We start from the raw sequence: 66,553 nt of genomic DNA, 5'->3' as shown, positions 1-66,553 counted from the left end.
TGTGACATAAACTGATTAGATTGAATTTTCCTTTGAAAGGACGGTGGTACACTGCTTTTTCGTTGCTGATTGGATGGAAAAATTCCTTGTGGTTGGATCTGATAAGAGTTTCTTAGGTTCCATGTCTTTGTTTGGATGGTCTTTGGTTTAGGCATGAGGGGAGGCGCTACCCCTGTATTAGAACTGCCAGAAAAACTGAATACTTTGGACTTTTTAGCACCTAAACTAATCTGTTTCTGAAAACTAGGAGGGGGCTGTGCTGTGAAAATCCTTGTTGAGTTGAGAGGAGCGTGTAATGTTTCCACGAAAGGAGGCCATAATATCTGTAAAAGGATGAAAAAGAAAATAGATAAATAATAATGGTTATATTTTTAAAATTAAACTTTCGTTTACATTAGGTTTGTGCTAGGTTTTTAATATGATTACAAAAGCTTATATTATTCAGTTTAACCCCATCCCCTCAACTCCAAACAAAACCACCATTTTCAGCACTGAAAGTAGAGTTTTATTCCTACAGTCGAAGGTAGTCAAACGTTTCCAGGCAGAATAAAGAAAAACGATGTACACTGAATACGACAAAACAACGCATATGGATTTTTGTCCTGAGTTCTACAAATATATATTTCATGGCAAATCATTCATATACCCACTCCTTTAAATCGGAATTGTATATCTCGATTTCATAGGATCGATATAATATAAAAACAAAAGTGAATGAAAGGCGAATGTGTAATTATGGTGTTTTTATGCACATGTACAATATTATGTACAATATTTATTCTCATTCACACGTTGATTTGATATATTCCATTGAATTCAAAATGAAAGATACCACGGAGTTTAACACATCTGCTTCATATCTGGATATTTTTCTAGACAAAGACATTGATGGCAAACTAACAACTAAACTTTATGATAAACATGATAACTTTAGTTTTTCTTTCGTATTTTCCTTTATTTAAGTAGCAATATATAATTATCACTTGCATATGAGATTTATGTTTCTCAGTTGATTCGCTGTGCAAGAGCAAAATCTTCGTACGAACAATTTTCAAAAAGAGGCAGACTACTGACAAATACTTTGATGATACAAGGGTATCTACAATCTCAATTAAAGTCACTATTTCGCAAATTTTATGGTTGATACAATGACCTTGTTTGCAAATAAAAACTCTCGTTAGGTTAACTGATGTCTTTCATACAAATTGTAAAGCCATTATTTTCACACTGAGTATGAATTAACTACGAATTTCTCCGTTAATATGATCATGACAAAGAGCGCACGATGGGTGTGACTGGTCGACAGGGGATGCTTACTTTTCCATGGCACCTGATCGCACCTCTGATTTTTTTCTGAGATGGAGTGTTTGTTCACAATTTGTAATGTTTCATTGGACTTTTGAGCTTCATTCCCAGGTACTCTAAAAAGTTCCGTTATCTTGTTTTTATGTAATTGATTTTTTAAGAGTAATAAATATGCAATTCAATCCATGTAACTTAACCTTTATTAATCATTATCCTACAGAAAAAAACATGGTACTTATACAATATTAATCACTGTCCCGATGTTGAACTGTACAAAAACTGTGGAGAAATTATGCGTGTCTTGTCCATTGTCAATCACTGGTGCACTAAAAATTGGAATGATTGATTGACGATTGAAACGCCTTCCACAATAAATTAGTGCGATCCATTCGGAATTCCTTGGTATGATTAAATGTTGTTTTACGACACTATTGTCGAAGAAACAATGCATGTCTTTGTTGGACATAAAAACGACACTTTCGGCGAGAGGTTTAGTAATTACTTAGATAACGTTAGTAACGACATGACCATAACACAACAAACGTGCAAACTAGACAAAATGATTCGTCGTCCGACATACTAAAAAGATTATGTTAAGGATAGCCGCTCCTCAGACAGGAGGGATAACTCTTAAAATTAATTTTAATTGAAAAAGTCTCAATATGAAGCTTGAAAATGAAATCTTTTCATGCAACAATTTTTATTTCATGCATCTTAATAGGATTCAAGGTTCTTTGAAGTCAGAAATGATAATGCGCGTTAGCGCTTCATGATAAATATGCAGGCGTGAAGCATTGTAGTTCATGTACCTCATGAATTCTCAAAAATTAAATTCATATCTTATATTTACATTATTTTTCTGATGACTTGCCACATATTTTTGTCGTTCAACGATCATTTTTGAAAAAAAAAAAATTTTGCACTATTTTTTTTTACTTCAATCACATCACAATGAAAATATTCTTACTCATCCCACGGTAGCCCATGAGAACATGAACTTTTAATAATTTGCAAAGAATCTTAAGGAAAAATATTTGAAAATGTAAATATTATTGATTTATTTATTTATTTTTAACTACTAGTATTTATTTTCTATAATATTTTCTGAAACAATTTCTAAAGGTAATAAATCATCAAAGCTAGTATGAAAATGAAAAAATTCCATGGTTATTTTCCGAAAACTTGTATCTTTCTTTTTTTTAATTTTGATACTAATAGTCATGATTTTTTATTTTATTAAATCTAACTGTTGAACAGAAGCATTAAAACGAGGCATTGGTTGAAAGTTGTCTTTCATTATGGAAACTTTAAACAAAGCATACTGAAGAGTTTTAATTCCACAGTACTTTAATTTTTGCCGTTAGAGCGATATGCCCTTAGGTGTAATATAGTATATATATAATATATGTTGTAGCATAACATATTTGTATTGTCTTGGGATCAATGACAATAATTTGGACACTTGACACTGGTATTGTCTATGATTATTAACGCTGAATACAATATTATATAACTGTTTATATACATATTTATATATATAAAAACAATGTATATTGTGAATTATGTTTAAATTGTGCATTTATATATGTGGAAATGCCTCTGGAGCCCTTGATTGGTAAATAAAATATCTTGTATCTTGTATCTTGTATAGTATAAATGGACATCTACTGTGAATAACACAGTTTGTAAAAGATTAAAGTATTCCTAACATGTTAGACCAAGATAAAGTAATAATACTTTATTCGAATGTATTTTTTCCAAACTAAGTAAGCAGCAGAGAGTTCTCTTCACTGTGCTTCATTGCCTTTGAACATGTCTCCTAGGAAAATAAGGCAGATACCAAATGTTGAAAATCAAAAAGATAAACTTAATATAAACACCTTTATGTGATTTTTTAAAAAAAAATTTCATCAGTGTTTAGAAGTTCCTTAAAGCTACACGAGATTTTGTTAATGTAATGTCCTGATCACGTGATATCTTTAAATCTCTCTCACCATTCTCCACTCTTCTTGACTTCACAGCCCCCCACCCCCCAACCCCCACTCCACCCTCACTTTTAACGAAAGGTGAGCAAGACCATGAAGATGAACATTTTCTTCAAGAAATTCTGGGATTTTTTATGAAAGATTAAGCAGTACATTCTTGCAAAGGAAGTAAATTGTAGGCTATTCTGAATTCAACAGTTAGTGTTCTACATGTATTCATGAACGTTCATTCGACAACGGATTATGATAATTATAGATTTCTATCATTCCTCCTCTGAAGGTCCTTGATAATTCGATGAGTTGAACTCGTGATGTGTCCACTTGCCGAAGGCCATTGCAATAAACATTGTAACAGTTGCTGGAGGGGATCGGAGAAAGAATAAAGAAGAATGTGTGATTTTTTGCACCGTTGCACATAACTCTGACAGAATTGTGACTGATTGTTCCAGGCGCGTATGATAGAGCATAGCGATAGTTATGGACGTACGTGCGTTCGGAACAATAGAATGGTTCATTTTCATCTTCAAGAAATGCTGTAGTGGTCGTCTGTGACTAGAGCTGACTACCACACATGAAGGTTGAAAGCAATTACAGTGTCTAGTATAGAACATGTACAGCAAAGGCATGACGGACATCGTAAAAATCGTCAAGCTTGTCGCTCAAATTTGGTTTTCATGATGAAATTAAGTTATTCAATGGATCGGTGTGTAACAGTTTTTGAAAAGAAATTTCATTAATGCACTAAACATTATCAAACTTCACAATGAACAAACAAATGCGCTAATATCCGAGATCAGAGAACAAGATAATTTTACTTTTCTCAAGATCAATTGACAACAACAATTTAGTTCCTTGTTAAGTAAAGATTTACATAATAATATATTAATTATTGTGTATCTGTTAATTGTCTGTAAAATTGTACAAGGATATTGTTAGGGGGTGATCGCTTCGACATTTAAATGGGTTATTTTTTAGGTTCACAAATATAAATTCTATAAACTCGGTGCTCATTTTTGTCTGTCTTTCCCTCAAAGTACATGTGATATATTGGGAGAAAATTCAATAAATCTCTCAATTTTTAGTGGCTGTCAACTATATCGTAGATAAATGGCAGAACGTAGGCAGCTGCCGAAATCATCTCAAAGGCCTATTTATATGTCGTGGACAATTGACTGTATCACGATCTCAGGGGTCAGGGGATAATGGTCCAATTTCACTAAAACTACATAATATTCATGCGCGGATCTAAAGGGAGTTGAGTGTCCAGACAGAGGTCCTGGTATTGAGTTATTAAGTAACTTAGGACCCGCGTCCTTACCCCCAACGAAATAGGTTTTCTGCATTGTGCGGATTTTTTTCTTCAAAAAATTTCGAGTCTAATATTTTCCCCTTATTTTTGTACTAATATTATTACTTATTTATTTATTTATTTATTTATTTATTTATTTATTTATTTATTTATTTATTTATTTTAGTTGGTATGGACTCCCGAACAAAAACAAATTTCTATGATATTGATATTGGTAGGCTGTCATTAGAATTTAATCTTTTTTTAATTATTATGGTATATATAAAGTTTATTCAAAATTAAAAGTTTATCAAATCAAATCAAGATTTGAGAATAAACTGAAATATTCATCTGAATAGAAGTATTAAACTAGGACGAAAAATATTGAATGCATTTCTTAAAGTCATTGTATATGTATATATCTATGCATGCACTTTTTAGCATGTTTAAGAATATTTTAAAATCAAATTATTGAAATTACCTCTGTTAAGAATAAAAACTTACCAATAGAAATAATACTGGAATTAAGAGATCCATCATAAATGTACGCAATTTGTCCATCACAAACATTGTGCTCTTTAAGATGTTGCTGAAAATTTCACCTTACTATTCCGTCACACTACATTTTAACACAGTTGCTAATTCCACGGGCCGAACTTATATAATTCGAAAGATTATTAAATAGAAATAATTTTTACTGCACTTATTCGAAAAGAGATGACCAGAAGTGCGGACTGTTGCGCCGTTAAATTTATGTCTCGGCTGGAAGTGGCAAACAGTGGACGAATTTGGCAGAGCCTACATGTATTTTATATTGTTCTGTCAGTTTTTTTCGCGCGTGACAGGTTGTCGTCTGCTGGTCCATGTATGTGTCACTGACCAATTCATTGGTGTTCAGTTTCCTCATTGTGTAACACTGGACACAACATTTGCTTCTAACAAATTGACTGTCAGGGGAAATCAGTGATGATTAATTATCAACAAACACAATAATAGTTTTATGTCAGTACGTCTTAGTACTTTAGCTTTATTTGGATTATATGATTTTTTTTAATTTTATCAGTTTAACTTTAAAAACAATATTTGTTTGTTAATTTGTTTCTAAATTTAACTTACGCGTGCATTACAGTTTATTATTTTTTTTAACAACTTGAAAATTGAGCGTAGGCCTAAAAAGAAACAAACAACTATTATCATGAAACGATCTAATGATTTACAGCAGAAATACGATAGTATTTAAAAAAGCAGAATTGTGTGATAATGATTATCCAAAAGTTGTGTAGAATTTTCAATGTTGGAAAATGATTATCATAATTGATCGAATCGAAAAGAGAACGAGTTAATGAGATACGGGAAAGTGCTTTCCGGAAATAGAATACAAAACCAAAATAACAACTTGACTAAGTTGATCACTTGATGTAAAAGGCTTTACCTTAACTAGCCTACCCGTCCACCCGTCCATTGTTTTTGCTAAACACACTCAGATGACTGATAAGGGAGACCCTGCGGTGAGGCAGACGAATTTTCGAATCATAAAGTCCAGATTTCCTCAGTTGTTAATATCTTTCAAAATACTATGTTGATGCTTTTCGTATTTTCTTTATATTCTACCCACCGTCTTATGTAGATTATGTCTTTGCATTCCTAATAAGTATTCTCTTTTTGCATTTTTAATCGTAGGGGGAAATCAATTTGAATTTAGGAGAACTAGATTTGACGTCGGAAGACTTTTGGCTGGATGAGGTTGATGGTAAGAATGTAGCTGCAATAATGTAGCCCTCTCCGATTTTTTTTAATCTGATATTTTCAGGAGAGGGCTACAATTCCACTGCATCTCCATAATGGTGCGAATTTATTTTTTAGATACGGACGACTGCAGGCAAAATAAATTGTTTTTACATACAACTTACTTCCAATAAGACAGAATTTTTATTCACTATCAAAATCATAGCCCTTTATACGCGAAAACCAAGTAAAATAAATCTGCGTGTTTACCAGTCGTTCTCCTCAGCAGCCATGACAGTTCTCGCGTGATGTACTGAGACTTGCGCTTGAATTTTAGAATCACTTGATAACGCAAATGTCGGTGTTGATAAATGATTGTGTAGTGTGGTATCACTAAACTTCAATAAATAAAAGCATTCCATGTGACTTTTTTTCATAAACAGTAATATTTATGCTTAAAATAAGGGAAATCCTGTAAGATCTGCTCCCCTTGATCCCGAATTCTCATTGGTTGTCCCAAAATAAAATCAATCAAGGTCAGTAAACATGGCGGATAAATTCAAGTTGTGATGTTGACATACACGAAAAATAACCGATTTACGGATTGTTCTGTATAATTTTGGATCAATCCATGTCTTGCATAACTACATTTTGTGAGTTCAGGTAAGATATGTTAATAAAATACCCACTTACTGATAATTTGAGCCGAAATCTGTGCGGTAGTGAATCACTCCGCACTTGCACCATTACAGAGATCCTAAGGAGTTGTAGCCCTCTCCCAAAAAAAAAAAATCGGAGAGGGCTACATTATTGCAGCTAGTAAGAATGTATCTTAATATGTCCGACGGTGAAACCGTTAGGGCGAGCACAGTTAATTTTTTTTACAACTCTACACGCCTTTTCAAATGTCGTTTTACATTCTGCTTATGACATTACACTTTTCAGTAAACTCCTTTGGAGTGCGTTTACTGCATATCGTACATGAAAGTTCATCTTTTCAAAAGCGATATTGACTTTTGAAATATGGTACATATCGTTGCAGACTCCCAATGCATGGGATCGAGATTCCTAACTTCTCAGATTTTTCTGACAAAATATCCGAGCTGTTGAAGTGACAAAACGCACATACAAAGTCATGTTTACTGAGGAAGCAAACGATAGTATTGTGGCATGGAAATGGTATTAAATCGTTGTTTGTAATTTTTCCCAAGTAAGTTGTTGCTATGCTTAAGTCACCATGTTGCTATGCACAGCAAAGGATTATTGGGAGTTTGGAATTTTTTCACGTGGACCGATAAATTTTTTTTGAACAATGTGCAGATTTATACCCAATTTTCCTCCATTAGTACTTGTTGTCTATGGAGCTCGCTACGCGAGCAGTGCTTGTGCCGCCTCGCTGCGCTCGCTATTAGCCCTTTCACAATAACTGCGGTTCTGCTCTTTTGCAGGACAAAATATTCATGTTTGGTGAAGTTTTTGTTGATAGATTATTAAATGACATATATTAAACAATTGCTCTTAGGCCATATTTCACCAAAGTATATCATTTTGCCCTGCAAAGGAGTAGTACCACAGTTACCGTGAAACGGTCTATTGATGTCTAGATAGAAAAACGTAAAATACCAGTTCTTCTGAGAGATATAAAAAAAATTAATTAGAATTGCATATATATATTTTTTTAATGATGCTTGCTGAAATTGCATATATATATATTTTTAATGATGCTTGCTGAAAAGAACCTGCTGCCTTTTCAGAAGAACATTTGCATTGGAGAGTCAGAGCCCATACAATATAATTAGGGATGTCAAAATATTTATTTTCCTTAGTCGATTATTCAGTTGCATTATTCGAACGATAGTCGAATATTCGGAACATTTTCTGAAAATAAAATTTTATTTTAAACTTCACGGGTACATGACGTATTTGTAACTTAAAAACCCTTTTACATAAATTTATTTAAAAGGTAACCTCAAAATTAATGCAACGTAACGTGTGGATAGCATGATTATATGAAATAAATTTAGACACAATTCTCCAAACTGTATAATTTCCCCATCAATCAAATTCATAGATCGGCCTAAACAGTCAATTTATGTTTTAGTAAGCATTATTTAAAAATTGCCAGCCGATATTTTTAATTTTTTTTTTAGCTTATTATGAAATAAATAAAAATCAGGTGCTCGTGATATTGTTAAACAGTTAGATACTAGCTTATTCAATAGATTGCCCCGGTTATCAAAATGTCCTTAAAATGTAAGCGGATTGTTTTAATAATTATCGAAGTGGCAAAACTTGTCACGGTTATGGTGTTCCTTGGAATTGAGCAATCCTAAAATAACAAAATATAATTGGTACAGGGTATAAGATCAAGCCCAATTAATAGTTTTCCAAACAAAGTCCAGTAATTTGATGGGTAATTTATTACAAAAACAACACAGGCAGTATCTGACATATAATTCCCGTGGTAGTAAAGCACTTACAATTACTATACTTTCTATAAGTACATGGAAAGTCAATCGTTTTTTGTTGAGGGAAATTTTCGACTGTCTCTGAGGAAAGACAGTTTCTCAATTTTAAGATGAGAATTCCATCTCGTTATGATCACTCTTTTGTTGCATTTATTTATAATAATAATATTCGAATGTCGTTTCATTATTCGATCGTCGGTCCATTCGACTGATAGTCGAATAGTCGACTATTTGTTGACATCCCTAAATATAATGAAAGCGTGGTGTATCGTTGCACCCCTAACATATCTTCATTTTACTTTTTTTTAAACACATTTGCAACCCCAAAAATCTCCTATGGTCAAATTTCACCTCTTCTCCCTTTTTTCCATTCAATGAACATTAAGAAATCAGATGTAAAAAATTTTATTTAATACATTTTTAAAGAACTGATTTTTTAATGATTTTTTTCAATTAATAGGTAATTCAACATTCATTGTGTGTTAATGAATTGTGACATTATGATAAATTAAAGTTCTCTAAGAAGAGGTCATAAAAAGTGTTACAAAATAAAAAGTATGAAATATATGCTATTGACCATGTTGACATTGTAAACACAGGGATTGAAAAATCTTAGTTATTTCTGGTCATTTTCAGTACAATTCTTTAGTATCTGTCAAATTTTGCAGCACTCCATATAAACAGGAAAATTAAAGCATTTCACCATATAGTAAATGCAACTTTTGAAATGTAATTTTGAGATGGTCCTTAAAAATACCCAGACAGTAGATTTCCCTGAAACTTTGCATGTACACTGAAGTCAGTGTATGCTAAAGAGTTTCTCCATTGCACAGTCTCTATGGAAAAAAAAAAACCAAGTCAGACCCCTTATGTTAATAGCTACCCAGGTTACACTGTTTAACCTTGGTTGGAGTAGTTTAATTGTTTTTTTTTTTTTTTTTTTATTAAATCACTTCATTGTTTATAAAGCATAAACTGTCCCAACCCAGCTTATACAGAATAACGGGGGTAGCTGTTAAATTCATTCCTCAAATGTCACTAGTCCAACTGGGATAATTTCATCCAGTCTGCAGTAAAAGAACTATTTATTGTAAAGTCATTTTCCTGCCTCCCAAAATAGTAAAATGTTCAAAATCTCTAGAAATGTACACTGTTATTTATATTGATGAAAAAAAAACTTCATTAACAAGATATGGAATGGAAACAAATCATTGGCATTTTTGTCTTGTGACATTATACAGTTAAAGTATGTCATTGAGGGAGTTAGCAAGATTCCAGTTCTCCTCGGGAAATAGTCCTGGTCGAGGGGAACTGGAATCTTGCTAACTCCCGCAATGATATACTTTTAACTATTTTATTATACCGATACAAACGTAAAATTTAGAGGATTTAGATAGCGTGATTTCAACTATAGTATTTACAGAGCACAAACTTGCACAGGTACTCTATTCAGATATTTTATCTATATTTATCATTCTACACATTATATCGAAAGGTCATGCCCAAGCAAACCTGCGCTCTGTGTTATCCAATCAAAATACTAATGTTAAATACACTATATTCTTCCAAAAAATCTTTGATATTTTTAATTTATGTCATTTTCCTGATGTCATATCTAACTTAATGACATCATAGTTAATGAAAATATTTAATGCTTTAAAGTCTGCTTATATCTCTCTAGTTTAGAAAATTATTTTTGATTTCTCCATCAAAGTTTGAATTTGGGGGCAGATATTGGCTATTACAGGATATAGTCCTTTACCAGTCTCAAATTTTCCACAAATGAGCATATTTTATGCTATTCAAATGACATAGTATACCACACTATTTTTTTTTTCTTGTGTTGTCCTCTCTACAGAGGAGAAATTTTCTGTTGGATTAAGATTAATTAAGGTGGTTTTCCAAAATAAAACTTAGAGAAATTAGCAGTCTCACTGGACTGATTTGGGCAAATAATAGTCAGTACATCAAGATTTAGTCGAGGACTAACAGGCATATAATTTTATTAATTTTTGAACCATGTAATATGCCTCCACTCTGACTCTCCTATGCAAATATACATTTGACATGGAAGGAAAAGTGTTGTAGATGAAACACAACAGCAACTGTTGATAATGTATATTACATTCAGAATTTACAACCATTTGCACTGACTCCAAATTGTGCTTACAATTCACTGCACTTCATACTTTTTACTTGATATTTACTGTAACATTGTGCAATATAACATTTCAGAGCACATTATGCATACAATTCATAGCAATTCATACTTCCTTACTTGATGTATACTGTATCTTTGTGCAATATCAGGTATAACATTTAAAAGCATATTGTGCATACAATTCACTGCACTCCATACTTTTTTTTACTTGATTTTTACAATAGCATTGTGCAATATAACATTTCAGATCATATATATAATATTCATTGTGCAATATAACATTTCAGAGCATATTCATTGTGCAATATAACATTTTAGAGCATATTCATTATGCAATATAACATTTCAGAACATATTTATTGTGCAATATAACATTTCAGAGCATATTCAGAAGAACTTGGAAGATGAGGTCGTACAAGATGCTCTTAAAAAGGTAATTCTAATTATGGCAGGTAGGTATCTCTTACATAAGAGCGCTTAACGAGGTTCGCTCCTGAGCTTTTGAGCAGATTTTTATCTTAACCTATATTTCAAAAATTCTGCATGATGTTTTAATTCTTACAATAAATTTGGATTCTACAATGCCAATTTAACTATATTCAGTTAAAACTCCATGATTAAATTCAATACCAAAAGCATTGAATGAGGAACTATATTTTGTGGCGGAAGGTTTTTTTAGAAGAAAATGATCATTTTTTCTCTTTCGAAGTATTAAAAGTATGTTAAGTTTGGATTCCTATTTTTACATACAGTCTGCACATATAGTTATTTTGTGCAGTGGGTTGTTTTATACTGGTCCTAAATTATCTATTAAATAAACTGTCATGAATTCTATCATCATATTTGATAAATATAGCAAATATATTGTGAAAATGAAGGAAAAAAATAGCCCTAATTTAAGCTTAAAATTAGCACTATTTTGGGAATATCTAAAAATTAACATCACAGACCCCAACTTTTAAAATTATTTTATGAATATATACGATATTTTTAACCATTCTTCTTAAATTCAGTAAAATGTCATTACTTTTAAATGATTTTTTTGCTTGTTAAATTTTTAATGCCAGAAAAATGAAAATGTTTGAGTGCAAAAAGGTCAAATAATTGAACATGCGGAGTAATTTGAAAATTTCTTCGTTGTCACAAATTTTAATGTGTCTATTTAAGATGAAATAAGACTGTTTTTGTTCCCATAATTTATTTGAACAAAAAATATTGGAGGAAAAACTTTAAAAATTGATGTATGTGTAAGACGTATTTACAGTGCAAAAAGGTCAAACTAAATGCTCTGTAGTGCCAAAAGAAGCGCATTGACCCCCATTTTTTGTTTTGATTTTTAATAAAGCTATGTGTATAAATTCTAAAAATATACTTGGTAAAAAATTCTCATTACTTTTGATGGCAGGATCCAACCTCCTTAAAAAGCAAGTGTAGTGAACTCTACCAGCAACCCGTGAATGAAGAGAAAATTTTGGTGGTCTCAATCAATTTGATCAGTAATTCAGCTTATTTTTTCCACAGAAAAATTGGATCCACAATTCCCCTCAAATGCATATGGCTGCCCAATTAATGTTCTTGAGATAACCAAACAAATGATTACCCACCAAACAAGATCTTGCTTTACTAGAAATTGTTAAGAGTAGATAAAAGGATTTTCCATAAAATTTGCCATTTAAAATTACTGTATATAGGGTTATTTTCACCCTTTCAAACTAGCAAACAATTTCGCCCCGTTTGATTTTGTCCAGTCACAGTTTTGTTTAAAAATTATACTTTTTTTTTAATCTGCCCTGTCTTAAATTCATCCACTTGTGTGTAGAGCAAAAGGGGTGAAAATAAAACGGGGCAAAAATTTCCCTGTATACAGTAGTCAGCATTATGAAAATGCAACTAACATATGATGAATGATGTGATATCACAGTTTAGACCATATTTTGCAACCTGAAGAGAGATATAAGTTAAAAGTTTATAATTATCATAAAGGTTTTTGATGGTATCTAGTAAAAAAAAAATGCAACTGCACTTGCCTTGAATGGTCTTGCCATCAAACATATTATCATGTGATTAAGCTGCAACTTGTCACTATTTTCAGTTTATTGTAGCTATGCTGTATATAAATAAAGAAGTAACCATTTCTAAAGAAAAAGCAGTTAGTATTTACTGTTATAGTGGAGATTTACAGATGTTTCCCAAATGTTCTCATACTCTCAGGTGTTATTCCATTCCATACAAGCTTAATGAGATTATGTATAACATGCATAATACATGTATATATACATGTACCTACAAAGTATCTCCTTGAAAACTGATACTCTTGCAACCACATAAATACAAGCCAGTTCCACTTAAAACCCTAAATAAATTTTATCTCAATCCATGGAGTACTTTCTGATTCACAAACAAAATAAAGCAAGAAAAGAATAGAGTGAACAATGAGAAGAAACAGAACTAAAACAAAATATTTCAGGAACATATGTTGTATAAGTCTGCGTAAAAAATAAATAGTTCAATATTTGTTCAAATTTTTGTATTTCAGGGCACAGATTTGAGAACTTATGCTAAAGAAGTTGAAAGAGAGCTGCTGGATGTTGAAAATGCCTCAATACAAGACTGTATCCTTCAAATGGACACATTGAAACATGCATTAAATTACTTTGATATATTTATCAAAAGTTCCACTTGTTCATAACTGCTAAGATCTTATAACCCAGGACCTTCACAAATCCTGATGGGCATTTTGGTAGACAGTAGTTAAACCAAACCCTGGTGTGCATTTTGGCTTTCAGAAAAAAAATTATATTTAATGATTATTTGATAAGTTTTAATCTTAATTGCCAAACTTTGTGTTGAGGAGCCTGTATTTTAGGTTGTCCAGGTAAAAATTAGGGTTTGATTGATTTGATGTATATTGTTTTACGTCCCGTTCAAGAATTTTTCACTCATATAGAGACGTCACCATATACCTGTGAAGGGTTTCAAATTTAGACCTTTACTTGGCACTCAGGGCCATTGAGCAGTGAGGGTTCTTTATCGTGCCAACGTCTACCATGACATGGGGCCTCAGTTTTTAAGGTCTCATCCAAAAGACCTGCAACTTTCACTTCAAAGTGCCGAGCTCTTGGCGAAGGAATAGTTGCTACCTATTTATTGACTTAGGTCAGTTGCAGCCCTGATTCAAACACACGACCTTCCGATCATGGAGCGAGCGCTCTACCAACTGAGCTGCTTTGATGGTATTAGTTGAAAGGGGTTGAATATAAGCAATTTTAGAAGAAACTCACATTTTTTCTTTAATTTTATGAAGATATTAAGGAATGTGGAAACATTGCTAGTTTACACAAACAGATAGCAGCATGTGACACCATACTAGAGGTACACCATTTCTTTAAATCATTTCTTCTTTGATATACCTGTATTATGGTAAATGGAAGAAAGACGGGCATTGATATTGTTTGTTTGATGAACAATGTATTAATATACACATTATCTGACTCACTGTTTGTTGTGTACAGAGAATGGAGGAGATGCTGAATGGATTTCAGGGGGACCTGAGTAGCATCAGTAGCGAGATCCAAAGTCTCCAGGAACAGTCTGTCAGTATGAACATCAAGCTCAAAAACAGACAGGTAAAATCAAGCTCAAATAACAGACACAGGTACAGAGACAGGTAATATCAAACCAAAACAAACAGATATTAATATCAAACTCAATAAACAATAGATAATATCAAGCTCAGAAGTAGACAGGTACAATACGTGTAGTATCAAAACCAAAACAGGTAAAGTCGAGCTCAAAATCAGACAAGTAATATCAAGATCAACATCTTATTAATCTGAAAAATGGACAGGAAAGACAAGCTTAATAACGGTGTAATTTGAAACCATAAGAGACAGATATTATTAAGCTCAAAACTGACAAAGTGAATCAAAATCACTGATAGAGGCAAGATAAATCAGAATTCTATTTGCAATGGAGAACAGGTGAATTGGTTATTGTTTCTTGTCTCTAATTGTCTTTTATTTTCTCTTTTTGTCTGTGTAGCAATATCTTAAAAATAAATTTGATATCTGTCTGTAGTTTATGTACATTGATATCTGTCTGTAGTTTATGTACATTGATATCTGTTTGTGTGTCTGTCTGTAGTTTATGTACATTGATATCTGTTTGTCTGTCTGTAGTTTATGTACATTGATATCCGTTTGTCTGTCTGTAGTCTATGTACATTGATATCTGTTTGTCTGTAGTTTATGTACATTGTGTACATTGATATCTGTTTGTTTATTTGTCTGTAATTTATGTACATTGATATCTGTTTGTCTGTCTGTAGTTTATGTACATTGTGTACATTGATATCTGTTTGTCTGTCTGTAGTTTATGTACATTGATATCTGTTTGTCTGTCTGAAGTTTATGTACATTGTGTACATTGATATCTATTGTCTGTCTATAGTTTATGTACATTGATATCTGTTTGTCTGTAGTTTATGTACATTGTGTACATTGATATCTGTTTGTTTGTTTGTCTGTAGTTTATGTACATTGATATCTGTTTGTCTGTCTGAAGTTTATGTACATTGTGTACATCAATATCTGTTTGTTTGTCTGTAGGCTATATGAGGAGAGCTCAGTCAATATGTGAATGTAGTATATGTACATTGATATCTGTTTGTCTGTCTGTAGTATCTGTTTGTTTGTCTGTAGGCTGTGCGAGGGGAGCTGAGTCAATATGTGGATGTAGTATATGTACATTGATATCTGTTTGTCTGTTTGTAGTATCTGTTTGTTTGTCTGTAGGCTGTGCGAGGGGAGCTGAGTCAATATGTGGATGTAGTTTATGTACATTGATATCTATTTGTCTGTCTGTAGTATCTGTTTGTTTGTCTGTAGGCTGTGCGAGGAGAGCTGAGTCAATATGTGGATGTAGTTTATGTACATTGATATCTATTTGTCTGTCTGTAGTATCTGTTTGTTTGTCTGTAGGCTGTGCGAGGAGAGCTGAGTCAATATGTGGATGTAGTTTATGTACATTGATATCTATTTGTCTGTCTGTAGTGTCTGTTTGTTTGTCTGTAGGCTGTGCGAGGAGAGCTGAGTCAATATGTGGATGTAGTTTATGTACATTGATATCTATTTGTCTGTCTGTAGTATCTGTTTGTTTGTCTGTAGGCTGTGCGAGGGGAGCTGAGTCAATATGTGGATGTAGTTTATGTACATTGATATCTATTTGTCTGTCTGTAGTTTCTGTTTGTTTGTCTGTAGGCTGTACGAGGAGAGCTGAGTCAATATGTGGATGAAATGGTAATTCCTGAACAGATGATTAAGTAAGATAATTGTATTAAACATGAAATTTGAATGATTTTTTTAATTTTTTTTTTTAATTTTCTTTCATATATATTCCTTATCATATAAGTAATAAAAGTCCCCTTCCATTGTTATTAAAGAGAACTTTATTTTTATATGGAAACCATCTCACATTATGACACAAAAATTTCTCATTGTAAAAAACTGTGACGCATGTGTAAACAAGTAGTTGAATTCTGTCTTAGCCACATATTAGACACTCCTGTGACAGAGAGAGAATTTTTGGAGCAGCTACACGAACTGAATCATAAGATCAACTTTGTCAAGGAACAGTCCTTCAAGGATGCAAGGGCTTGTCATGATGTGAAAGATATCCTGGAAAAACTCAAGATTAAGGTAGTTCTTTGAATTTAAATACAATGTATAAATCAAATTTGATCAATATCATTTAAAAAATTGTTTTATCATGTTTATAGGCTATTTCCAAAATCAGAGAGTTTTTGATGCAGAAGATTTACTCATTTAGAAAACCTATGAGTAATTATCAAGTTCCCCAAAATGCCATGCTGAAATTCAGGTTTGTTTCAATTTATTTTTGGTTTTGTCATTTTCTGCATATTATTCAATTATAGATATATCAAATCGATACACTGAATTATTGTTTTACAATTATTTATAGATTTTTCAATGAATTCCTGATGGCTAATGAGAGACACGTTGCTAGAGAGATTCGAGATGAGTACTTAGATACAATGTCTAAAATCTACTACTCCTACTTCAAGGGTTACCTCAGTCGCTTGATGAAACTGCAGGTAGATATTTAGCTCTTCTGAGCCAAAGGCTCAAAGAACTAATGCTATGACCATTTGTGCAGTGTGCATAACTGGTTGGAACTTGGGCCATATCTCAGAACCCCTTGGTCAGTTTTTGTCTAATTTGTCACAGAGTATCCTTGGCCCAAGAGTTTTCATATTTACTATAATAGGGGATGTGACCCTTTATCAAGGGGAGATAATAATGGAAATAAAAACAAAAATAGTGGTTGCTAAGAAAAATCTTCTCAGGAACCAGTGGGCACATTATCACCAATCTTATGCATAATATGTTGTAGATTGAAAACTGTTCAAGGCATCACCCTGATGCAAAGGATGTGGTCTCAAGGTCAATTGAAAGTTGACTTAAAATTATGTTTTTTTTAAAATTTTGCCCCCTATAAGGACTAGGATAATCAAATCTTGTCAGTTGATGCATCTTAGGACCTCATGTCATGGTGACTCAAAAGTAAGTTTGGTGACCTACGTTTTGAATTTTACAGGTATTCATTTTTAATTTGATTTTGTTGCATATCTTGGACACTTTGAAGCTTATGATCATCAAAACTTATCAGTTTATGCATCATGGGACCTTGGAGTGTGTTAACCAAATGGTATTTCACTGTGTTGTACTTTCTGAATTTTTTGGTTAATCATTTTCAAAACATTAAAGGTCATCATTATGGATACTGAGGGGTTTAGATTCATCAAACCTTGTAAGTTGATGCATCTTGGGGTCATGAAACATTTTTATTAAAATGTAGATCACACTGACCTATGAGGCGCCGTTTTGGTATTTATTGCCATTAAGTGATATCATCTATTCGAATAGGTGATATCACCTATTCGAATAAGTGATAACACTCATTCAAATTGAATAGGTGATATCACCAATTTGAATAGGTGATATCACCTATTTGCATTTCTTACAACAATAAATAATGAATGCTCCCTTTCTCAAGACTATCTAGATTTCCAGTGGAACCAAGCAAATTCGGGCTGCCCCGTTTTCCCCTGTAATTGAGTCTGAGACATTTTAAATACCTTATGTTATCGACCCCTGTAAAGTTATATAAATTTTATAAATTATACCAAGCTGGGGTACAACAGAGTGGCATACCTTTCTCTCTTTATTATGTAAAGTTGGGCATTTTCCGTATGGAACAGTTACTATGTGTTTTTCCCGATTTTTCCTATAGTATACATTATAGATAAGTGTAATAAATATAATTTGTGAGCAAAACAAACTACAAATTCTACTGGGGTGCTTAAAACTAAATGCGAAGCTGTTATCCATTGTCTCCAAGAACAATAAGTTATAAAACGAAAGTGAAAGTAAATTATAGGCTATAGTCTTGGGAGCAGTTGTTGTTTCATAAATAATTTGAATAGGTGATATCACCTATTCGAATAAGTGATATCACCTATTCAAAAGGAATAAGTGATATCACCTATTCGAATAGGTGATATCACCTATTCAAATCAAATAGGTGATATCACTTAATGGAATAGGGGACATCACCAATTGAATAGGTGATATCACTTATTCGAATAGGTGATATCACCAATTGAATAGGTGATATCACCTATTCGAATAGGTGATATCACCTTTTGGCAGTAAATACCAAAACCGTGTCTCATACTGACCTACTTTTTTAATTTTGCAGGTATTCATTTTTAAATTGTTTCAGGGGCATATTTTGGGTCATTGTGAAGCCTAGGATCATCAAACCTTGTCAGTTGATGCATCCTAAGGCCTTGAAGTATATCAACCAAAAAAGTAGGTCACAGTGCCCTAATTTTGAAATTTTATGGCTATTTTTGAATATTTCAGATACTAATTGGCATAGTATCTTCAAACGTTTTCAGTTGATGCATCTTCAGTCCTGAGAGTGTGTTAACTAAAAAGTAGGTCACCATGACCTACCTTTGGAATTTCATGGTTATATTTAAATATTTCAGATACTAATTTGCTTAGAATCATTAAACTTTGTCAATTGATGCATCTGGTGTCCTTGGAGTGTGTCAACTAAAAAGTAGGTAACAATGACCTACTTTTGGAATTTCAGTGCTAAATCTAAATATTTAGGATACTAAGCGGCTTAGAAATAGAAGTGATAGGGTTGTACAATTGGACAGAAGAGCAATTCTAGGCCCTTGGGCCTCTTGTTTAATCTCATGACTCTCTTTAATAATATGCTTGGAATATATCTGTTACACAGTTATATGTTATAACTATTTATTTTATCTGAAAAATGTAAATTTAAAAAAAAAGAAAAGAAAAAGAACTTTTAATGTTTTAACATCCATACACATGTACAAATGGAAAATGATCTATGGTCTTTACATGTATGGGAATTTGGTTGTTTTTTATATTTGCATACACAATAACTTTTGTTTGTCCATTGTTATTGAATTCAAATCTGACAATTTCAAAACAAAAAATTCCAATCTATGCATAAACCCTTTAGTGGGAATGAGAATTCATTCTGCCCACAGTGTTTTAGTTCAGTGTATTATTATATTTTTTTCTGATCTTCAGTTTGAAGAAGTGGCTGACAAAGATGACTTGATGGGAGTGGAGGACACAGCCAAGAAAAGTATCCTCAGTTTAATTTACATTTATAGCTCACCTGAGCCGAAGGCTCAAGTGAGCTTTTCTGATCGAAATTTGTCCGTTGTCTGTCGTCGTTGGCGTTGTCGTAAACTTTTCACATTTTCATCTTCTTCTCCAGAACTACTGGGCCAATTTCAATCAAACTTGGCACAAAGTATCCTTGGGTAAAGGGGATTCAAGTTTGTTCAAATGAAGGGCCACGCCCCCTCCAAGGGGAGATAATTACGAAATATCAAAAAATTAATGGCATTATTGAAAAATCTTCTTCTCAAGAACCAATGGGCCAGGAAAGATGAAACTCATGTGGAATTATTGTCAGGTAGTGGAGACTCAAATTTGTTCAAATCATGACCCCCGGGGGTAGGGTGGGGCCACAATGGACGATCAAAGTTTTACATAGGGATACAGTATATAGGAAAAATCTTCAAAAATCTTCTTCTCAAGAACAGCAAAGCTATGATTGGTCATATTTATATGGAAGCATCCTCAGGTGGAGTAGATTCAAATTTGTTCAAATCATGACCCCCGGGGGTAGGGTGGGGCCACAATGGACAATCAAAGTTTTATGTAGCAATATATAGGAAAAATCTTCTTCTCAAGAACAGCAAAGCAATGATTGGTAATATTTAAATGGAAGCATCCTCATGTAGTGTAGATTCAAGTTTGTTCAAATCATGACCCCCAGGGGTAGGGTGGGGCCACAATGGACGATCAAAGTTTTACATAGGTGTATATAGGAAAAATTTTCAAAAATCTTCTTCTCAAGAACAGCAAAGCTATGATTGGTCATATTTATTTGGAAGCATCCTCAGGTGATGTGGGTTCAAGTTTGTTCAAGTCATGACCCCCGTGGGTAGGGTGGGGCCACAATGGAAGATTAAAGTTTTAATTAACATAGGAGTATATAGGAAAAATCTTCAAAAATCTTCTTCTCAAGAACAGCAAAGCTATGATTGGTAATATTTATATGGAAGCATCTGCAGGTGGTGTAGATTCAAATTTGTTCAAATCATGACCCTCGGGGGTTGGGTGGGGCCACAATGGACGATCAAAGTTTAACATAGGAGTATATGTATAGGAAAAATCTTCAAAAAACTTCTTCTCGAGAACAGCAAACTTATGATTGGTCATATTTATTTGGAAGCATCCTCAGGTAGTGTAGATTCAAGTTTGTTCAAATCATGACCCCCGGGGGTAGGGTGGGGCCACAATGGACAATCAAAGTTTTATGTAGCAATATATAGGAAAAATCTTCTTCTCAAGAACAGCAAAGCTATGATTAGTCATATTTATATGGAAGCGTCCTTAGGTGGTGTAGATTCAAGTTTGTTCAAATCATGACCTCCAGGGGTAGGGTGGGGCCACAATGAAAGTTCAAACTTGTAGAGAAAAAAAGTCAAAGTTAGTCAAAAAATCATGTAAGCATCCTTAGTGTAGATTTAATTTTGTTCAAATCATACCCCCCCCCCCCTTCCCACTTTAAGGGTAGGTTGGGACCACTTATGCATTTAAGCTTTTCAATACTAAACAGATTTTTCCTCTTTTCCTAGCCACAGTGCTCAGGTGAGCAATGTGGCCCCTGGGCCTCTTGTTTATTAAACAGGCATGCTTATTCACTTGTTTAGTTGACAGGCATGCTTATTCATTGTAGCCAGATAGCTCAGGTGGTAAAGCCTAAAGCACCTTTCTAGGTCTGTAGTAGTTTTTCCCTAATGTATTGCTGATAAACTATAAAACTGGCAGATTAAAGAACAACAGATTGCTTAAAGAAAGTGACGTAATCAGAATGATATTTATTGCTTATACTAGACTGAACAAGGGCATTCCAAAGGATACTCTAGATTTTCTTAACAAATAGGTTTCTTCAGCTCCAAACCGGCCCTGAAGAATCGCTCAACAGTTTTTACCCTCGGCAACAGAGGGGAGGTTTTAACAGCGAGACTGGAGGACCCCATTATTGTCCCTCATGCCCAGCAGAAGTCAGACACAAAGGTACATGTTTATTGTTATACTTTTCAAAGGATTAAAACATTGTTTTGGGTTATACATGTATTATGTAAATAATGCATGTTTTGTAGGGTAACAGTTGAAATCGACACCCCCAAGAGAAAACCATTGTCAACCTCTGCTGACATGTCAGTTGACAATAGTTTTCTTTCAGGGTGTCTAACTGTTACCCTCCAAAACATGTACTATTTATTTTATTCTACTGAATGTCTGATTGATAAATAAAAAGTCTGAAATTGTCATTCTGAATCAGATCTCTTTTTGAAAGGCATTTAAACACGCTATTTACATTTTTCTCAATGGGAAAGCTTAAAAATTATATACCAACCTCTCAACTGTTTGTTTGGTACTCAGAAATGGCTTATTCTTCAATAATTTTGTTATTCGCAAACATTTTACTTCTGTTTGTTGTTTTTACGATCAGTCTTATGTGGATCAAGCTATTATTAATATCCTGTTTGTTCAGCTCAAATGCACAACTGATGTGTTGAGAATTCTACAGCGAACCATACAAACATAATTACACACATGACATTATTGATATTATTCTGTTACCCGTTGCCAAGTGTGTTGCAGATGCTGAGTGTGACATTAAAAATTGATTAATGCTTCTAAACTAACCAGATTCATTATTTAACATGGAAGTATAATATTAGAAATTATACATGTAGATAGAAATAACTTTATGTTTTCAAATAGATGCCATGTACAAGGGAGACAACTACTTTTTATTATTTGTATTGAATTGTTTAATAGCAGAGTCATTGAAGTTGTTGTTTGTTAACATTTTGGTGATTCAGTGTCAATTCTTTTGAGCTCAGTTTGAATGAGAATTTTTTTCTCAGAGTGTATGACATCTTGATAAAGTAACTGTGTTATTATGATTAAAATTATTTTTGCAGTTTAATTTTGAGAGTTTGTTTCGGAGTTTACACTATGCCCTGATGGACAACTGCTGCAGAGAGTACCTATTCTTAGTAGATTTTTATATGGCATCAGGCACAGCCGCCCTGGACCTATTTAATGCCATCATGTCAAAAACCTTACAAACCTATCTGGTAAGTACAGCTGTATCTGTTAAAACATAGCCAAATAAAGGTGTACAATATACTTCTATACCTTGGACTGTCTTTTCCTCTTTGTCCAGAAATCAATGGAGGACCATGTAACAGAGTGCTACGATTCTATCGCCATTTTCCTATCCATACACATAGTTCACAGGTTTAGAAGTATCATGCACAAGAGAGGGGTACCTGCTCTAGACAGGTAGGCAAAAAGCCCTCTGTCGGGTATTTTTAGATTTCCTGAATTACTTGTCATTGTTACATGTACTGTTAAGTTTGAAGTAAACAACACCATCTCTGTCAAGTCATGTGTTGTAGTCTTCATTGTTAATGTATTAATATTTGAATGTATTTCTCAGAAATCACTGGAGCACATTTAAATAGGAAAATGTTTCTATCTCAGATTTGTACAATATTTTATTAGACATAACATTTACATACTTTATTTTTGACTTTTTAGGTATTGGGATACCCTTCTAGGTGTCATGTGGCCTAGATTTGAGACAGTTTTGCATCTTAACATACAGAGTGTGAGGGATGTTGACCCACAGAAGTTTGGACACATTGACAACAGACCACATTATGTAAGTGTAACAGTTAACATATTAGTCATAACATGCAACTTTTAGAACATTGTATAATTCATGTAAATATTACTCTGTAATTGTTTCTACAATTTTTGGGAAAGGTAAATTTACATGTAAGTTAACATATTTTGATGAATTCTTATTCTCTTAGAATCCATATGAACTATAAATGTATAAAAGCTACATGTACTGCAAAATATGTGCATACTATGCTATATATGTGTGTTTGGAAAAAATAATTCTTTGACACAAGTTTGATTTTATCTATGTACAGTTATTGTGACTTTTTGTAGATCACCAGGAGGTATGCTGAGTTTTCAGCAGCCATTGTGGGGATCAATCAGTCATTCCCTGATGAACGAGTCCATAACCTGCTTGAACAGTTACAAACAGAAGTGGAAAACTTCATTTTAAAAATGGCTGCTGAGTTCCCCTTAAGGAAGGAGCAGCTTATTTTCCTCATCAATAATTACGACATGATGTTAGGTGTGCTCATGGTAAGACTTTTTGAACAAAGAGAAAGGAAATTTCAAAATTGGATGTTTTATTAACTAATTTAATGACACTGCTGTTTGAGTGAAGAATGAAGAAATATCATCTTTTTCGGTTCTTTAAATGAGATTGATTGATTTGACAATGATTTATGATTTAGCATGCATCTGCTACTAAGTTTAGACAGGTAAATTTTCATATTTACTCCTGTAATCTGACATTGAACATATAGTTTACCCCAGAAATGCTTGCTTCTAAATGCAAATCATCATCTATTTATAATCCCAAACATCTTCATTATTTCTGATGAAAAAAGCAAAATGAAAGGTTCTGTTCATTTATATATACTTTTTTATAAATATAAATTTCTGTAAATTTTACAGCTAGCTTTCTTTCTTTTCATAATTATAATTCTTTAATGTAAAATACTTGTTTAATTGTGAATATTTGTTTAATTCTCCATGCATTGACTAGTTGCATTTATCTGCTTTAGTCAACAAATGCAATCCTTGAAACCAAATTCACTCCAATATAAAAGCATTGTATTCTACAAATGAAAACAAATATTAAAATCAATTTTCCATACAGTGTATACATGTATATACAGATAATCTTAGCTATAAAAGAGTTTAAGTCGTGAATTTTTGTCTCTTGGTACTTTTTCTTCTCCTTCTTCCAGTAATGTGCTGGGCTCCAAAGTTGGGCATTTTCACACATATTCTTTCCTTTTTCCATCTTTCTTGTGGGTACACAAACACATACAAATCAGTATATAGGGAAAGAGCTGATTAATTTTACATTCAACACTTTTCCAATGTATGCCTCCTTCAAAAAATGCATTTCATGTATCTGTCAAATGTTGACTTCAGTGATAGAACATGACATCACATTCATAAGCTGTTTGAGAAAATGATTTTAAAAAATAACACCAAGTATCAAGTGGTAATAAAGGAATTTACTAAATATAAACATAAGAAAGATAAATACATGTATGTTTGATAAGCATTAATTTTTATGTTATCATTTTTTGAATTTCAGTGTGTCATGAATACATGAGCTTTGCATACAAATTTTCATCATAGATTATTAATTTAAATTAAAGGACAAGGTATGGTAACGACCGAATCTGGCCCCTTATTTGATTTTAAAAATCAGAACACAGTTAAAATTGTGATAGTTTGTAGTTAAGAACTTAAAATGATGCTTGTTTTAAAACCAGCACTAATTTTGATTCACGGCTTACCTTGAGGGCACAAGAGGGTGCAAAAATAGGACATTTTCCCAAATTTCATCAATTCTGATCGAATTTTGTGAAATTTGAGATACTTTTCACTTCGGGAAACATAGAGCACAAGCTTGCCTATCTGAGATTTTTATACATAAGATGCATCTGATACTAGTGTATGAAATATATAAATTTGATAGATAGGCAAGCTTGTGCTCTATGTTTTCTGAACCAAAATGTGCTGTAAAATGGATGAAAATTTGCATAAAAATGAGAAAATTCGGAAATTGACATATTTTTCAACCTTCCTGTGACCTCTGTGTATCCCAGAACTTGAGTAACCAATACTCAATTTGTGGCAGGGGTGACAACAGGTTTTTAACTGATAAATTGTTGCATCACTCTAAAAGACACCCTGAACCGGGGGCCAAAAAGGGGTCTAAGCCTATCTTGTCCTTTGTGTGTATACCTGTATGATAAATGACACGGTGCAATGCAAAAGATGATAATTCAATGCTTTAATCTGGGACAATTATAAAAAAAAAAAATTTCAAAGGTAAGTAAAAAATCTCTGTTTTTGTTTAATCTAAGATTGTTCACAGTGTCTAATTTGTATCTAAGACAACACATACATGTATATGTAGACTCTGTATACTATCTATTATTAGAAATGCTGCTGATTTTTACAGTATGTTTTAAGAAATGGATTACACCCTATGAGAATATTTATCTGTAATTGTTTATTATTTATCTGTAATTGTTTATTATTTATCTGTAATTGTTTATTATTTATCTGTAATTGTTTATTAGGAGCGAACGGCAGAAGAATCCAAGGAGTCGGAGAGTTTTAAGGAACTGCTGACAGCTCGAACTCAGGAGTTTATAGAGGAAGTGTTATCGCCTCACTTTGGTGGAATGATTTCATTTGTCAAGGACAGTGAGAGTATCATAGAAAGGGCTGGTGTGGAAGCACTAAGACCTGATGAGAGTATGTATTTGATAAACCTCAGTATTTCTAGCTGCATTAGTCAATTACCTGAAGGAAGCTTACCTGTACTTCATCCATAAAGTCTTTCTATCTGCTTGTATGAAATTGTAGACTATGAATAGATAATAACACATAGATTTCCATAACTCATACAAGTTAGTGGCTGGGTTTTTTTTTTTCAACCCAAGTTCCTTAATTTTTTTAATTGTAAAAAGACACAGGGCTTGGTAAGTGTCTTCTTACTGTTGAAAAAATTAAGGAGTTTGGGTTGGAGAAAAATGGGTAACTAATATGCACAAGTTATGGAACCTTTTTCTCTCTTTGAAAAAACTGAATTTCTTCGAAGTTTGTGTACATCATTACTTCCCAGATCATGGCAAACAATCAAATCCTTCACAGATTAATATGACAACCAATTAAATGCTTGCTAGGGTTTCTGTAACATATGTAAGAGGAAAAAAAAGAATCACTGTGTAGTAGTATGAAGCATATAGTGGTAATGGGAGAAATGTAGTTCAATTTTTACATTTTCTATGAAAAGATGGAAAAAATTCATATTAAATAAATAAATACTAATAACAGTCTTTCCATGCTAAAACTGTATTTCAAAAGAGATGTCTTAAAGATCCATTAAATAATATTTTGGTGTAGCATTCCTTTTTGAGGACCCTGGTGTAGCATTCCTTTTTGAGGACCCTTTATATCCTAATAAAAAATGTTTCTTGGACTTTGAGAAAATGATATAGCTAAAGGAGTACATAATTATTAAAAATTACTTTATTCATTTTTAACATAGGTTATGTGCTTTTTTTACCCAGGAAAAATCTTTATCTTTAGACAACAAAGTACGATAAAGAAAAATATGTTTGCTAACTTAAATGGGGAAAATACATGCAAATATTTACATTTGCTATGTTTTTCTACTAAGCCAACCGTGAAATTGATTTGAATGTAATTTTCGTGTATACTCACGCATAGAAATATGCACGGAGAAACTCGCTCTAAAGTGACGTCACAATGAACTACAGAGACATAAATAAAAATGTAACGAAATAGGGCAGCGAATAATTCAAACATTGAGTATATTTTTGTGCTTTTGAACATGTAAAATGTAAATATAAGGAATATTTTTAAGTTTAGTGTGAATTATTGGTGTGTAAATCACACAGATTTGCACGTAGGCATATTTTTCATGAAGCACTTGTGCGCTTCATGAAATATGCCTGTGTGACAAGTCTGTGTGATTTACACACAAATAACTCACACAAAATTTAAAAACATTCCTTAAATAAAGTTTTGAATTACTATATCTTAGTCAAATATGATGTTTAGAATACTGTATATCACTTTTTATTTGCGAGAACTTTATTTTCGCATAACTACACCAGACCCTCTGCTCGCAAAAATGTTATTCTTGTGTATAATTCTTCTATTAAAGATTATATAGAGCAATAACCAAAATTCTTGAAAATTTTGTTTCACTTATAAATACTAAACAATAATCTCGCAAAAAAAGGTTGTGAGAGATGGTTGGATCTCTATAACATCAGTGATCTGAAAATAGTTTGAGATTTTATAATGCTTGTATCTAACAACAAGAGAAAAGGAGCTGAAATCATTACATTTCAGGAAGAGTACAGTCCATTGTACGTGGATTTAACACTGAAATCATTACATTTTAGGAAGAGTACAGTCCATTATGTGTGGATTTAACACTGAAATAATCTCATTTCAGGAAGAGTACAGTCCAATGTGCGTGGATTGAACACTGAAATAATCTCATTTCAGGAAGAGTACAGTCCAATGTGCGTGGATTTAACACTGAAATAATTACATTTCAGGAAGAGTACAGTCCATTGTTCATGGATTTAACACTGAAATCATTACATTTCAGGAAGAGTACAGTCCATTATGTGTGGATTTAACACTGAAATAATTACATTTCAGGAAGAGTACAGTTCATTGTACATGGATTTAACACTGAAATAATTACATTTCAGGAAGAGTACAGTTCATTGTACATGGATTTAACACTGAAATAATTACATTTCAGGAAGAGTACAGTTCATTGTACATGGATTTAACACTGAAATAATTACATTTCAGGAAGAGTACAGTTCATTGTACATGGATTTAACACTGAAATCATTACATTTCAGGAAGAGTACAGTTCATTGTACATGGATTTAACACTGAAATCATTACATTTCAGGAAGAGTACAGTCCATTATGTGTGGATTTAACACTGAAATAATTACATTTCAGGAAGAGTACAGTTCATTGTACATGGATTTAACACTGAAATCATTACATTTCAGGAAGAGTACAGTCCATTATGTGTGGATTTAACACTGAAATAATTACATTTCAGGAAGAGTACAGTTCATTGTACATGGATTTAACACTGAAATAATTACATTTCAGGAAGAGTACAGTTCATTGTACATGGATTTAACACTGAAATAATTACATTTCAGGAAGAGTACAGTTCATTGTACATGGATTTAACACTGAAATAATTACATTTCAGGAAGAGTACAGTTCATTGTACATGGATTTAACACTGAAATAATTACATTTCAGGAAGAGTACAGTTCATTATGTGTGGATTTAACACTGAAATCATTACATTTCAGGAAGAGTACAGTTCATTGTACATGGATTTAACACTGAAATAATTACATTTCAGGAAGAGTACAGTTCATTGTACATGGATTTAACACTGAAATAATTACATTTCAGGAAGAGTACAGTTCATTGTACATGGATTTAACACTGAAATAATTACATTTCAGGAAGAGTACAGTTCATTGTATGTGGATTTAACACTGAAATAATTACATTTCAGGAAGAGTACAGTCCATTGTGCGTGGATTTAACAGTGACTGGAAAAGAGCTCTAGAACTGATCAATGGAGATGTAATGAGGGCATTTACAAATTTCAAAAACGGTACCCAGATTTTACAGGTAATAGAATATGTTTATTAAAAAAACAAGGAAAATTGTAAAGTAATTTGCTTGATCATAAAATAAAAATGATATGATGTTTATTTTACTTTATAGCCTATAAAAATCTCATTTTCTCTGTCAGTCTTCAGTGCAGTGACCTCCCCCAGAATCAGCCGCTTGTTAGTACCAGGTTCATGTAATTGTAACATACTAAACAATATATCTGAATATTATTATTTTTTTATTTCAGGGAGCCTTAACTCAGTTGATTCAATATTACCACAGATTCCAAAAAGTGCTGGGACAGGGACCATTCAAAAATATGCAAATTAGGAATGAACTCATTAATATTCATCATGTGATGGTAGAAGTCAAGAAATATAAACCAACATTTTAGGAGCTTAAATTAAAGAACTGTGTCAGATTAAGGATGGGTGTGTTATACAATGTAGTACCAGGTCACATTGTATACATGTATTTACTAAGATTAGAACATAATGGAAGTGTGCAACTACATGTACATCTTCATGTGATGAATGTTTTTCTCAGTGCAATATTTTATTTTGGAAAAAAAATTGTGCAAGTACATATATGTTTCAAAAATATACATACTTGATAAATTAATTGAGCAGTGAAAAATATCTGGACTTTTCTTGTTTTTTTTTTTAGCTCTATTGGTCAGAGACCAGAAGAGCTTATGCGATAGTAAGGCGTCCGTTGTCCATCCGTCTGTCTAGCTGTCTGTCTGTAAATCCATCTGTAAACAATTTTTCAAAATGCTACTCCTCCTACAGTTTTTAACTGATTTCAATATAACTTGGCACACAAGTAGACTACATTAAGGTTCATAATTTTGATTATCGGGTTTTGATTTTGATGAATGGTGTTGCCATGGTTACTAAAAAAGAAATTTCTATGAAATACTTTTAAAATACTTCTTTTCCTACAGTTTGGTCTGATTTTAATATAACTTGGCCTGCAAGTAGACTACATGTACATTGAAATGCATAATTATCTTCATCGTTTTTTTTTTATTTTGATGAATGATGTTGCCATCGTTACTAAATTCAAAATTTCTGTAAAATTCTTTTAAAAGGCTACTCCTCCTACAGTTTTATTCTGATTGCAATAAATCTTGCCACAAAAAAGAGACTAAACTAAGGATCATTATTCTGTTTATTGCTATTGCAAAGTTTCAAGTCCACTTTTCTCTTCCTTTGTTACAAGTTCAAACCAGTAGAGCTACAGTCTTGTCAGAGACTTCTGGTTTTATCTCTAAGATAATTAAGTAAAATATATGCCAAAAGCAGTTCCTTATACAAGTAATTTTATTTTTCCTCTGGCTGCTGGCATGACTGACTGTCTGTCTGTCAGTGAGAAAATTATGTCAAGGCTCTTACTTTGTAACCTTAATTATTAGATTGGCTTGAAACTTAGGTTTGTTGTTGCTATTGATTTTTTTTTAAAAGCCCAAGGTCACTGAACAATGAAATTTATTGAAATTGAGTCAATGTTATAACTTAAAACTTTTGACTGGAATGAATTTTAATATTTTGTTGCTGATAAATTAAGGTGAATTGAACATATTTTATTGACAAAGTCAAAAGGATAAGATACAAGTTCTGTAACTTCAGTAGTCTTCTCCTTAAGGACCCTCTATACACTAGAGGAAAATATTTTTTGGACATTGAGAAAATTATAGTGTGTAAAGGTGTATGTATTGAGCTTATCTATCACATTTTCATCATAGGGTACCTTGCATTTACTCCCAGGAAAAATGTTCAAAGACAATGAAGTACTGATGAACATAAATCACTGTTGTTTACTTAAGTGGGCAAAATACCTGGAAATGAAGTGTTCTATCTATTTATCTTGCCCTATTAAAGTGTTATGAATGCTTGATTTGATCACAAAGGAGATGGGCGAACATAGCGTGCAGAAAGCCTATAGCTTCAAATATATAAAAATCATGTTCAGTTTGTGAATTCAGTATTTAGAGTAAAGTTCTCATTATTGAAATGTATGAAATTATGATAAACAAAACTTTTCTGGGGAAAATTTTCTCGGAAAATTTACTCTTTTATTAAAAAAAATAATGTGATATTCATGGGGGTTCGAACCCTAGCAATAAAAATCCTGAGTATCATTTTCTTTCGAGACTAGGACGCTAGCCACTAGACTATGCAAGATCTGATGAATAGTGGCATTTAAATCATGTTTGTGATATGACCCTTGACTTAATGGACTTCAAGTATTTCTCGGAAAGATGCGAATGTTGTGTCATAAAAGTGTATTTTAAAGGTATAGTGGGTCTTTGCTCCATATTTTAGGAAACCAAAAAATGTATATTTTTATGCAAACTTCGAGGATTAACTTTCAAAAAAATGGAGCGAAGACCCACTCATATCGAAAAATAGTGTTATAGTATGAGAAAATGACTCTTTTTGCCCTCTTTAGTGTGTGTACAATATTTCATAAGCAAATAATTTCAATCTTTGTGAGATTTTTGCAAATTGTATAGATTTTACGTAAAGTATATTTCAATGTTAGATGAAATATCAAGGAAAATTTTGATTTAATTGAGATTTAATTTTTCACCTTCATGTTTGTCACACTTTAAGCTTTTCGCTCGTCATGTTCACCCATCTTCTTAAATAATAAACTGTACATTTCAATTTATTTTATCCTTGATCAAAGGGCAGATCATTCTATCTGCATAAAAATACCACAAAATCAGAACTCTCTAGTGTGCAGGGTATAGAGGGCTCTTAAGGTGAAGGTGTTTTGTGTCTTGACTACTTTCAGAATTTGAGGAATATAGTGATTAGCAGGGGTGTAATAATGGAGCCATCTGCTTTTGTCAGAGAATCATCCAGACACATGTACAGTCAAGCCCTGTTAATCCGGACACATATGTTCCCTAGCAAATTGTCTGGATATGTGAAACATCCAGATTACTAAAACATACTTGGTATGTATAAATATAAATATCATCCAGAGGGTGAAGCATCTGTATTATTGGGTGAACAAGGCTCTACTGTATACAGTTGAACTATGGTACACTTGAACACTGATATCTCAAATACCATGAATATGAAGTGACTTGGAAGTCCCAACCCTTATTCTATAAGTACAGGGTGTCCCAAAATATATGATACCATTTGAAATAACTGCCACAAACACATCCCTTAGCCAATTTCTTTGATATATATATATCTCAAAAAATATTTGAATAAATACAAATTTGTAGCAACAAAATATTCCAAAAAAATTCTCACACTCATGAAATTGTAACGTATCAAATTTACATCAAACTTTTGCAAAAAACTGCAATTTCAATCAAAATGGATTATCAAAAGAGTTAGCTACCCTCATTTTGAAACTGCATGTAATTATCAATCCTATAGTCTTAAGTTACTGCTGCTAAACCCAAACCAGATTCCTTAGCATATATAAAAGGTTTATCTCTGATGAAAATCCAGAAGTTACTTCCGAGATGGGCACTATTGTCTCAAGTTTAGGAACTTTGTGCAATGTCTAGATATTATCATTACACAGATAGAACATCATTTAGAGGGCATCATTTAAAAACCATAGCATTTTTCAAAGTGAACTCATTTTTTTGTTTTTTTTTTTCTTAATGACTTTCAGATTATGTGAATAAAATTGGACAGTATATGCAATGTTTATAATGCATTTGTTGTAATTCAATATTCATTACATTAGGTTTTACAGAATCTTGAAATGGTATCATATATTCTGGGACACCCTGTATTTCACCCTTGATATCTTGAACACTTGGATATTTTGAACTTTTTGATCAGTCCCATATCTAGTTTGAGATGAGTTTGACTGTATGTGTTTGTAGTGTCTATTTTTATTTTGTGCAAATACTCTATATTAATTACTAATAGGTAAATTTGTGCAAATATCTTCCATCTCTTTGAATTTATGATGATCGACTCAAGCTTCAAACTGAAAGTAACAACTTATTTTTTAAAGGAAATAGCTTAATTGAAGAATTTGGAACATTATCTAATGAGTTTATGCTTATTTTGTTAAGGCATGCCATATCAAAGAGAAAAATAAATGTAGCTTTATCAACTGAAATGATTAAAAAAAAATGAAGATGTAAGAGTTGGTCCTTACAAGAAACAAAATAAAGATTAAAGTGTGTTGTAGAGACTTTGTCAGAAATAACCACCATTTGTCATTCAAATCAGAATCTTGTCGACCAAAGCATTAGAACAAACAGAAATGCCTAATTGACAATGTAAGTGCTAGATGACTTGTTTTAAAGTGGCTGTTAAACAGAACGACTTGTTAGAGTTATGGTGATACGCCTTTCCATTTAGGTTATGTAACAAGGGCGGGAACATCAACACAGAATGTCCTCAGGTATTGGTAAACAGAGCATCAGAATCGCAATCATATCATTATAGGTAAAAATCAAGACAAAAAGAATAGCATCTAAAAAAAATAATGATGTCTATGATTGATTTTTAGCTCACCTGAGCCAAAGGCTCAAGTGAGCTTTTCTGATCAAAATTTGTCCGTTGTCTGTCGTCGTCATTGTTGTAAACTTTTCACATTTTCATCTTCTTCTCAAGAACCACTGGGCCAATTTCAACCAAACTTGTCACAAAGTATCCTTGGGTGAAGGGGATTCAAGTTTGTTCAAATGAAGGGCCACGCCCTCTTTCAAGGGGAGATAATTAAGAATTAGTGAAAAAATAAATGCATCATTTAAAAATCTTCTCAAGAACCATAAAGCCTGGAAAGATGAAACTCAGGTAGTGTACATTCAAGTTTGTTCAAATCATGACCCCCAGGGGTAGGGCAGGGCCACAATGGAGGATCAAAGTTTTACATAGAAATATATAGGAAAAACCTTTAAAAATCTTCTTCTCAAGAACAGCAAAGCCATGATGAGTCATATTTATATGGAAGCATCCTCGGGTAGCGTAGATTCAAGTTTGTTCATACCATGACCCCCGGGGGTAGGGCGGGGCCACAATGGAGGATCAAAGTTTTACATAGAAATATATAAGAAAAATCTTTAAAAATCTCCTTCTCAAGAACAGCAAAGTCATGATGAGTCATATTTATATGGAAGCATCCTCAGGTAGTGTAGATTCAAATTTGTTCAAACCATGACCCCCGGGGGTAGGGCGTGGCCACAATGGAGGATCAAAGTTTTACATAGAAATATATAGGAAAAACCTTTAAAAATCTTCTTCTCAGGAACAACAAAAGTCATGATGAGTCATATTTATATGGAAGCATCCTTAGGTAGTGTAGATTCAAGTTTGTTCAAATCATGACCCCCCGGGGGTAGGGCAGGGCCACAATGGAGGATCAAAGTTTTACATAGAAATATATAGGAAAAATCTTTAAAAATCTTCTTCCCAAGAACAGCAAAGCCATGATGAGTCATATTTACATGGAAGCATCCTCAGGTAATGTAGATTCAAGTTTGTTCAAACCATGACCTCTGGCGGTAGGGCGGGGCCACAATGGAGAATCAAAGTTTTACATAGAAATATATAGGAAAAATCTTCTTCTCAGGAACAGCAAAGCCTAGATTGTTCATATTTATATGGAAGCATCCTCAGGTAGGGTAGATTCAAATTTATTCAGATCATGACCCCCAGGGGTAGGATGGGGCCACAATGGAGGATCAAAGTTTTACATAGAAATGTATAGGAAAAATTTAAAAAATCTTCTTCTCAGGAACAGCAAAGCCCTGATTGATCATATTTATGTGGAAGCATCCTCAGTTAGTGTAGATTCTATTTTGTTTAAATCATTACCCCTGTGAGTAGGGTGGGGCCACAATGGAGGATCAAAGTCTTAAATAGAAATATATAGGAAAATATCTTCTTCTGAAGAACTGCAAACCATGATTAGTCATTTTGATATGGAAGCATCCTCGGGTAGTGTAGATAAAATTTTGTTCAAATGATGACCCCCAGGGGTTGGGTGGGGCCCATTGGGGAATCGAAAGTTTTACATAAGAACATATAGAAAAAATATTTCTTCTCAAGAACAGGAAAGCTATGTTTAGTCATATTGATATGGAAGCATCCTCAGGTAGTGTAGATTCAAGTTCAAATGATGACCCCTGGGATAGGGAGAAACCACAATGGGGGATCAAATTTTTACAAAGGAATATGTGGGAAAATTTTTTTAAAATCTTCTCAAGCACAACAAAGCCATTTGTTATATTGACATGGAAGCATCATCAGGTAGTTTAAAATTCAAGCCCCCCCCCCCCCCCCCCCCCGGGTAATCTTTTCAATACTGAACTGATTTGTGCTTTTGCCTAGCCAATGTGCTCAGGTGAGCGATGTGGCCCATGGGCCTCTTGTTTTTCTAGGGTTCTTTTAGATTTGTGTTATTCCAATTTAACTGAGCTTGAAGTTTAAAGTTGGAAAATTATGTAAAAAGATATTCAGCTGAGTGACAGCTTATATTAGAATAAATAGATATACTTGTAACTGGTTAAAAATGGGTCCATTTGAATTGAAACTATCATTAAATATTTAAAAAATAAATCAATTTAAAATGATTCAGCACAGGTGATGGCATTTAAATAAATTTTAACCATATTTCTAGTAAATAAAACAAGAAGTCCAAGGACCAGTTCCAACAATCTCCTGAGTAACCTTGGCCTTGCTATTCTAATTTCTTCATCTGAACAGTTTTAAAAGATTCTTTCCCCTTTTTATTCCCATGAAAAATGTTGACCCCATATTATGACCCCACTCTAGCCCCAGTGGGTGAAGACAACTGAACTTGAATCCACACATTACAAATATGAATATGACTATATATAACTTGGTCTTGCTCTTCTGAAAAAGAACATTTTTAAACTTTTTTTTTACCTGTATTGGTGTATGCTAGGTACATGCCTTGTCTAAAATTTGATCCTTAATTTTAGCCCTACCCTGAAGTTCATAATTTGAAAAAAAAAAAACTTGAATTCAGAAATCTTGGGAATGTTTGCATATAAATATGATTTAGCATTGACCTGCTACTCTTGAAAACAATTTTTTTAGCTTACCTGAGCCAAAATGTCAAGTGAGCTTTTCTCATCAAGTCTCCAACTGTGATATGTCATCTGAAAACTTTTCACATTTTCAACTTCTTCTGCAGAACCTGTGGAGCAATTCAAGTTTGTTCAAATGAAGGGCCACTCTCTCTTTTAAGGGCCGGTGAAGATAATATCTTAAATAATCAGATAATCATCCTAAATATTATTTAAGAAATAGACAAAAAAAATGGTGAAGTAATTTAAATCTCAAGAAACACCAGACAAGAAAAGACAAAACTTTCTATGAAAAAATTTAAAAAGTTTTGTAAAAGGTGCCAATGTGTAGTGTATAATCATTCAAGATTGCTTAAAGATGGAGTGGGGCCACATAAGGGATCTCATTTTTACAAAGAAATATATAGGGAAATTCATAAAAAAAATTGTTTCAAGACCAGCAAATTTTAGGTCACCTGAGTCACATGGCATCTATGTGTGATGGGGAACAAAATTTGTGAATTTCATGGTCCCTGCCCCCCTGGGGCCTGAGGGGTGGGGCTAAAACCACCAAAATTAATGCAAAATTAATGCAATCTTTAAAAATCTTCTTCTTTACTCCTGCACACCAAGCAGTCAAACTGTTGGCATGATTGTAATAAGCATTGAGCCCTCTACCAAAATTGTGAAATTCATGGCCCCAGGGTCAGGGGTTCTGGTGCTAGGATGGGGCTATATAGATCATATAGTGAAAGTGCATTATTAATCTTTGAAAATCTTCTTCTCTACTCCTGGGTATCATTTAAACAAATTGAGTACATAGTTATGATAAGCAAGGGTGACTCGACCAAAATTGTGAAATTTATAGCCCCAGGATCAGGGGTTCTGGTGCTTGGGCGGGGCTATATAGATCATTTGGTGAAAATGCATTATTTCTTTGAAAATCTTCTTCTCTACTCCTGGGTATTATTGAAACAAATTATATATACAGTTACGATAAGCAAGAGTGACTCTACCAGAATTATGGAATTCATAGCCCCTGGGTCAAGGGTTCTGGTGCTTGGGCGGGGCTATATAGATCATAAAGTGAAAGTGCATTATTTCTTTGAAAATCTTCTTCTCTACTCCTGGGTATTATTTAAACAAACTAAATACATTGTTATGATAAACAAGGATGCCTCTTCCAAAATTGTGAATTTCATGGCCCCTGGATCAGGGGTTCTGCTGTTAGGGCAGGGCTCTATTTATTATAAAGTGAAACTGCATTAATGCTTTAAAAATCTTCTTCTCTGCTCTTGGGTATTATTTAAACAAACTAAGTACATTGTAATGATAAGCAAGGATGCCTCTTCCAAAATTGTGAATTTCATGGCCCCATGGTCAAGGGTTCAGGTGAAAAAAGGTGGGGGGGGGGGTCTATTGATTATATAGTGAAAAAGCAAAATTTCTTTGAAAATGTTCTTTTCTGCTTCTGGTTAAAAAGCAAAGAAGCTAAGTGTATAGTTATGATGAGCAAGAGTGCTTCTTCCAGAGTAATGAATCCCAACTAGAAACACCAGAGCATCTCACCCTGGGACCAGAAGTTTGCTCATCATAAGTAATCACTTTGTTTATCTGCTTAACACTAAATAATCCTGTATTCTCCTTAGTGTTAAGCAGATAAACAAAGTGATTACAGTATGATGAGCAAACTTCTGGTCCCAGGGTAAGATGCTCTGATGTTTCTAGTTGGGGAGGGGGGGGGCTCTATTGATAATCTAGTGAATCTGTAGTAAAAATGCATTATTTCTTTAAAAATCTTCTCTACACCAGCGCATATCAGAGGCAAATTGAGTAAAAGTTTTAATAAGGAAGGGTATTTTTACCAGATTTTTGAACATCTGGACCATTTGGTCAAGTGTTCTGGTCCTGGCCAGGGCTCTATTAATTTGTATTCTTCTGAGAGGAGTTTTTCCCCTTTGCCATTTACTTTTGATAATTAATCACTATAAATAATGTACTTGAAAGGTTAAGAGAATTATGCAAGAATTTTTATTGTATAATACAAAAAGTACTTTCATAGTTTTGACGAGGTTGGATCCTGATATTTAAAGTCTTAAACTTTTTTTTCAAGTATATTTTTAGTTTCTACACACATAGCTTGATTAAAAATCAAAACAAAAAATGGGGGTCAATATGCTTCTTTTGGCGCTACAGTACATTTAATATGACCTTTTTGCACTGAAATTTGTGTCTTAATCAAAAATCACATCTTCGACGTTTTCCCTCCAAAGTTTTTATCCAAATAAATCATGGGACAAAATAAACTATTGGTCTATTTAAAAAAAGACACATTAAAATTGTGACTAAGAGAATGTTTCAAATTGGTTCGCACAATCAATTATTTGACCTTTCTGCACTTACAAAATGTGATTTTTCTGGCATTAAAAATTTAACAAGCAAGAAAATTATTTTAAAGTCTTAAACTTTTGCTGAAATTAAGCAGATTGATCAAAGTTATCTTATATATTCAGAAAAGAAAAACAAAAGTGGGGGTCTATGATCTAAATTTTTAGATATTATTAAAAAAGTGTTAATTTTATGTTAAAATTGGCTCAATTTTTTCCTGGACTTTCCTGGATTTGTCACACTATATTGAAAGAATTCATATGAAATAATTTAATGGATATTTCAGAACCAGCATAAAACATTTCAGTGCAAAAAAACAGCTCTGTTTGCAACCACCATGGAAAAATAGGAATCTAAACTTAACAGTACTGTATATAATTCAAAAGGGAAGAATTGATCATTTTCTTCTAAAAACCTTCCTCCACAAAATATAGTTCCTGGCTTAATCCTACTTGAATGGAATTTAATCGTGGTTTTTTCATTGGATAAAGTTTGATTTGCATTGTAGAATCCAGATTTAATGGTAGAACTTAAAAATGATGCAGAATTTTAGAAATAAAGTTCCAAACTTTTAAAAGTTCATTCCTTCTACTGGATCAAATTGTTTTCCGCAAAAAAAATTGGAGAGGTCCATCGCTTCAGCCACCGGAACGAAGTCGTATTTTGGTTCACCTTAGTTTTGTACTCGAGCGTTCTCGTAGATGGCTTTCAAAATCTTCATGAAACTTTACAGAAATAAAATTCACCAACCCTAGTTGTGCATGGGATATTTTATTTTTTCAAAGTCTGTCGCTGACGCCAGGTAAGGAACAAAGTCGCGGTCACGTGACCATTGTATTTCTTTAAATCAAAGTACTGAATGGACTGATACGAGTTGATGATTGCCCAAGCTTAGCTAATGGGTATTGCTTTAGTGATGAAAAAATGAAATGTCTACTTAGAAACAGAAATTTAAATTTCCATTTGATTTCTGATGTCAATTTCATGACATGATGCAATGTATTTTAAAATCCAATTAACAGATAATACTTTATGAAATTATAAGACAACGATATTTCTTGCTCTTTACAGTATAATTATACATTTAAGTTATACATTTATTGAGCATTGCTACCTTATTTTAAGAAATGAATAAATGAACCTGCACAACTATCATAAAATATATTAAAATCGCAAATTTTGACATTCCTTATAGTGTGTGCAGCAAGTGTGTTTTTGATAAGTGTCGTTTTTCATTGATAATTTTTTTTTCTTGATTAATGCTTTATTTTCACATGCAGTTTTCAAATAAAATTCTCTTAACTAATAAATGTAAAGTCAAAAAAGTTATTGTACATTTTTACTACCCTCCCTCTTACACACACGCGCGCGCGCCTCACACAGAATAACAACAACATAAAATATTTTTTCTTAACCCGAAATCAACCTCTGATCGACTTTAAATCTACTAAAGACCCAAAATAAATTTTCATGAAAATGTGCTTGCCTTTGACTCAATTAGTTAATCGCCGAATTTCTGTACAGATGAACAGAGTTATAAAATTTACTTTTTATAAATCAAGTTTCCCTAATATATGAGTTTATATTCCGCTGCCGTGATGCTTTTTCTGTTGCGTGTGTGTAAATCATCTTATTTACGATTACTTCATCTTAATATAAACCACTTGTATTAGTTAAATTATTTCCGGTATTAGTAGTGACTAAAAACTAGCGATATTATTCCTTAAATACAATCCAATTCTCCGGATATGTTAGTGTTAGTTACATGTATAAACAACTGCATGTGTTCTGGATGTATTTCATGTTCATCAATAAGAAATAAAACAAAAAGAGGTTTTTGAGGAAATCAAAATTTTTATTAATCACCAATCCTGCCTGTCAAAACTATTATCTCCGCACAATAAATCCTCCACAATCCAAGAGTCGGTAGTCAGGTCCCATGTGTTTTTAAAAGCTTCTTTAAAAAAAAAACAAAAAAAAAACAAACAAACAAAAACAACAACAACAGTATTATACACTTTTAGACCATTTCTAATAAAGCCAGTTCGGGGCGACATACGCTATTGCTTGCAATAGCAGACTTTCTAGTTTTGATTCTAATTATACACAGAGGCCACAAGAAGGTGACAAAGTAGAACATTTTACCGAATTTCCTCAATTATGGTGGAGTTTTATAAAATTTGAGATTTATGAAACAGAGCGCAAGCTTGCCTAATAATCTGAGATTTTCAAACACAAGATGTAAATGTATCTGATACTCGTGCATTTCATTTTGGTAGATAGGAAAGTTTGTGCTCTGTGTTTTCGAAACAATTGATGAAATTTGAATAAAAATGAGAAAATTAAGAAATTGACAAATTTTGTGACCTCTGTGTTTTGTGAAACAAAATGTGCTTTAAAATTGATGAAATTTGAATAAAAATGAGAAAATTTAGAAATTGACAAATTTTGTGACCTCCTATCACTTAAATTCAATACTGATTTTGTAACAGGATTGACAATAGATTTTTTTATATGCATGTCTTAAGACATGCGTAGTAATAGTATGGTGTTCATGTCTATCTGTCTTTAGCTTTTTCATGTCCCTCTCATAACATATATACATGATTGTACTATGAGGCCTAGAATAATCAAACTTAATCAGCTGATACATCTTGCGTAGATGCTGTGTCTCACAATAAAAGTAGGGTGCTGTGACCTTCAATTCAGATGATTTGGCCAAATATGGCAAAATACTATCCAGCCATAACTGAAAAACTAATAAACCTAGAAAGATCAAACTTGGTCAATTAATGCATCTTAGGTAGAAGGTGTATTGCTTCCTATTTAAATGTTACTTTAATTAAGGAGAAATTTATTCTAAAAAAAAGTTTCTCAAATGCAAGTCAAACTCCAAGGTCAAGGGATCAAAAATATTGGTGCCCTAAGAAAGGTCTTGTCAAAAGGAATACACATGTAAAATATGAAAGTCCTAGCACCAACCATTCAAAAGGTATGGCCAAAGTTAAAATTTTTCAAAAGTAGGTCAAGGTCAAGGATAAAAGGTCAAACTGTTGGTACCGAAGGGAAGGTTTTGTCACAAGGAATACACATATGTAATATGAAAAGCTCAGGCACTAACTGTTCAAAACTTAAGGCCAAGGTTAAAGTTTTTCAAAAGTAGATCAAACTCAAAGGTCAAAGGTTCAAAATAAATGATACACAACGGAAGGTCTTGTCAAAAGGAATATGAAAGCCCTAGCCATTCCAAAGTTATGGCCAAGATTTAAGTTTTTCAAAAGTAGGTCAAACTCAAAGGTCAATGTCAAAGGGTCAAAATTGTTGGAACCCAATGAAAGGACTTATCACAAGGAAAAAAACGTGTAGAGTATGAAACCCTAGCATCAATCATTCAAAAGTTATGTCCAAGGTTAAAGTTTGGTAAAATTTTGCAAAAGTGGGTCAAACTCCAAGGTAAAAAGTCAAATATGTTGGTACCCAAAGAAAGGACTTGTCACAAGGAATGTGAAATATGAAAGTCATAGCTCCAACCAATCAAAAGTTATGGGCAAGGTTAAAGTTTTTGCGACAAACAGACAGACGGACAGAGCAAAAACAATATGCCCCCGAATCTCAAAAAAGTTGAGGAAGATAAATTATTCAAGGGATTGCGACACCAAAATTTGAGAAAAATATTTTTATCGCTTAATTACCTCTCCGTGAAGAAATACACGACATCTTATTTGTAAATAACTTTTTGAGAAGATTAATTGGTTTTTAATAGTCAAAACAAAGTTATTTATTTTCCATTCTCTTTGTACGTGGGCCTATCACAAACAAGAGGTCAAGGAATGCAGAATGTTTCACAAATATTCATTCTTCATACACCATCAATTATTTCCAATGCGGTTTCAATAAACGCCAAATGATCTACATGTACATGTCACCTTAAAACACACAAATAAGGAAAAGCCCTGTTCTTTTCCATTGGAGAAAATTAAAGGCTGGCGCAACAAAACGTTTGCAACTAGTTAAACTTCAGCCAAGATAGCCGTCAAATTGTTTATTTTCAGAAACAGAAGTATACAAAAGGAAAACAACAAAAAGGACAGTTAATGTGATAATAAATAGCATTTTAATGTCAATATTTTTGTGTCTCTTGGATTTAGGTATGGTATGATTTAAAAAGTAAAATCAAATTAAATAAACATAATAAGGAATATTATGAAAGACTTTGGACGAGGGTTAGTTATTAACGGTCACTACCCCGAGGTTTGTTTTGTGGGGTGCATCCTGGTGGTTTCGGGTATATCACTGAAATCTGTAGTTCGACTTCTTTCTCCGCGGCGAAAGTTGTTTGAAAATATCTTTTTGCAAATCCCACAGCATGTGTTACGCACCTGGCGTAGAAATATGACGTAAATAATTGGGTTGACGCCATGGTTCAAAAGCAAAGCAAAGCTAGAGATAGTATTCATCATAATGTAATCTTCCGTTTTCATCTGAAAGAGTCCATGATGGTAAAGTGAAAGGATAATCCATGACGTTACAAACGGTGCCATGCAGAGCACCTGCACCAATAGGACGAGCGTCACCACAAAGGACAATTGTGACGTCATTCTGGCAAAATTTTGAGTGTCATTTCTCCACATATTCCATACAAATATAAAATGCAAGATAGTGATAGTGAAAAACATGACAGAAAATTTAAGCGCCATGACACTTGGCTCTACATACTGTAGAAAATTTCCTGGAATGTTCCCGTGTGAAATTTGGAAAGTAAAAACGCCATAGCCGATGTTGATGATGAACGCGACCAACCAGGCAACAAATGAATAGTGAATTATCTTCCTAGGTTCAAATTTACCCTGGTATCTAAATGGGTAAACCAAAAGGATGAACCGCACTATTGCCAAAAGTACGTTATGTGCACATGAACTGTCCAATGTGAAAGCCGATATTATTATTGCAATATCAAACACTATCCCTTCTACGTCATACCATAGAAGACAGCAGTATATCAGGCGGACAATAATGGCCAAGAAATCGGCAACAGACAAACACCCAATAACGGCAAACATAGGTGTATGTAATTTTTCTTTCTTCAGAACTGACATAAAAATGATTGCGTTACCGGTCATACCCAGTAGAGTCACCAAAAGACCAGTAATCAGGTACACGTCACGGTAACGATACATCCCCGATAACGCAAAAACCACGTCAGGCGATATAGTGTCGGAAATACGGCTTGAATTATTCATATCTGCGCAGCAACGTTAGATGAATTGAAAAGAGTAGGTGGTTGGCAGAACTCTAAGATGTTTTCTTGGGTTCTAACAAACACTGTCAACGGACAGGACATTTTGTAGTCAAGACACAACACTTCCGTTTGATGTTCAATGAGAGGACAAGAAAACAAGGTGACTGTTCTATTTCTGAACTTCTAAGATTGTTCTATGGTGTTCACTTTCAGATGTGAAAACATTTGCCGTGTTTGGAACGTTTGATGACAGAATTTCCTACACACTTTTGACATTTATAGTTACCAATAGATCCAAGGGAATATTTAAACACGATTTTCACACTTGTCCTTCACGGCCTGGAATCTTCTCCGATTCCATTTTAATAAGAAGTGACTGTAAATTCCAAAGACAATTGGCGTATATTGTATCTTTGTTAGTTAGTTATAAATGATTTTCAACGCTTTTGTAGATCTTAACTGCCCAAATTCTATTTTTAGGCAATATAAATAATGAATTACCTTACAACAGTGAGGATTTAGATTTTATACACCTGTCGTTAATTGTCGGCCCTGGGGAGAGATCGGCTGGTTTTTGATTGGTCCGGACGCAGCTATAAAGGACAAGAGTATTTACAATCCTACCTTTAAAATTACATACAGTGTATGTTTAGTTTTTCTTTTCAGATGGCAATACTTTTTTTTTGAAAAACCCTTCTCTCTATTGGCTTTTCATATTTTTTTTAATTAAGAACTTAAAAAATTCTACGTTTGAACCATAGATAGTGCTACTGGTTTATATACATGTACTCTTTTGTGGCAAGTGATCTCTCTCTCTCTCTCTCTCTCTCTCTCTCTCTCTCTCTCGTACTGTTCACCATACCTCCACGTACGAAGAATTTGCTTAATAATTTACTGTACTCAAAAACAACATTGTAAAAAAAAGTTATAAATATTAACATTGAGGATTACAGCAATAAATCATTATTTTTATGTAAAACCACCGGCTAGGAATTCTAAAACTCGGGGTTCATCAAATAAGTGCACCTTGTAATATGCACTTCTTTTGGTGCCCAATAATGCTTAAAAGGATTGATCTCTTGTGTATCCTACTAAAAGAAAAAATAGCAGGGAATAAAAGTTAAACATATACTTTGAAATCGAAAATTAATTACTTTTATCATTGTAGGAAAAAATCTTAGGCCAAAATAAAATTATTGTTTGTTTGGAATTGCCTCCCGACTCATTGAAATCACTCCTCCTCAAAAAAAAAAAATTGACCAAAAATAAGATATTTTTTTTATTAACTTGTTATCAATTCTTGGTCTATTATCACATGCACCACCAAAACACTTAATGTAGTGTCAGATCTAAGCAAAATCAGAGTTCTTAATTGGTTGATGGGAGTTACTTTTTTCAAAAGGTCAGACAATAATATGGTTACTGTTTATTAAGACTTTTGTCAAAAATTTTAAATGTAACTTCAATTTTTTGAAGAAAAAAATTTATTTCCCTCCCTCCTTCCTTGGTCTGAAACCCTCCAGGTGGCAATTCCAAGCAATATTTTTTTAAGGACGGCCTTATATATACAGTTAAATTAATAAACTTGTTTTCCAACTTAGTTTACGTTTATCTGGAACAGGATACAATTTGATATTATATGCAATTACATTATAATATTCTGTTATAATATTAAATCATGATGTTATTTTAAGATATTACAGTATTAAATAACACGGTGATACATTAAGATATTACATGCATTATGATTATATTAAGATATTACATTATATTACATTATAATTATCATTATACGATATTACATTATGATGTAAATTAAGAAATTACGTTGTACATAACATTATAAATTTAACAAGAAAAAGTAGTTCAAAAGGGAACACAGGTATATTTCTTGGCAACATGAAATAAAAAAAAATGTCTTGCAATCGCATGATGTCAGAAATCACAATCGACAACATCCAACCCCCCCCCCCCCTCCCAAGTCATTTAATTTTGTAAACGAACATGCTACTTTTACGTTAGCTACATGTAAATAGACGCTGGTATACTTTTTAACACGTCTTAATATATAACACATATTTTATAACATGTAACAAAACAGTATGAAACCATAATTTCAAAACAATTATTGAAATCATAAAACAAATTTGATTTAGTGAGAAATAGATATAACTCAATGACAAGTTAACTTCTTTTATATATATGCGCTGATTACCTTTACTGATAAACATAACAATGTACTTACTACGATCACCAATTTACATATTTATATACTTATAAAAATTACTAATATACCTTCATGAGCTTCAGTGTAGCAACATTTACTGTTAGGTGTATCAATTCAATGTATATACTGATATACATAATTAAGTATCAGTATACTTTCTATATTTACATGCAGTGGTATGCATACTTTATTTTAAAAGTATACTTACTGCATTAAGTGATACTGAGTTTATATTAGGTATTAATGCAATAATTTACTTTTTTGATAATCATGAAGCGTAACCATTTCATTAAAAAAAACATGAAATTTGTGCTTACGGTTTTGAGATAATAAATAAGTCTTTATTCTCTTTGTGTTTGTTTTCTTTAAACTTTCACTAATTTAAAAAAAAATCAAATGTGCAGCATTTGACCCGAGACGAGCGTGCTAAAATAGTCAGTATAGTGTCGCTGTGTATTCCTTTGGAAGGATTTATAAAATATTATAACAATTTAAAGATTTTCCTTTCTTTTAGTTAAAAATTGTTGCAAATAGACTAATGAAAATTAGTATGTTATAGATAGCAACGTCATTCAGCACAGGCACCTGAAGTGTGGATCGATAGCCCCCCCCCCCCCCTTTAATTAAAAAAAAATTGTATGAGCTTATAATGTCTGAAAAATATAAATTTTCCCCGTCAATCAGATCCATATGTCGTCCTATGCAAGCATATTGTACTTTTTCTTTACGTCTAGACAACGGTCTTGTACAGGGTACAGTATCATAAAAATGCAATGTATTTTTATTATACCATACAAGGTCATTCTCTAAACGTAAGGAGGAGTAGAATCTGCTTGCATAGAACGACATATGGATGCGATTGACGGAGAATTTTATATTTTTGAGAAATTATAAGCTCTTACATTAGTTGGGGGGGGGGGGGGGGCTATCGATCCACACTTCAGGCGCCAGTTACCTTCAGTTTTAGTGCACGTACAACATTTACTGATAATCATATAATTATACTTTAGTATCGATGTATTCAATATATTTATTTCGATGGGTTATAGCTTATTCTAAATTGGAAAAGAACCAAAGGGAAAAAAATGCCATATACGAAAAGTCTAAATTAGTTAAATAAAGACTTAAATAGAATAGAATAGATGACTAAGAGTGAACTCTTCTTTCTAGTGTGGTTGAGAAATATTTAAAATTGCATTGATCATCATCTTGGATCCTATATACAAGGCAACGTTGGTGGGAAGACGAGGAACGGCAGAAATTGACACGAGAGTCATTAATCAACTGCGAGGTTAAAATTCCATACATCCCAAGGATTGTCATTTACCTACTCTGATGGTGATATTTAACTTTTCTAAGTCTACTTATTTAAATTAACAGATATGTGGCCCTAAATAATAAAATTCAACATTAAACTGTATAAGTCATGCAAGTTGTTAATCTTGATTATCGACATTGGCCTATTTTTTTTTAAGCGAAAGTCAGCTACACCACATTTCGAAACTTTCATTAAGATGTAACATCGCCTATCATGGAATAGGCACCGGGCAAACAACATAAATAATCAAACAAACAGTAAGAAAAACTGTTTCATCAAATAAAATTAAACTGGCCATAAAGTGTAAGTGGTGAAGAAAAATAGCAAATGTGGTGAACTAAAATGTTGTCTGGACACAGCTGTAAAAAAAAAAAAAAATTAAAAAAAAAACTAATTTAAAAATGATATTGCTGTAAATGTGATCCCACAAGGCTTATTCTTTTAACTGAGTGATTGTCTAGTATTCCACCCCAATTTTGCGATATTTCATACTGCAGTCCCCCCCCCCCCCCCCTATTTTTTTTTTTGGTAAACATTGTGGAATTTATTAGTCTCAATAAAATCATGTGATTGAATTGTTGTAAAGGAGATGGGCAAACAAGCATGCAAAATGTCTATAGCTTCAAAAGTTTAAGTTATACATGTATTCAATTTGTGAATTAAGTACTGTATTTATCTTCTAGTCAGTTAATCTTATTATTCAAAGGTTTGAAATAATGATAGAAAACTTTTCTGCGGAAAATTTTTCAGCAAGAATCAATCTATAATTTTAAAGTAAGTGGTATTTTTGGGGTTCGAACCCAAGCATTAAAAATCCTGAATATCAGGGGGGTTTTCTTAGAGACTATAAAACGTTGACCACTACGCTACACAGCTCATGACAAATAGCAGCATTTAAATCACGTTCGTGAAATGACCCTTCACTATAAATGGACTTCAAATATTTCTCGAAAAAATAGAATTTTGTGTCATAAAAATGTATTTTTAGGTATAATTGATCTTTCCTCCATGCTTTTGTTATCCGAAATATGAATAGTTTTACGCATCCTTGGAGTTTAATGTTTCAAAGGAAATGGAACGAAGACCCACTCTTATCGAAAAATAGTGATATAGTATGAAAAAAAAATAATTTTTGGTGTGTCTATGCTATTTCATGACGAATTATTGTCATAATTTATTTTTCTAAGATTGCTGCAAATTGTGTAGATTTTACATCAAATATACATTAATGTTAAATGAAATATGAAAAAAAAAATTGTCATAATTGTGATTAATCTTTTCACAATTTCTTCTGTCAGACAGTAGGCATTTTGCTCGCCTTGTTCGCCCATCTTCTTTTGAATGAAATATATGGAGATAACGAACAGTATTCAAGCTCAAAAGTCCATTAAACATTACAAAATAGGAGCAGAGCAAACACGGACCTCCAAAACATCAGAGGTGGGATCAGGTGCCATGGAGGAGTGAGCATCCCCTGCCGACCGGTCACACCCGCCGTGTGCTCCTTGTCATGATCGGGAAATAACGGAATAATCCGTCGACAATTCAGTGTGTAAATAATGGCATAACAATTAGTATGAAAAACGTCAGTCAGCATTTGACTCAATGATAAATTGTATTTGCTGACAAGGTCATTGTGTCGACCATAGAACTTACGAAATGATGACTTTAAACGAGACTGTTGATATTCTTGTTTCATCAACTTGTTTGTCAATAATTTACCTCGTTTTAGAAATTGTTCACACGTAGAGCATGCTCTTGCGTATCGAATCAACTTAGAGATATAAACCCCGTATGCAGGTGATGAAGGTATATTGCTGCATAAGTGAGGGAAGTTGACGATTGAAAAGTTAAAGTCATCGCGTTTATCATAAAGCTTGGTTGTTAGATTACCATTAACGTTTTTTTTTTTTCAAGTAAAATATTAAAATATGAAACAAATGTATCAGACTCTGTGGTATCTTTTATCTCAAGCTCATAGGGATATATCGTATCGACATAAGAATGGAAATAACCAATTGTTGTTAATTGACAATACGTCGTCGATATATGTAAATGTCGAGTTGAAGGCCACAGCAAGTGTTTTCTTCTTTTCACGTATAAGATTTTGGACAAATTCCGCTTCATATGAATACAAAACAAGAGACCCATGGGCCACATCGCTCACCTGAGCACTGTGGCTAGGGAAAAAAAGCAAAAATAGGTTCAGTATTGAAAAGCTTAAATGCATAAGTAGTCTCGACCTACCTCTAAAGGGGAGGGGGGGGGGGGTGATTTGAACAAAATTGAATCTACACTAACTAAGGATGCTTACATATTTCTTTTGACTTACTGTGGCTTCTTTTCCTAGAAGTTTAAACTTTCATTGTGGCCCCACTCCACCTCCAGGGATCCTGATTTGAACAAATTTGAATCTACACTATCTGAGGATGCTTCTATATAAATATGACCAATCATGGCTTTGCTGTTCTTAAGAAGAAGATTTTTAAAGATTTTTCCTATATACTCCTATGTAAAACTTTTATCGTCCATTGTGGCCCCATCCTACCCTCGGGGGTCATGAATTGTACAAACCTGAATCTACTCTACCTGAAGATGCTTTCATATAATATGACCAATCATGGCTTTGTCGTTTTTGAGAAGAAGATTTTTGAAGATTTTTCCTACATACTCCTACGTAAAACATTGATTCTCCATTGTGGCATTCTACCCCCTGGGGTCAGGATTTGAACAAACTTGAATCTACACCACCTGAGCATGCTTCCATATCAATATGACCAATCATAGCTTTGCTGTTCTTGAGAAGAAGATTTTTAAAGATGTTTCCTATATATTCCTATGCAAAACTTTGATCGCCCATTGTGGCCCCACTCTACCCCGGGGGTCATGAATTGAACAAACTTGAATCTACACCACCTGAAGATGTTTCCATATAAATATGACTAATCATAGCATTGGTGTTCTTGAGAAGAAGATTTTACCTATATACTCCTATGTAAAACTTTGATTGTGGCTCCACCCTACCCCTGGGGGTCATGATTTGAACAAACTTGAATCTACACTACCTGACGATGATTCCACATGAGTTTCATCTTTCCTGGCCCATTGGTTCTTTGGCCCATTGGTTCTTGAGAAGAAGATTTTTAAAAGATGCTATTAATTTTTCACTATTTTGAAATTATCTCCCCTTGGAAGAGGGCACGGCCCTTCATTTGAACAAACTTGAATCCCCATAACCCAAGGATACTCTGTGCCAAGTTTGGTTGAAATTGGCCCAGTGGTTCTGGAGAAGATGAAATTGTGAAAAGTTAACGACAACGCCAATGCCGCCGACGACAACAATGACAACGACAACAGACAACTGACAAATTTTGATCAGAAAATCTCACTTGAGCCTTCGGCCCAGGTGAGCTAAAAAGATCTGCTAATAACGGGGCACAATTGGCACCCATGGGAATTCCAATAGATTGTTGGAAGACCTGGTTTCCAAAAACCATATAGATATTGTCAATCAGAAACTCAAGCATCGTTTTAATGTAAACTTCAGAGTACTTGTGTGTACAATCAGAGTGTTTTTTAACAAAACAATTTTGCAAATGACCAATGACAAGGTAAGTAAATTTATGAGTTCCATTTTCATTGAAAAAGCAGCTGTCAATGATATCAAAAAGCCTGGACTTTAATCTATTGTGGGGAACGGTCGTGTATAAAGTTGAAAAGTTGTAAGTTTTTAAGCTGTTGATTCTGGTAAAATCTTGTGATTTCAAATTTTCCAAAAGTTCCTTGGAATTTTTAAGAATCCACATCTGATTTACAATACTTCTCAAATATACTGTTGCACAGTACTCTTGAAGTTTCTCCTTCACTACTGTTAATATCTTAGTGAGGAGTAAAGAAAGAGGCTTGATTGAACATTTACTGGAACCCGCTATGTATCTTTGTTCGTAAGGATTTTTATGAAGTTTCGGAATCCAATATAGATATGGTAATTCAATTTCATTTTGGTTGTTTGGAATATTAAAAATATTCAAAACTGACATATGATTTTGAAGAATATTTTTGAAGAAAGGGAACTATAAGTTGGATTACCACTTGTAGAATTAAATCATTCTCAACCATGCTATAATGAGACTACCGAATTAAAAAATTCTCAGGAAAAGGGTCATTGTTCTATTTTACCAAGATATTGATGATGATGACCTTTCATTATTTATGACAGTTCATGGTGCCATACTTATTTATTTATAGAAATACCTATTCCTGGGGTTCTGAGTATATATAGAAATGAATGGAAATTTCAGAGCCTAAACAACCCCCCCCCCCCCCCCCCCCCCCCCCCCCGAAAAAATAAAATAAATGAGTGAAAAATAATTTCATAGAGAATACATCTTTTAAATATTCCTGTATTCATCACATATGGTCTGATGAATTTAATAACTTGACCTATTGTTTTTAGACTTTAGTTTTAGTGCACATACAACCTGAACTTCTGATGTACAGTTTGAGCATTATAAAGTTTTCTGCTACTTAGTATTCATCCTTATTATCCTTTATGGCAATATATGGTTCTAATGTTCATCAAAATAAAGAATTCTTCAAGTTCTAATCTAATTATTCATATGGCAATATTCAAAAACTGTCAAAGATTTATTATCTTTATGGGTATGGGGTGCTGCTACTTGAGTTTAATAGATACATGCATGTCCTCTTGATACATTAGCTCATCAGAACCAAAGGCTCAGACTTCAAAGATTATTTTCCAGAATTTTTCTGTCATCTTCAATTTCTTGACTTTGAAATTCTCCACAATTATCGGCTACTTAGGACAATGCCGCTTTAATGGTTATGAAGAAGTGATAAAGCAATTTGAATTACAATTGCTACATGCTTCCATTAAAAGAATAAAGTTAAATCTTAATTTATCCAGGAAAACTTTGAGAAAAGTTTGATGAAATATTGACAAAGTGGTTCTGAGGTAGGCAAAATGTCCAAAGGGTGATGTACCTAGGAAACACAACAGACAGACACAAAATTGTAATGGATCACTGGCCATATGATTGAACATGTATTAGCAGTTGATTCTGTCGACCCTTCCAAATTTACGTCAAGTCTTAGGTCACTTGAGACAGAAGACCAATCGATGTTGGCTTTTATCCGTCATTTGTAAACTTTTCAATATTTCTGGTTTTTCTGAAATGGCTGAACCAACATCAACCTGTTTGGTATGTAGCATTCTAAGAAAGAAGGGAACAAAAATGAATCCTATGGTATATCTTTAGGGGCCTAAGAGCATAAATCATCTAAGATTTTCATTCATGGGTTGGCAAAAAGAAACATAAATTAATTTTTACCTTGTTTTTATACTGATCGATAGAAATACATGCATCAATAAATAAATATCACAGTTTTGAAACAAGCGTATGTACAGTTTAACTTTGTTATCTCGAACATCCATATCTCGAATATCAGGGATAAAAGTGAGTTGGCAGGCCCAGCAACTTTTTCTTTGTGTTTTTTATTTACCCACATTATCTTGAAGATTAAGCTTGGTTTAGTTCGAGATAACAAGGTTTGACAATGTATAACATTTTTAGTCATAAAATGATCATAGTTGTTTGTTATCTAAAATCAAATGAGCAAATAACCTGTGGTAAAGAATTTGAGCTAAAGTTTAAAAAATATACATTTTTTAGTTTCCTGACAAAATTCTTAACAAATCCTCGAAAAAACAATTATAGCGAACTCTGAAATAGCAAAGTTATGAATACCGGTATATAGGACTTATTTTTTGCCCTATAGAGGTTAAAAATAACAATATTAACATCTTTTAAAACAAATTTTCAAGGACTTCAAAATTTAAAATATTGAACTGACATTAAGGATATAGTGAATTAAATGCAGGTTCCCAGGACTTTGCTATAACCGAGTTTTACGGTATTACCTCAAAAAAGATAAATTACCAAATATTTCTCATAAAATGTTCCTGCTTGGAACAACATTAATATTAAATATAAAATGATCACAGATTCTATTTGACCACTTGAATATGAGTATCTAAGAAAAATTTTCTGATTCATAAAATACAGAGTAAAAGTTTGTAAGAAAATATATATATATATACATGTATATATAATTGTTAAAGTAAAAATATGTAACATAAAATCAACATATAAATAATTTAAACAACAGGGTGATCGACTAGTCAGTGTATAATGCCATTATCAAACTTAAATACTTCATTAAAAAAATTTATTGCAAAAGACTTTATTACCATTTATCAGTATGTGGAGCATTATTCCCTTATGATCATTATTTGAACTATCTTGATTAAAATCACACTTCAGTTCATCATGAAGCTTTCATATTAATTTGAACAAGAGACCCATGAGCCACAATACTCACCTGAGTCCCTTTGACACTACTGTTAATCAGCAGATTTTTTTTTCCCTATACCCTTACATGTATGTGGGTTTGTTTTTTTTTGTTTTCGAAAACCTTTGATCACATTTTGTCACCCCATCCTACACCCAGGGGCCATAATTTGAATAAATTTGGATATACACTACCTGAGGATGTTTCCATATAAATAAAAAAAAAATCATGGCTTAACTCTTCTTAAGAAGAATTTTTAAAGATTTTTTCTTATATATTCCTGTGTAAAACATTGATCCCCTATTTTGGCCCCACCCCTATCCACAGGGGCCATGATTTCAACAAACTTGAATCTATACTACCTGAGGTTGCTTCCATATCAATATGACGTATCATGGCTCTGCCTATTTGAGAAGATTTGTCAAACTTTGATCACCAAATGTGGCCCCTGCTGTGACCCTACCTCCAAGGGCTATGATTTGAACAATTTAGAATTAACACTACCTAAGGAGGTTTTCATGCAAGTTTAATCTTTTCTGGTCCAGTGTTTATCATTGAAATATAGAGAATAAATCTTTAAAAATCTTCTCAAGAAACTTTGATCCCCTATTGTGGCCCCACCCTACCCCAGGGCTATGATTTGTACAATTTAGAATCTACATTACTCCAGGAAGCTTTCACATAAGTTATATCTTTTCTGATCCTGTGGTTCTTGAGATATTTTAAAAAATCCTATATATTTCAATGTAATAATTTTATCCCCTATTGTGGTCCCATCCTACCCATGGGGACCATGCTTTGAACAATTTAGAATATTCACCAATTCAAAAAGCTTTCACATAAGTTTTACCTTCTCTGACCCAGTGATATTCCTGAAAAGAGGACTTTTAATGACCCCACCCTGTTTCTGCCTTTTCTTGATTATCTCTCCTTGAAAAGGGACTTGGCCCTTCATTTGAACAATTTACAATCCCCTTTACCCAAGGATACTTTGTGTCAACTTTGGTTAAAAATTGCCCAGTGGTTCTTGAGAAACAAATGATTTTAGGAACAAAACTTCAAATGAAAGTCTTTTCATGAATATTAATGAAGGAAGTGCATTTTTTGTTTATCAATCTAAAAGTAGCGACAGTGTCATAAGATACATTAATATATATGGAGGTTGGGCATTACATTCCTAGTAGGAAAACAAATCAATTTGACATTTTTATAATGAATTCAATTTCAATATTGTGTAATTTACAGCATTTTCGTAACTTTATTTGGTAAACAAAATAAATAAATTTCCAACTTCATTTTTCATTGATGCAATTAAGTTATAGTCTGTATATCTGTGATCATTTCTCTTCAAAGGATTTAAAACCTTTCTTATAAAAAAAATCTGAATTCCTCTAACACTAGAAAGATTTGTATTAAGTTTAGTTAAAACTGGTCTAGTGATTCTGAAGGAGTAAGATACATAATAACTTTACAGATAAATATGCAGATGAATGGGTAGGGATGGATATTGATCATTTTTTTTTAATAGTTCACTAGCTTCCATGAGCCTCAGGCTCAGATGACCTAAAAACAATACTATAGCCTGTTAATCTTTGAGTATTGGCATTCCCAGCTTCCACTAGCTCACTAGAGTCTTAGGCTCACATGATCAGAAAAGGGATACTGTAGCCTGTTAATCTTTGAGTTGTGACATCCCCAGATTCCATAATCTCACTTTAGACTTAGGCTCACATGAGCAGAAAAGGGACACTGTAGCCTGTTAATTTTTGAGTTGTTACATCCCCAGATTCCATCATCTTACTTTAGCCTTAGGCTCACATGAGGTCACTAGAGTCTTAGGCTCACATAAACTGACAAGGGATACTGTAGCCTGTTAATTTTTGAGTAGTGGCATCCCCAGCTTTCTTCTCAGTGCATTCGGAATATAAGGATTGGAGTTACAATGCCCATGTCTGTTAGGAATATCTGATTCACGGTATACATGCAGCTTTACATGGGAGCGCACTTCCACATCTATATCATTCCAAACCTGAAACATTTACAAAATAAATCTGCATAGAGGGAAGGTCCTGATATGTAGCTAGGGATCTTTTCATTTGTTTTAATGGTTCTTTGATGACATGAACTAAAAATCTCATTAGCAAACAAGTATTCAGAATTTAAACAACCCATCTACCTTATATAATTTTCACTTGTATGTAGGAAAAATTCTCTCCATTCAATCTCAGTTTAATGTTTTATATTAGGGGCGTATTTTTCTTTGAAGCTATTTGATGTATGCATATATAAATCAGTAGATGTATTTGAGGCATAACATACACAATTGAATTTCATCAGTATCTCAAACACTGATATCGAGAATCCGATGGATATGTCAATGTGAGTTGAAGTCCCAACCACTTTTTCTTTGTGTATTTTAACTTCAATATCTCAAATTCTCAAATATCTTTCTGTTGTTTTTTTTTTGGTCCCATTGAGTTTTAGAGAATGAGGTTTGACTATATCATAAAATTTACCTCTTCTCCTAGAACTTTAGCAAACTGTTTGGCGACCTTGGCCTCAGGTATCCAGACGTTGCCGCGGGCAAGTACAGCGTAATCTTTATACTTCCCAAGAAACATAACTCTGACTTTGTCTGCTAGCAGTGGGAATTGATCTGGAGAATTCTCATCCACAATGGTTGACAATAAATCACTGAAGCCTTGGTTTCTCTCCTTATATGTACACATAAGATAACCTATGAAAATATGACTTGTACAATCTTAATCTCAAAAAAAAAATACATACAAAGCTTTTGCAGTTATGATCAGATGATTTTTTTCAGTGAAATTAAAAACATCATAATGGAATTTATGTCAAAGTTGTTATTCTCTTACCAGGACAATCCAGTTTCATTTGTAATGTAGCCTTAGGAACATTTACAAATAAGGAAAAGCAATTAATGTTTTAAGTATAGCAAAACGTCTATATAGAATGTCAAGATAAGTCCAACATTTTTAGTTTTAATGGGATAAAATAAGATACTTTAAATGACTTACTCTACCTTGACAGCATGATAAAACACATTTTGAGTACCGGTATATTTGTGCCAGGTACACATCTGTAAGAGCCCATGGAGGGAACACGAAAAATGCAGTAGTTAGCTTACAATTTCTGAAACAGGGACATACTTATAAAAGCCAACATAGAGGAAGTATGAAGCATGTAGTAGTTAGCCCACCATTTCTGAACCAGATACAAACCAATAAAAGCCCACAAAGAGGTAATATGTAAAATGCAGTAGTAAGCCTATAATTCAGTACAATGTACATATACATAACTATGAAAGCCCATGTAGGAGGGAGTATAGTAAAACACACATACAGCGAAGAGCCAGGGACCAACAATTTTGATTCATTTTAAACGTAATTCATTATATCCATTCAGTTCACAATAGTTTTAAAACTACAAGGAAAGAAAATCACTTCGCTGTAAGCATAAATTCATTATTAGCATGTTCGCTATAACTGTGTTTTACTGTATGTAGCATGTACTACCTTAGCCCTTAAGCTCTGTACCAAGTGTAACTTATAAAAGCCCACATAGAGGGAGCATCTAAATTACAGTAGTTAGCTCATGCCAGGTACATACCTATAAAAGCCCATATAGGTAATGTTCCTGCAGTAGTTGACCCATACCAGATTCACAGAGAGTGAGTAACACAATGTAGTTACCCTATACCAAGTACATACCAATAAAGGCCCACACTGAGGGAGTATGCAGCATACAGTAGTTAGCCCGTAAGTTCTGAACTGACTCCATTACTGAGTAACATGCAGTAGTTATCCCATACCAGGTATATAGGGAGTGAATAACATGCAGTAGTTAGCCCATACCAGGTATATAGGGAGTGAGTAACATGCAGTAGTTAACCCATACCAGGTATATAGGGAGTGAATAACATGCAGTAGTTAGCCCATACCAGGTATATAGGGAGTGAGTAACATGCAGTAGTTAGTCCATACCAGGTATATAGGGAGTAACATGCTGTAGTTAGCCCATACCAGGTATATAGGGAGTGAGTAACATGCAATAGTTAGCACATACCAGGTATATAGGGAGTGAGTAACATGCTGTAGTTAGCCCATACCAGGTATATAGGGAGTGAGTAACATGCAGTAGTTATCCCATACCAGGTATATAGGGAGTGAGTAACATGCAGTAGTTAGCCCATACCAGGTATATAGGGAGTGAGTAACATGCAGTAGTTAGCCCATACCAGGTATATAGGGAGTAAGTAACATGCAGTAGTTAGCCCATACCAAGTACATACCTATAAAAGCCCACATTGAGGGAGTATGCAGCATACAGTAGTTAGCCCGTAAGTTCTGAACTGACTCCATTACATCCTTAATGGCCTCTTCTCGCATCTTTATTAATTCAGCATCCAGTTTTCTGATCTCTTCCTGGTAGTCAACTGCCGTGAAAGAAGACAGTAAAGTGAAAATCTATTTATAGCATGCAACTGCCCTCTTAAGGAAATATCGTAATATTGTAAATTATATTGTCATCATTACAACGAAGATTACATGATAACCCTGTTATGCTTCAGCGATTCCATTTACTTCAAGGTTTAATCTCTAGCTTACATTAAAGGGTATCTACTTAACTTGTAGTACATCATTTAAGTACTCACAGTGATGCTATCTGTACCATATTTTCCTGGGATTCAGATTAAACAAAAGGCTAATCTCAGTGTTAAGGGTATTTTATGTCTTATTTCTCAAAGGGTATTAAAATTGAAATTGCAGACATAGTACACAGTTTTTGAAACTTAATCTGCAAATCATGATCTAGTGACTCTGGTTATATTCAGCATTTAATAAGTCTGGTCATAACTTAACATGTGGTATATCTAAAAAAAAAAATCACATAATTTGTAGATGTTCAATCTCAGGCATGCATCTATGCTGCATCTGTCAACCTACATATGTATTTTATACTTATCTGACTCCTATTTACATGTATATGGATGCTAAACCGAATTCTCTCATGAATGCGTTCAATGCTACAACCGACCTACATTTTATGTTTGAATGCCTTTGGTTAGAAGTACAGCATTTAGACCTCTTATTTAGAACTTATCCAAAGAGATATACAAACCAATTACTGAAAAAGCAGAAATATTCATTGGGGGATTAAAGTTTGTTTATTTCATTGTTAACAATTATCAACGAAATTAAATCCCACAAGAATTGACTATAAATTGAGTAGGGGTACTTTCAAAATAACGAAATTTAATGCCCACAAATCTTTTTAGAGTACAAATCAACAAACTTTTATCACCAAGAAAATTTGTGCTTCTACAGTATGCAAATGTATTTATTTTTATGTCTACTGCAAGGTTCCTTGGCAGCATTTGACATTACATTGCAGGTAAGACTGACTCTGATTAAGGTCAACATTTGGAGCTGTTTCTAACTTTCATAAGTGATATACACAGTAGAAGTGTGTACTCCATTTTTTAATATTTTTGTGTGATGTCTGCATTGAATTCTTTTACTCAGGAGGAAGAAAGGATTAACCTTGTTCCAAGATAATCACAAATGAATTAGTGCCAGCTTAATAATTTGGAGCAGCTATGGATGATTTGTTCTCTAAAGTATTTCAAATGCCCCAATTTTAGATTATGTCCCTTTGGCATATAATTTGATTAAAATAAAGCAAATTATTAATACTATACAACTTTGTATATAACTGCACATTTAAGAACAATAAACTGACCTTTTGTAGCAAAGTTGATATACTGATTGTTTGCCACGGCTGCTCTGGCTTTACTGTTGCTGTGGTAGGCTATCACCTGACACATCAGTAACCTTGACAACTGAACCACATCTAGGTCAGGGTCAATCAAGGTCAATATAACAGGCAATGAAATATGCTTATGCACCATATTCTCCACTTTCCTTGGTTTTGGTGAAACATCAAAATCCTCCTCAATGTCATAATCACTCTCTGTTCCATTGTCATTATCATCAGAGAAATCATCTACATCATCATCCCTTTTTGTTGTGCACTGACTATCACTCACAGACCCTCCTGGAACTGATGCTGTCTCAGAACTCACAGTTTCCTTGACAACCAGGAGATCCTCATCCTCACTCTCAGTCATAAAACACTTCACTTGTTCTGTAAACAAAATTTTAATGGTCAATAAAATTCATACGAGTTGTCTTTCTTTTATGTAAATAAGTGATTTTCCTAATCAAGAAGAAAAAAATGGAATGATTAAAACTAGTAGTGAACAATACTTTAACATTTTTTTATTTCATACAAGGTTATTGTGAAAATGTAGTTTTATTATGAAGAGTAATAGTATAGAATATTACTCACATGTTTTTGACAGTGAGGTTAAGATAAATTTATTTATAAAAAGTTTCTGTGCAAAAGTAAACTTACATTGAAATCTGCATGTGGGAAATAGTGAATTATGAATATTTTACAACAGTAATTCATCAAAGACTGGACAGAAAAGAATCTAATCTGACCCTACTTTTCTTCTAAATCAAATTAAATTTCAAAATGGTGCTATATATTTCTATAACAAATGCCCCATATGTGCTCATGTAATGAATCAGAAAACTTACAGCCAATTTATAACAAGAGAAAAAGAATTTTTAAACTTTCAATCTCACAAAGTACTTGAGTTCCTGATAAACTCCTGAAGGATACCAACCATTAGCACAGGTGTAGACCTTTTTCACTGCCTCTTTGGCCATCTCAATCCAACCTTCTGGTGGGAGTCCATCATTTAGGTCCATTTCTGATAAATCTTTGGATTGTAACAGCCAGAACTCAATAAAAGCCATACAACCCAGAAAACTAGATAATGAAGGCTTAGACTGACTGGAGAAAGTCTTGATCATCTGAAAAAAGAAAATGATAAAAATAGTGAATCATTATGCAACTGGTGTCAACTTCACCCATACCTGGGCATACAAAATGTTTAAAATAGTTAATCTGTTGGCTACATAAATATAATATACATCAAAAGGATATGGATTAAATTTATCTTTATTTAATTCTTTTGTTTTAACAGACTAGATCTAAGAAACTTGCAAGTTATATGTACATATGACAATTAGTTTAGAAATAATATGGTGTAAAGAATACTTCCTAACCTTTGTCAAATGTTGTAGCTTTGAATTTGTCAGTACACATGGATCATCCACCCCACATCCTGACTCAGTCACTGGATCCACCACCACTGCTGCTCGCCCTTCCTGTTGCCACTGTTCTACAGCTTTTCTGGCAGCATTCACTTTTTTGGTTTGATTTTTGTTCTTCAGTTTTAAAAATAAATTTAATTAAAAAATAATGCAGATAGAGTGACATGACCGCAAATTGTATAGGTGTTGATCTTCCAAGTACAATGTAAACTACTAATATGTACAAAATTTGAAAAAATAAAACTGTTTGATTATCATGTCACAACAAAAGTGTTGACAGAGAGACAGACAATATGAATTGATCCTATAGGGCTCCTTATGTCATTTTCAATAAACTTTTAAACAACCCACTGTGTCTTATTAAAATTATTGAAATTTCAAGATATAGCAGTATAAAATGAGAGAGAGAAACATAATGTTTGTCTTAAAACAAAATTAATTAAATTGTTCTTTGGCAAATTGTTGCTTTTCGAAAATAGATAAAAGTTAAAATATTTGACATAAAAAAATCTCTAACCAATCCATGCAAAAAAATTCAAAAGCCAAGACAATTGATTAGGGGTGAACCTTAGCCAAGGTAGACAACTCTCAAAACTGTTCAATTTTTATGTTCCTGTTAAATAAATGTAATATTCCATATCCAACAATAATTTGTCTCAAAGTTATCCCAGTACTGTATACTACTTGAATTTTTTAGCCCTATTTTCTGTCAGGAATTTGTCATCATTACAGATAAAATCATTTTAATAAGCATTGGATTAATCAGTCATCATACCAAAACAAAATCAAAACGTGACATGCTCTTATGATATCAAGCTCTGCCTGTGCCTACACTTCCATTTACTTTTAACAACTTAATAAATTATAGCATTATAGTGTGACATACTCTAATAATATCTAGCTCTGCTTGAGCCCACACTTCCATTGTCTGATCCATTTTTTCGTCGTACTTCTTTGTCATACTGTCATCAATCGTGAGTCCCTCTCGTGGATCAAATACTTTTGTCAGGGGTAAATCTTTTTTATTATTGATTTCAGAGTAGAGACATTTTACAAGGTCTTTGTATGCAGTTTTCTCATCTACCACGTCCTTGTCTGTTAAAAGAAATTGTATCTAGAAGTCACTGATGAAACTGAAGCTCTACTGATTCAGACAATATTTCTCTGCAGTATGAAAATTCTTAATTTAATTGAAACACACAGCATGTTGAAATAGTTTCAGGATATGCATTAACAGAAATTCTATTATTAGGAATTGGCAGAACACTGCATGTTCACTGAATTATTCAGAAACAAACACAAGGAACCACATATCATGAACTAAGCTAGCTTGACTAAATTGTACAATTTTCATTCAGATCTTTTACAAAAAGGAGAGGTACCATTATGACATTTTCACACAGACTTCATTTATAGGTATCTAGGCATCTTAGCCATCAAAATTAAAATACAGTGAAACCTGTCTTATCCGACATGCTGCGGGAAATAAAATCAATGTCGGATTAGACAGTGTGTCGGATTACCCAGTGTTGAATATTTCTGAGCGTTATGATTGGTGTCAAATGACTTCAAAAACAATTTTTCATTAGGTTTAGAGTACACGTGTATTTAATTGTCAAAATGTTTGATAATTGTGTGTTTCTTTGTTGTATAAAATATACCTTCGTTAATTAGCATTTCTTTGAGCATTAGTATAAACTCTGTAGTAATACACGATGTTTGTTTTTTAAATGGACAAAACAGATGGAACTGCCATTCACTTCGAGATGTTGCAATTTAATTTTTAGCATTTTACTAAAGCAGTAGATGGTTAAGTAAATATTTCGTTTACATGTACCTTCTTTACACAGTGGTATTATTTTTTTTTCTACACTACATTTCTCTCCGAATTTTCTCTACTGTTTACTTCTCAACATAGACTGTGCTATTAATACTGTCACGCGACTTTTCATACAAACCGGACCTAACTCTAAAACATTGTGATTTTTATCAAACAATCGTAATATTTTAAAATTTAATGGGCAACTTAAAGCGGTATTTTTGCTTCCGGAAAATCCTTTATGTGCACAGCCTTGCTTAATTCAGTGTATATATATATATATATACAAACCGGACGTAACTCTAAAACATTGTGATTTTTATCAAACAATCGTAATATTTTAAAATTTAATGGGCAACTTTAAGTGGTATTTTTGCTTCTGGCAAATCCTTTATGTGCACAGCCTTGCTTAATTCAGTGTATATTAACCCTGAAATGAAACTTTTTATTTTAGACAAGATGTACCATTCAACTTGTGTATTGTCTACATGTTACGTTCGCCATACTCTTTTTTTTTTTTCGGGACATGGCTTTATGAAGGACTGACTGCATGTTTGATTTTAATTTCAAGCTAAAAATCTTAATGGAATCAAAATATCATGTACTCTTTTTATTTTCTGTCGCGTGGATGCTATTTCTTAAATGCGAGAATAAAACTGATAACAACAAAGAGAATTGATTGCCTAATTTTTTAATTTAAAAACTGATCATTTAAAGCTAACATAAACACTTTCAAACTTACATGTAATTAACTACTTTCTAAGTAAACCAATCTTGTGGCCAAACGGGGTATTCATGTCACCTGGCCTGCGGCTAATTACGGAACACCCGTGTAATTATGTCGGATTACCCAGGTGAAATCATAATGTAATTATCTAGTTTTGATGACAAAAAAGCGCCGGAATTCGGAATGTACAGTGGTCGGAATATACAGTGTTTTGTTCTATATAAAATTTAAAGAAATTTTGGGGAATAAAATATGAAGTCGGAAAGTCCAGTGTGCCGGATTGCACAGTTGTCAGATTGGACAGTGGGCACTGTAGCAACATGATTATAGTCTAGCTGGTTCCATGCTCCATACTTAAATAATTTTTCCAAATGATTCTGTTTCAATTTTCACCTTTGTTTCCATGTAAAATCAAATCAACCAATCCATGAGTGATATTGGAGTTAATTTCTCTAAGAATCCGTGACGCCCCTCTCCGTGTACATTCTGTTACCACGGCAAGCCAGAATTTTCTCAGACACTCTTCTCCTTCTGTTTAAGAGAAAGCATGTCAATCACTCAAAGATTAAAATAAGACTAAGATAACAGTTGATGTGGATAAAGAAATAACATACCTATAACAGTTCTGATGGTGTCAGCTGGCAATGAGAGAACATAACCAATCATGGTGTAGAGATTTGGAAGTTTATGTTTCATTCTATCTTCAGGTGAGGTGAGGAATTTATTGACAGCCTCGGTAAGTCTGTTTTCCAGTGAAAACTCTTGAATGCAGGCTGTAACAGCAAATAACATCCTTTAAAGGTATCCTATATAGCAATTATAGTTAGTTTAAACTCTCAATTCAAACAATAATTATATTTCATACACTTGCAGATAAAACAAGTTCAGGATGTAAGCTCTCACTTTATATGAGTTAATTAACAATATTGTCACAATCAATCAAAATCAAATTTAAGAAAACCACTTAAAGAAAATGTTTGACAAATATTAAATTTCATTTGCAGTACATCTTACTTTTAAATGACCTTGATGAAAAACAAGATCATCTCACCTTGACAAGTTTGAAGGAAGCAGAATATCATCTTCAGCTGTTGGTCGCTGGACTTGGTGTCAGTGAGTCCTCCTACCATTGACCCCAAAACCATAAACATAACATCCATCTGCTGAAAGTCATAACCCAGGGGGTCTAAAGTACAGAAATATCCTAGTGATGGCTTTAGTAATACCTGTCACAAAAAAAAAAACAGGAAAATTGCAAACATTTACTAGAGGTTCTGTGAGCAACCTCACAAAAATATTTCCACCACTTCAAATTTTCTTTTAAAGGACTTATCACATGTCACTTAAAACTTCATTTTTTTATGCGAAATTCATTCTATGTGTTTACAAATAAATAAAAATATTATTTAAAGGAATTAATTTGCAAAGTTTTTGAGTTTGAAAGCAACAAAATTCAAATCTTCCGATATGCATATTTTCTTTCTCGATTTTACGCGCCATTATGTGTGACGTCATATGCGACCTTCGTGTGAAAACAGCTGTTAGCCATGTTGTAATCTAATCGACAAACAAACCAATTAAGGCAATTATCCTGTTAACGGATTACAGATAACGGTAAATAATGGTGTTTTGTGCTGCGTACGGGTGTGTTAGCCGCCAGAAGAAGGGAAGTGGGTTGAGTTTTTTTAGTTTTCCTAAGGAAGGAGTGAGGAGAAAGACTTGGGTGATTTATTGTCGGCGCGAGGATTTTGTGCCATCGAAAAACAGTCGTCTATGTTCCTTGCATATATCTAGAAGCTACAGCAGAACTCTTACCTTAACTCTCTCCCAATGTTGTCTGGTGCAGTACAGAGGGAGCCAAGCATTGATTGGTTCTCTTGACTGGCCAACAGTGGTGACACCTAGTGGTTGAGTGAAATCAAACCCACCATGAGCTTTAAGTTGTCCTGAACAGTTAATCTTATACTCGAGAGCATCCAACATGGCACTCCTGCTCACAAGTGTTCCACTAATAGAGTGAAGTTCTACCTGTGCAATATAACCACACATTGTTTTTTTTTAAAAATGACACTGATATACATATACATGTTCATACTTATAGACATGACAGAATTAAATACATCAAATATTAACAAATTTACAGAGAATGTTAAACAAATGTTCAAATTTATCATGTCTTCAAAGAAAGATTTCCTGAGGTTAAAAAAATATCAAACATTTTTTAGCGCAAACTCTAAAGTGCATGCTATAGTGAACTCACAAGTGTTGGGGCATCAAGCACATGTTCTTGTCTGCGAACAGCCAGGCCAAATCCAATGGCATCATCTTTGTCAGAGTCCAGTAAAACATCCCTGATATTGTTGAGAGACAGTGAGCAAACAAAGAATTCTTTGGCTGAACTAGACATCTGTTCTATTTCCTGATGATTTAAGATGAGCTGGTCAAGCTGGGACTGAGCAGTCTGTAGATTAGGCATGTTCTTGGCCACTCGCTTGTCTAGAATCCTCTGTCTTCTGGATTTTGAAAACTAAAAAAAGTATGGTCAATTCACTTTATTCCTGATGATGTTAAATTTTTAATTTAATCTTAACTTAATGGGATTACAGGTACAACTTAATGGGATTACAGGTACAACTTAATAGGATTACAGGTACAACTTAATGGGATACAGGTACAACTTAATGGGATTACAGGTACAACTTAATGGGATTACAGGTACAACTTAATGGGATACAGGTACAACTTAATGGGATTACAGGTACAACTTAATGGGATACAGGTACAACTTAATGGGATACAGGTACAACTTAATGGGATTACAGGTACAACTTAATGGGATTACAGGTACAACTTAATGGGATACAGGTACAACTTAATGGGATTAGAAATACAACTTATAATGGGATAAAAAGCACAACTTCATGGATTTACAGGTACAACGTCATGGGATTTCAAGTACATGTATGTGATTGGTACTAAGTTTTATATAGGAGAAGAGAAATAAATATACCTTTGCCTGATACCTCATGTCATGAGCTCGAGCCAACATCTGCACAGATTGAGTGTTTCCTCGAGCATACTCTGCCAGTACTGTTCTCATATGATTAATCTAAAAGTAAAAAGACACAAAAATTAGCAATTTCCTTAAATTCTTATTCAAAAGTATGTATTCACTTGCAAAGAGGATTTTTATATAGCTCATTTGCAAACTTTTGCTGAATCTGAATAAATCTGTTTGGTATCCCTGGTGGG

General features: G+C 33.3%; 2 protein-coding genes across 3 annotated transcripts in view; one reads left to right on the top strand and one right to left on the bottom strand.

The window, feature by feature from the left end:
* Positions 1-5,988: 5,988 nt before the first annotated feature.
* On the top strand, positions 5,989-29,612 carry LOC133172962 (vacuolar protein sorting-associated protein 52 homolog). Of its 2 annotated transcripts, XM_061307824.1 has the most exons (20): positions 5,989-6,086; positions 6,259-6,328; positions 11,313-11,365; positions 13,469-13,544; positions 14,237-14,304; positions 14,445-14,558; positions 16,191-16,252; positions 16,478-16,628; positions 16,709-16,809; positions 16,912-17,044; positions 19,587-19,644; positions 21,520-21,653; positions 22,571-22,726; positions 22,816-22,934; positions 23,193-23,316; positions 23,613-23,816; positions 23,972-23,998; positions 25,847-26,024; positions 28,873-28,991; positions 29,224-29,612. In XM_061307824.1, the coding sequence occupies exons 1-20, from the start codon at positions 6,063-6,065 to the stop codon at positions 29,368-29,370; spliced, it is 2,118 nt and encodes a 705-aa protein (XP_061163808.1). In that variant the 5' UTR covers positions 5,989-6,062; the 3' UTR covers positions 29,371-29,612. The 2 variants fall into 2 exon arrangements, with proteins under 2 accessions (XP_061163808.1, XP_061163809.1); XM_061307825.1 differs by lacking the exon at positions 23,972-23,998 and having other exon boundaries at positions 5,990-6,086.
* Positions 29,613-55,015: 25,403 nt separating this feature from the next.
* LOC133173822 (uncharacterized) overlaps positions 55,016-66,553 on the bottom strand; it is a 35,817-nt gene continuing 24,279 nt past the window's right edge. The window contains exons 27-39 of the mRNA XM_061308871.1: positions 66,312-66,410; positions 65,562-65,828; positions 65,117-65,329; positions 64,353-64,527; positions 63,916-64,074; positions 63,695-63,787; positions 61,642-61,850; positions 60,708-60,869; positions 60,263-60,452; positions 59,311-59,715; positions 57,860-58,003; positions 56,064-56,284; positions 55,016-55,576 (exon numbers count right to left, since the gene is read on the bottom strand). Coding sequence (XP_061164855.1) covers positions 55,421-55,576; positions 56,064-56,284; positions 57,860-58,003; positions 59,311-59,715; positions 60,263-60,452; positions 60,708-60,869; positions 61,642-61,850; positions 63,695-63,787; positions 63,916-64,074; positions 64,353-64,527; positions 65,117-65,329; positions 65,562-65,828; positions 66,312-66,410 — 2,493 coding nt within the window. The 3' untranslated portion in view covers positions 55,016-55,420. The remainder of the gene's footprint in view (positions 55,577-56,063; positions 56,285-57,859; positions 58,004-59,310; positions 59,716-60,262; positions 60,453-60,707; positions 60,870-61,641; positions 61,851-63,694; positions 63,788-63,915; positions 64,075-64,352; positions 64,528-65,116; positions 65,330-65,561; positions 65,829-66,311; positions 66,411-66,553) is intronic.

The sequence above is a fragment of the Saccostrea echinata genome, unplaced genomic scaffold (assembly GCF_033153115.1).
Source record: "Saccostrea echinata isolate AGI-Se365-2 ecotype Australia unplaced genomic scaffold, CSIRO_AGI_Sech_v1 ptg000056l, whole genome shotgun sequence".
Lineage (NCBI taxonomy): Eukaryota > Metazoa > Mollusca > Bivalvia > Ostreida > Ostreidae > Saccostrea > Saccostrea echinata.
Note: the sequence above shows the minus strand (reverse complement) of the source record. Positions and strands in the feature narration are given on the sequence as shown.

Coding starts and splice junctions, on each gene's coding strand:
- LOC133172962 (XM_061307824.1), top strand. CDS start 6,063: ATGACTGATAAGGGAGACCCTGCG. Junction 22,727..22,815: donor AAACCTTACAAACCTATCTG/GTAAGTACAGCT, acceptor CTCTTTGTCCAG/AAATCAATGGAGGACCATGT. Junction 23,817..23,971: donor TGATGTTAGGTGTGCTCATG/GTAAGACTTTTT, acceptor TTTATGATTTAG/CATGCATCTGCTACTAAGTT.